The following is a 72,089-nucleotide window of genomic DNA, read 5'->3' as shown; positions in this document are numbered from 1 at the left end:
TTTCCCTTTTCTTCTTCAATTGCCATGCCAGATACTTTCCAGGTTTATTAGCACCCTCAAACGCTTTTTGATTCAGTCTTTTAAGATTCCACTCCAATTCTTTATTGCTCATTGCTGTTAACTGTTCTTGAAGTATTTTAATTTCCTGGTATACCTTCTTTTTCCCTGGTCTCTTTTTTAGCTGTATTTCTTTGGCTTTTATTTTCTCCTCAATCTCTTGTCTTTTCTCCTCTTTCTTCTTTCTTGCTCTACCATTTAAGTCCATTAGTATGCCCCTTACAACCGCCTTGTAAGCATCCCAAACTTTATTGGTTGGTACTTCTTTATTCACGTTGTATTGTATAAAAAACTTTGTCTCTCTTCTCAATGTTTCCATATTCTCTCTTTCCTGTAACAAGTCCTCATTTATTCTCCATGCTTTCCTTTTTCTCCTTTTTCCAAATTTCCACATAATTGGGTTGTGATCTGAGCCTACCATCGGCATTATTTCTACCTCCTTAGTCCATAGCGCTAAGTCTTTTGAGGCCCAGATCATATCAATTCTTGATAATGTAGAATGCCTTGCAGAATAGAAAGTAAACTGTCTACTTTTAGGGTATTCTCTCCTCCATACATCTTCGAGAGTCTCTTGTTGAATCAACTCAAAAAAAAGCTTTGGCAATAGTCCTCTTTTCTTTTGTGCCGTTGTAGTCTTTTTGTCTAGTTCCAAGTCTGTCACTCCATTGAAGTCTCCAGCAAGAATTATCTGGTCATATGCAAGATCGTCTAGATGCTTCCTTAAATCCTCAAAGAAGCTTTCTTTTGCACCGTTAGGTGCGTAAAGTCCGACTACCAACACTCTCTTTAAATTCCAAATGCATTCCACTGCTACAAATCTAGCTTCCACATCTCTCATAACAAATTTTGGCTGTAGCTCCTCTTTTATGTACAACACCACTCCTCTTTTTTTCTTGTTGGAGGCCGCTACAAATTCTTTGCCCAATTTTCCAGATTTTAAATATTTTACATCCTGTTTTCTAATATGGGTCTCTTGCAAACAAACAATATCACATTTTTGTTTTAGTAGCCAGTGAAAAATATTTTTCCTCTTATTCGGTGAGTTTAGTCCATTTACATTCCAAGATAATACTTTACACTCCATATTCATAGTCTTGATGGTAAATCTTTTTCATTGTCCTTAATAAATCGCTCCATCTCTCGCTCAGATCTGATGCGTTTTTTTGCCCCTCCAAACTCAAAGGACACTCCTTCCGGTAACTCCCATCTGTACCTGATTTTCATGTCCTTCAAAATCTGAATTAGCACTTTATATTTTTTCCGGTCCAATAACACTGATCTGGGCAGTTCTTTCATTATAATAATCGTCTTGCCATCAATCTCCAATGGATCTTGAAACTGTTTTGTCACAATCCTCTCTTTCATATTTCGTGTTGTAAACTGCACAATCACATCTCTTGGTAATTTCCTCTGGGTTGCAATTCTCGAATTCACATGGTATGCCACGTCTAGGATAGCCACAACTTCCTCCTCCTCCTTCCCCAGGTATTCAGCCAACACCTCAGTCATCTGTTCTTGCGCTGACTTCCCTTCCACTTCTGGCAAGCCGCGAAAACGTAGCTGCTTCTCCATGTGTTTAGTTTCTGCAACTGACATTCTCCCCTTCACCAATCTCATCTCTGTTTGTTGCGTGTCTGCTAAATTCTCCATCGCGTCTTCTACTGTTTTAACTCTCTGCTGCGTTCCTTGTAATTCACTTCGTATTGTTTCCATGCCTTTTTTCACTTCTGACAGCTCCGATTTTACTGTCTGTGTAACCTCTTTGACCTCTTTTATCAGCTCCAATTTCGTGTCCTTAAGTTCTTTAATCATATCTAAAAGTTTTTTATCCAAATTTTTATCCAGGTTTTCTATTGCCGATTGCCACTCTTTTTTTGACATCGTGGGGCTTGCTTTAGCTCGCTCCCACGAATCCGCTCTCTTCCTTAACTCCGTGGCGTAAAATTTAGCGTTTTTCTGTTTTAAATGTCCCAATCTTCTTTTAAAAATTAAATTTTAAAGAGTCCAAAATGTCGGGCGTCTTTTCTCTATGGTTTCTCTATGATTTTGTAATCCAAGATGGCCTACTTCCTCTTCCGCTGAAGCCGCGACCCTTCCCCTTTCAAAAATGGTGATTCCCTACTTCCTGCCCTCCAGCAAGGGCCGCTTCTCTCCAGCCACTCTATTGTTATTACGCACTTCCTGTCTCCCGTCTTCCCACAGCAGATCTCGCGATGGTATCTTTTTCTCACAGCTCCGAAGCCACAGGTATTCAAAACAATAATCCGATTTCTTTAATAACTTCTTTAAGCTTAGTCTCTTTTCAAATACAATTCCTGCCGAGTCTTCCCCTCCTTTTCACTAGTCTGTTGCAGTTTAAAAATCTACTTTTTTCCTTCTCTGTTTTTATCAATCTGTCCCGTATCGGAAGATAATGATCTTTACCTTCTCTTCACTTTTCTCGGGTTGTAATCGCTGTTTCGATTTTAAGTTCTCCTCTCAGCTTCTTCCCCCAATCGAAGCTTGGGTATGTAGGTCTTATGCCAGCCGAATTGGCCCCAAAACTGCCGCAGAGATTATAGCCGACCCGTCGCAAGGTGGGACCTCAAGGATCGGGAGGGGACCCGTTGTGTAGAGCCCCCCCTCGTCCGAGATCTAGCTCACCCTAGGGTCTTGAGCGTTCTTTGCCTGCTCCCCGCCTGAGAGCAGTCGGCCGCGGGCTATTTTCACCCCACCGGCCGGTTAAAACGGCAGTCCGGTCAGCTCCGCAAGTGGAGCTGCGTTAGACCTCCATGAATCCCAAACCGGAAGTCTTATATCTCTTATCTTTATAACATAAAGTCAATCAATTTGACTCATATTCTACACATTTCTAAGTATAACTATAAACACAATATACATTCGACATAAGTCAATCAATTTGACCCATGTTCTGCACATTTCTAAATACCGCTATAACCAAAAATACCTTCAGCATAAGTCAATCAATTTAACCTATATTCTATATGCTATTTCTCATTCCCCCCCTTCTTGTATTCATGAATTTTAATTCTGTTAATTCTCAATTACACCCCTATCTGCCAGCAACATAATTAATTAATTAATTTCTATTCTTATATATCACATAATAACTATTACTTAATACTATATAGAATAATCAAATAGAATAATTGCTTAGTAATTCTTCTTTAACTCTCCTCCCCCCGGTATAGTCACTTCTCTCTTCTTTTGTTTTTCTTCAATAATTTTCAAACTGCCACAGTTCTCCTCCCACCTCCCATTTTTTCACCAAATATTGTTTCAGCTTCTCCCAATCTGTGTTAAACTGTCCTGGATCAAGGTCTCTTAGTTTTCTTGTCAGTTTATCCATCTCCGCCATGTACAGCAATTTGTGAATCCAGTCCTCAATAGTAGGCACTTCTTGTACTTTCCACTTTTGCGCATACAAAAGTCTAGCCGCTGCTGTCATGTAAAAAAGCAATGTCCTATGTTGTGCTGGAATATCTTCCATTCCCAAGTTCAATAGCAGGAGTTCTGGGTTCTTATTAACTTGAAACTGTAAAATCTCACTTATTACTCTTATTATTTCCCCCCAGTACTGCCTGACCACCTCACAAGTCCACCACATATGGTACAAAGATCCTTCATGCTTTTTACATTTCCAGCATTTATTAGACGTGTTCACATTCCCTAGCGCAATTTTCTTTGGTGTCAGGTACCAACGATAGATCATTTTATAGACATTCTCTTTAATGTTAGTGCATGTCGTAATCTTCAAAGTATTTTTCCACAAGTATTCCCACGCCTCCATTGTTATTTCTTTATTAAAATTTATAGCCCACTTCACCATTTGCACCTTAACTACCTCTTCTTCAGTATACCATTTTAACAACACTTTATAGACCTTTGAAATTTCCTTTTTGTCTTCTTGTAAAATTACTTCCTCCAAGTCCGAGTTCTCCATTCTTATCCCTCCCTTGGCACAATCTGATTTATAAAGGTCTCTGAGCTGTCTATATTGAAACCAGTCATAGTTTGGAGACAACTCTTCTTGCGTCTTTATTCTTAATTCAGAAAATTCTATTCGTGTTATCTCCTTATACGTTAAACACTGTTGTTCATTATCAACAGTTCTCGGATCTATCACTTCATAAGGAACCACCCAGGAGGGAATTCCTTCTTGTAGGTAATCTCTGTACTTTTTCCATATTGTGAAGAGGCTTCTCCGAATGTAATGGTGTAGAAACATAGAGTCCGCTTTTACTTTATCATACCATAAGTATGCATGCCATCCAAATATTTTTTATATCCCTCTAAGGCCAGCAATTTGCGATTTTTAAGCATCATCCAGTCCTTCAGCCAAACCAAGCAGATTGCCTCATAGTAAAGTCTTAGGTTGGGCAGTTGCATTCCGCCTCTCTCTTTCGCGTCCTGTAACACTTTCATTTTCACTCGAGGCTTTTTGCCTGCCCAAACAAAGTCCGATATCTTTCTCTGCCATTTCTCAAACTGCTTGGAATCCCGAATAACTGGTATTGTCTGTAACAAAAACATCACTCTTGGCAGCACATTCATCTTGACTGCTGCAATTCTTCCCAACCATGACAAATTCAATCTATTCCATTTAATCAAGTCTCGCTCTATTTGAGTTCACAATTTCTCATAATTATTCTTGAATAGATCTATATTCTTTGCAGTCAGTTCAATTCCCAAGTATTTCACCTTATTTGTTACTTCACAGTCTGTTATTTCCATAAGTTGCTGTTGTTTTTGTTTAGTCATATTTTTACACAGTATCTTTGACTTCTTTTTGTTTACAAAAAAACCTGCCAAATCTCCAAATTCTGTGATTTTTTCTATTACCCTTGGCATGTTTTCAATTGGATCTTCCACAATTAACATTATATCGTCTGCAAATGCTCTGACCTTATAGGAAAAGTCTTTTATCTTTATTCCACGGATTGCATTATCTTCTCGGATCTGTATCGTCAAAATTTCCAAAACCATTATAAACAACAGTGGAGACAACGGGCAACCTTGTCTTGTACCTTTGCCTATAGTCAATTTCTTAGTCACCTCGTCATTCACCACAATTGCTGCACTCTGGTCTCTGTAGATTTCTTTTACTGCTCTGATAAATCTTTCTCCCAACTGTAGCTGTTCCATAGTGGCGAACATAAAATCCCAGTTCAAATTGTCAAATGCTTTTTCAGCGTCCACAAAGAAGAACCCAACCTCCTTATCACAACGCCTATCATAATATTCAATAGCATTTATAACTGTCCTTAAATTGTCTCTGATTTGTCTATTCGGTAAAAAACCAGCTTGTTCTTCCCCAATAACTTCGGATAGCCATCCCTTTACTCTTTCCGCTAAGATCTTCGCAAAGATCTTATAGTCATTGTTAAGTAAGGAAATAGGTCTGTAATTTTTGACGTTAGTCAAGTCCTGTCCTTCTTTAGGGATCAATGATATATTAGCTTCACTCCAAGTATCTGGAATTCTTTGGTCTCTCATAACACCATTGATCACTTCTTTTAGGAATGACACCAGTTCATTGACCATTACCTTATAAAATTTAGCTGCGAGTCCATCAGGCCCTGGCGCCTTACCCAGATTTGTTGACTGTATTGCCTTCCTTATCTCTTCCTCTGTCACTTTACTATTCAATTTATTTCTCCAATCTTCCGAGATCACTGGGAGCCTCATTTTCCCCAGATATGTCGCTATTGAATCTTTATTCGCCTCTTTTTTATTATACAATTTAGCGTAAAATTTGTAGAAGGCTCTACTAATAGCAGTCTGTTCCAGATATACTTTATTATCCTCACATATTTTATTTATTGTCTTCTTCTCCTTTCTCTTCTTCAATTGCCATGCCAAATATTTCCCAGGTTTATTTGCTCCTTCAAACGACTTTTGATTCATTCTCTTCAGATTCCATTCCAGTTCTTTATTATTCATTGCTGTCAACTGTTCTTGTAAAATTTTAATGTCTTGGTAGACTTTCTTCTTCCCTGGTCTTTTCTTTAGTAGTATTTCTTTGGCTTTTATTTTCTCTGTAATCTCCTGTCTCTTCTCCTCTTGTTTTTTCCTGGCTCTTCCGTTTAAGTCCATTAGTATGCCTCTAATTACTGCCTTATAGGTATCCCATACCTTGTTGGTTGGTACTTCTCGATTCATGTTGTATTGTATGAAGAACTTAGTTTCCCTTCTCAACATCTCCAAGTTTTCTCCCTCTTGCAACAAGTCCTCATTTATTCTCCATCCTTTCCTCTTAGTTCTTTTCCCAAACTTCCACATAATTGGATTGTGATCTGAGCCTACCATAGGCATTATTTCCACCTCTTTAGTCCATAACACTAAGTCCTTTGAGGCCCAGATCATGTCGATTCGTGATAAAGTAGAGTGTCTTGCGGAGAAAAATGTGAATTGTCTGCCCTTGGGATTCTGTATTCTCCATACATCTTCCAAAGTTTCCTGCTGCATTAATGCAAAAAAAGTTTTTGGTAGTAGTCCTCTTTTCTTTTGTGCAGTTGCTGATTTCTTGTCCTGCTCCAAATTTGTAACTCCATTGAAGTCTCCTGCAAGAATTATCTGGTCGTAAGAAAGTTCATCTAATTGCTTCCTCAAATCCTCAAAGAAGCTTTCTTTTGCTCCATTAGGTGCATAGATTCCAATCACCAGCACTTTCTTTAAATTCCATGTACATTCCACCGCTAAAAATCTGGCTTCTGGGTCCTTAAACACTAACTTTGGCTGCAGCTCCTCTCTAATATACAAGACCACTCCCCTTTTTTTCTTTTTTGTGGCCGCTGCAAAATGAGTGCCCAATTTGCTCAGTTTTAGATATTTTACATCCTGTTTTCTAATATGAGTCTCTTGTAAACAAACAATATCACATTTCTGTTTTAATAGCCAGTGAAAAGTACTTTTTCTCTTATTGGGTGAATTAAGTCTATTTACATTCCAAGATATAACCTTACATTCCATATTCATAGCCTTGTTGCTGGTAAGTCCTTTTCATTGTCCCTCATAAACTTTTCCATTTCAAATGCAGATCTGATGCGCTTTTTCACTCCTCCAAACTCAAATGCCAGTCCTTCCAGTAATTCCCATCTATACCTTATTTTCATGTCCTTCAAAATTTGGACTAAGGCTTTATATTTTTTCCGATCAAGCAACACCGATCTGGGTAACTCCTTCATAATAAACACCGTCTTGCCATCAACCTCCAATGGGTCTTGGAATTGCTTGCTCACAATCATTTCTTTCATATTTCTGGTTGTAAATTGCACAATCACGTCTCTTGGTAACTTCCTCTGGGTCGCAAATCTTGAGTTTATACGATACACCACATCTAGGATAGCCACGATTTCTTCTTCTTCCTTCCCCAGGTATCCAGCTAACACTTCAGCAACTTGCTCTTGAGCTGTCTTTCCCTCCATCTCTGGCAAACCGCGAAACCTTAGCTGCTTTTCCATATACTTGCTCTCCGCAATAGCCATTCTGCCCCTCATCGTCCTCATATCTGTCTGTTGCGTGTCTGAGAGATTCTCCATCGCCTTCTCCACTACGTTAACTTTTTGCTGTGTTGCTTCCATTCCCTTTTTCATTTCTGCCAATTCACTTTTAACTGTCTCTTTAACCTATTTGACCTCTTTCATCAGCTCCTGCTGGACCTTTAACATTTCCGAAAATCTTTTGTCTAAATTTTCCATAGCCGTCTGCCACTCTTTTTTCGACATCGTGGGGCTTGACTTGCCTCGCTCCCACGACTCTGCTCGTTTCCTTAACTCCGTGGTGTTTGGCTAAGTGTCCCTTTAATTTAATTTAATTCAAATGTCCCGGTTTCAAAAGGAAAAAAAAAGCACTTACAAAATCCAAAATGTCGGGCGTCTTTTCTCTATGGTTTTTCTATATTTTTGTAATCCAATATGGCATACTTCCTCTTCTGCTGAAGCCCATGCCCTTCCCTCTTCAAAGATGGCGATTGCCCTCTTCTTGTCTGCCTTAGGGCCGTCTCTCTCCAGCAGCTCTATCACAATTACGTACTTCCTGTTTCCCGTCTCCTCACAGCAACTCTCGCGATGGTAGAAGCTTTCTCACAGTCTATTATCTCCTCACAACCACAGGTATGAACAACAATCCTCCGATTTCTCTAATTACTTCTTTTAGCTTAGTCTTTTTACTGATCTGTTTCTTGCCGAGTCTTCCTCTACTTTTAATCAAACTGTTGCAGTTTAAAAGTCCCCTTTAATGCTTCTTTACTTTAAGTAATTCGTCCCGTTTCAAGAGATAGTGATCTTTACCTTTTCAAACGTCTTTCTGGGTTGTAATCACTGCTTCAAACTCAGGTTCTCTTTCACCTTCTTTCCTCCTGTTGATGCTTGGGCATGTAGATCTTATGCCAGCCGTCACTGGCCCCAGAACTGCCGCAGAGATATAGGCCGACCTGTCTTAGGGTGGGACCTCAAGGGACGGGGGAGAGTCCGTTGCGCAGAACCCCCCCTCGCCCGAGATCAACGCGCCCTGAGGTACTTGAGCGTTCAAAGCCTGTTCTCCGCCTGAGAACAGGGGACCGTGGGCTTGTTTGCCCCCGCCGGTCACTAAAAACAGCAGCCCGGTCAGCTCTGCTCCCAGAGCTGTGTTAGACCTCCATGGATCCCAAACAGGAAGTCCAGTGGAGCTGTAATTGGATGTCCCCTGACAGGATTAGGAGGGAGAGAAATGAGCGGGCCGGTGAGCACCCTTGGCACATCCCCATTTGGGGGGAATTGGGGTCTGTCAGGATTAGAGATGGGCACGATCGGCATTACGATAGGAAAATACCCCCAATAATGGTGTTCGCACCATCGGGACCCGGCTGATCGGTGCCATCCACGGCAACCGATCCAGCGGTCGGGAGGGGCACTTGTTCGGGGCTTGATTGGATCGATCGGTATCTGATCGTGATCCAGACACTCTGGCGCCAGGAATCAATTCCCCTGGCAATGGAGCCAGGGGAATGCCTGAGCAGTGTTTGACCTCCTTCTGTTGCCCTGGAAATGCAAATGGAAGCCCAGCTTTCCTTGATCAGCAGGGCTTCCTTCCACGGACCAGCAACACACTCACACCAGTTGGGAGAAGACGGCCAGGGGAGGGAGGGGGAAGGGGGTGTTCTGTAGCCACGGGCACTCCAAACATTTTTTGCTTTAAAAAAGGGGGGCTTTGTAGGAAGAATGGCTGTTTTTCTGTCTGTCACTCTCTGGTTTTAACCTGCTTTTAAAAACACTGTATTTTGTGGGAAAACCTCATTCACTGCTCTGTGTGTGTGTTTAAAAGGGAGTGGGTAAAAGCTGGATCCAGATGATTTTAAATGGATCCTCATGAATTCATATGATTTTTATATTGAAACAAAACAAAACAAAAAGGCTGTCATATTATAGATCATGTCCTAGTCTACAGACAGCAACAAAACAATCATGCATCCACTAATCCGTGGCACTGCCACAGCACAAAAACATGCTTAAAAAGAATGGATCCGCATGGATCCTCTTGATTTTTAAGTGGGGCCACCCAAAATCCATCACACAATCACAGACCATGTCTGTTGCCACAAATGGGACCAAAAAATTCAGCCATCCACTACTTCATGGAACCGCCACGGTGCAAAAATATGGTTCAAAAGCACGGATCCGCATGGATCCTCTAGGTTTTTACATAGGACCACCCAAAATCCACCATACAATCCCAGATCATGTCCATTGCCACAAAAGGAGCAAAAAAATCAGTTATCCACCGCTTCGTGGCACTTCCACAGTGCAAAAACATGGTCTAAAAGCATAGATTCTCATGGATCCTTGTGATTTTTATGTAGTGCCACCCAAAATCAACCATACAATACCAGATCATGTCCATTGCCACAAATAAGACCAAAAAAATCATTCATCCACCACTTTGTGGCAGCGCCACAGCGCAAAAACATGGTTCAAAAGCACAGATCCTCATGGATCCTCTTGATTTTTACATGAGGCCACACAAAATCCACCACACAAAACCAGATCATGTCCATATCCACAAATGGGACCAAAAAAAATAATTAATCTACTGCTTTGTGGCAGTGCCACAGCGCAAAAACATGGTTCAAAAGCACGGACCCTCATGGATCCTCTTGATTTTTACATGGGGCCACCCAAAATCCAGTATACTGTCCCAGATCATGTCCAATGCGACAAACAGGACCAAAAGATCTAAATATGACAGCCTTTTTGTTTTGTTTCAATGTAAAAATCATATGAATTCATGAGGATCCATGTCTCAGATTCATGTTTTTTCACCGTGACAGCGCCAAATATTTTTGGATCTGTGTTTTTTATATTTCAGTCTGTGGACCTGGCTGTGATATATGATTTGATGTTTCATTTGTGTTTTTCCTATTTAAAAAACCATAGGATCTGTGAGGATCCATGTGGATCGTGGTTTTATTTTCTTCCTGTTTAAAATATGCTTTTGGAAGACTGGCTGCTTGCTTTTAAAATGGGGTGGGGAGGAATGGAGGATTCTGTCCCTGCTTTTTTAAAAAAGCTGCAACAAAACACAATTTCCCATGCAATAACAATGTCTCCCTATTTTATTTACATTAGTTGCATAATTGTGCTGACTTTTTAAAAAAGCTGGCTGAAACTTGTTGACGGGGTGTCTCTCTCTCTATTTGGAGAGGCAGGGATGGGTTAAAAACTTTTTCCCTCCTCTGCTCTAAGTGCGTGCATGCGTGTGTGTGTGTGAAAACTTCCCCTCCCTGAGGGGAGGCGGCTCATCACTGGGTTAAACCCCTCTGCTCTAACTGTGTGGGGGGGTGCCCTCCACTTTGGCATCCCCGATCCCGGATCAGAAACGGGACTTGATCGGTGTGGATTGGTGATCTGGGGTCGTCGCCGGCGCGGATCCACGATCAGCTTGATCGGTATTTTTTTTGGATTGTGCCCACCTCTAGTCAGGATCACTGGTACTGCTTGACGGATGCCAGCTGAGAGGGCAGACTGCTGTGTGGATCCCCTAGACAAGTAAGGCCCTCCTGCTATATGGCGAGGTGCTATAGGCTCAGAGTGGGGAACCATTTGCCTGGCCAGCCAGGTCCCAGCCATGCGTGTGGATGGCTCGTGCCCAGGGCAGCAGGGCTCACCCAGACAGGTCAGGGCGGAGGTCCGAGGTGACCCCAGGGCCTGACCTGTACTGCTAGTTAGGCCCTTGCCTTGTATATAAGTTCAGTGATACGTTGTTGCCAAATAAATATGGCCCATTAGTTCCCAACCCTTGTGTCTGTCTCTTCTTTCCATCTAGGGTGGCAAAGTAAAGCTGCTGCTTGGTTCATCCCATTCTTATTGTTCACTGCCTGACTCAAGCACCAAACCAGCAGCTTTGGTTTCCCTTTTATGCTCGGGTGTAAAGCTGGAAAAGGAAACTTATAACTAATCTCTCTCCCATGGCTACGGTCAGGTCTTTAAACTGCACAGATCATTCCATTTGCTTCCTTATTGCACATCTCAGTGGACACCTTGCCTGATATTGGCAGTTGAACTGACGATAGTATCCATTGATCAGAGGATCCATCATCAACTAGGGTCACAAGCAGGTCAGGCATTTCTATTTAAGAAATATACCTAAGCAGCAAGCCAATCCATTTGAGATGAAGCAACTCTGAAGAACTAAAAGAAACCACAATGGTCAGAGAGACTCCTCCACACCTTGACATGCAGGTTGTTAGCAAGCAAGTGCTGCTGGGTGAGAAAGGCCAGTCTTGCCTTATGCATTGCAAATTTAAACATTATTGATAAAACAATAAAAGCAAATTAATAAATAAAGCTCCTTGTCCCCCTCATCCATCTGCAGAGCAGGCAGATTGCTTATCAATGCTGAGGGGAAGCATCTATCTCTATCCTTTCTCTTATTTCGGCAGCCCTACCTGCCAGCCCACAGGTACAATCAAAGTCCTTCTTTTCCTTGCAAGGCCATCCTCTTAGCAACTAACTGTCCGGGGTCAGCAGCCCAGCCCCCATACTTGCTGACAGGCAGTGGCAGGGGGCAGCCGGGAGACAGCAGTTCAACCGCTCTGTCTGGCAAACAGAGCCAGAACCTGCTTGCTCCAGGGGGAAGGGGCAAAAGGCCAAAGCCTCAGAAGGCTGGAGGGAGCAGGGAGAAGCCAGCTAGTCCCACCCCCCAGGGGGAAGAGGGGGGGCTAAGCAGGCTAGAGGAAAAGGGCCAAGACAGGGGGAATAGGGACCCAGCAACAGCCCAAACAGAGCCCGTACCTTCCAAGGAGAAGCAGCCACTACAGCCCAGAGCCACACCCTGGCTAGAGGACAGCAGCCTGGCTCAGGAGGTGCCAGGAGCCAAGCCCCTCCAGGTGGAGCTGCCACAGGCATTCTGGGGGAGGAGATGGGTAGCCCCGCCTGGCATCAATGAGCAGGCAGCCCAGAAGCTGACCAGGGCAGCTCCTCGCGAGCAAGGCCAGGCATGCTCAGCAGCACAGAAGCCGGCTGGGGCAGCTCCTCGTGAGCAAGGCCAAGGAGACCTCAGCTGGGGATGGCTCGCATTCAACCCCACCCTGCGAGCAAGGCAAGGAAGCCAAGAAGGGATTAGTGGTAGGAGGGAAACACCTGAGGGAAGGCACAGCTGGGCCAAGTCAGGAGAGGGAACAAGCCTAGAAGGAGGGCGGGGCGGGGAAAGGAAGCCCTATATAAGGTGGCTAGGAAGAGCTCTGAGGTGGTGGGTGAGAGCAAGGAGCCGAGCCGAGCCGAGCCGAGCCGAGCCGAGCCGAGCCGAGCCGAGCCGAGCCGAGCCGAGCCGAGCCGAGCCGAGCCGAGCCGAGCCGAGCCGAGCCGAGCCGAGCCGAGCCGAGCCGAGCCACAAGTGACAAAAAGCACAGATTGGACACCTGTCTGCTTCCCTCAAGTTTTGATGGGAAATGTAGGCAGCTTGGCGGAATGTTGGACAAGTGACAGTTGAAAAGTCCATTGGACAGCAGTCAGAGAGTGAAGCTGCAAGACCAGGATGCCTACATTTCCCATCAAAACTTGAGGGAAGCAGACAAGTGTCCAATCTGTGCCTTTTGTCACTTGTGGTTCTGCTCTGAGAGTGGAGGCTTGGAGGAGAGTTCTGGGAGGAGGAGATGATGGAGGATGCAGAGGGTAAGCAGGCCAGGTTGAGCAGGCCAGCGAGTGGACTGAGAGGGAGTCTGGGTGATGTATACCGCCCCTCCTTCCACAGAGCAGGGTCCTGCAGTATCCCTGGCGCCCCTCTGATGTCAGGGCCGGCCCAGCTGGGGCCCTGCCCAGTGGTGGCAGCGACAAGCCCTGACACTAACTTCCACTGCAAAAATCCTTATTGAGACAATGTAGAAGGATGCAAAGAGCTGAGCCCTTGAAGTGTATTGTTGAAGTCTTCAAATTTTAATATCACTCTTTTTCCCCAAGTATCAATACCTGTGTCAAATCTCTAGAAGGGAGACACCCCAACAAGGACCCAAACTAATGCATTCCCAAGATTATTATAAGCTGCCTATCATATAAAGAACCTCTAGTTTTCATTTTTAGCTTCATTTGCTGTTCCTTTCAGTCTGATTACCGCTTTGTGACTTACACCATTTTGGGAACACCAGGACACCCCATAGTCAAAGCCAACAACTAGAACCTCACCTGCACCCTCCTCATCACCCTTCTTTTTTGCTTCCTCTGCTCCTTTTTGTTCATTGGGCAGCCTATAAGAATTACCTGTGATGCTGGCATTCATATCTGTCAAACCTGAATTTGGGATAAGGAAATGGATGAGGAAAAGACTGGCAAATCGTATTGTCCTTTCTTGCGCCTTTATTCAAATGTCTATTTGAACTCTCTGGCTAACTACTTTCCTCCATTCCAGATAAGGACATGAAATCATGGAATGGGAAAATAATATTACAATATAATGAGGGTTCAGCTACCATGCTTTATAATGTCTTGGGTTACATGGGTTTCCAAGTTTTTGTCAGCTTCACTGTGGCTTTTTTTGCTAGGAAGTTACCTGACAGTTTCAATGAAGCCAAGTTCATCACTGTTAGAATGGTGATTTCTGCGGTGTTTGAGTGTGCTTTGTTCCTACCTACCTGAATATCAAAGGGAAATGCATGGTGGCTGTGGAGATCTTCTCTTGGAACACTGGTTTTCATTTTTTCCAAAATGCTACATTATTTTTTTACAGTCTGAGCTGAAAAACAGGAAGCAGTTAATAAGGGGAGAAATGTTTTAAAAAAATGTGCTTGTCTCTGTATCATTATAAATTCTCCTCAGAAATGCCAATGTTGCAGAAGTATAATTACACCCCAGAAAATTATAGTTCCTAAAGTTCTTTCTGGAGTGCCATCATCATTAAAACTGATTTAAACTTACATCATTTTGTTGTAAAATAAACTTGCTCATCCTTAAGACTTTGCAATGGAAGATTCCCCCAAACTACTGGGTTGGAAACTGAAGGGCAATTTGACAATCACTAATACTCCTGAAGGGCCAGTCTGAGAATGGAAGTGAAGTGTTGTGTGCCTGGGCTTCTGTCATGTCTGCAGGAGGGAAATGATCAGTAGCGGAGGCAGCAACGGTTGCAAGAACTACGTTCATTGGACAACTAACTGAACAGGCCAGAGCTAGACCTCTACAATTCTAACCCTTTTCCAGCTCTGGTCACAAGACCTGGGCCTCTTCTTCCTGGAGGGCTTCTAGGAGTTATCCTTAACACAATAGTACCAATATACCACAGCCTTAACTCCTGCCACTTAAGCCTAGTTCTTTCCATGGATACTTTGGACCAGTCATATATTCTCAGCCTAATCTACCTCACAGAGCTGTTGTGAGGATAAAATGGGAGGAGAGGAGAACAATGTAAGGCAATTTGTAACTAGGGAGAAAGGCAGGGTATAAATGAAGCAAATAGAATAAAACCTTTGGCTCAGCCATGCCACTCAAGCAGTACATAGGGACTCATATAGGGTAGTGTTCTGCCATACTAAACTAAGAGAAAAGCAAATGTCAAAGCCAAGGGTACTTGACAGCCAAGGTTATTTTCTTTAACTATAAAGAGTTAGGGTTGCCAGGTCTCCTGGGCTCACCAGCGGGCATGGGGGAGGCCATTACTTACTGTTCCTTCTTTCTCTTAAGCAGTCACTTCGAGTATGCGCACTCCCAGTATCTGCTTGATGACATCACTTCTGCAAGTGACGTTGTCACGCTGGCTGCAGGAGTGTTTCTGCACTTTGCCCCAAGCAAAGCTCAGGAGCATTCCTTTGGCCAGCACAATGACATCACTTCCAGAAGTGACATTGTCACACCCGGCAAGAGTGCACATGCCACCCTTTTGCCTGGGGTACCTTCCTATGGCAGGCGATAGCCTGCCAGTTCCCAGTGATTGGTGGGCAAGGGGGCAAACTGCCAGGAGTTTGCCTGCCTCTGGCGGGCACCTGTGAACACTTTAAGGAGTGAATCAATTATATAAGGCAAGTTTGAATTGGGAATGTCCTGACACAGATTTTTCAGCTCAGTGACAAGGCCCTACACTGCCCAGCTAACAAAGTCCATTACACTACACACTTCTCTCTGACTTATAGTTTAGCAGAAGGGAGGGAGCAAGAAAAACCTCTTAGTCAGCGGTATTTGGCCCGGGGATCTCCAAAGATTCCACAAAGATTGGCCATTGGTTTCCACAAAGATTGATCATTTGAATGGTTCAACATAGTGACATTCATTTTTTGGAAATTTACACATACTAGCTAAACACGTAGATGGCAGTCTCCCTTTACTTCCCAGATTAAAAATGTAGGTTATTGCTGGCCAGAGGGTGAGAAAAATGAGAAAACTATCAGGAGGAGAATTTTAGTTACCTCCATATGCATTGTTCAGTTGCACATTTGGATGTTTCAAACAAAAAGCACCCACTGCTCTTATCATAGAAACATTTGAACCTATCTGATCTGCATTGACTCAGCTGCCTAGACTTCTTTGGTGGATTACTGAACAAACTTGGCTGAAGTCAGTGTTTACTTGAATGTTCTTGCCATTTTGTGCCAACTTCCAGAAATGTGTCCCCAAAGAACCAACTCAGACAGGGCCCTGCAATTAGGGGAAATTGTCACAGTTCCAATACACACAATTAGAGCTCTGAGGAAAAAACTTGCCATAAACTTTGCAAAGTAGCTGATTATTACATAGGATGGTGCTGGAAGCAAAGATACTCTTGGAAGTAAGTTCCAGACACAGGGGATTCTCCCTCCTTCCCTCACAGAAAGAGAGAGAGAGAAAACAGTTTAACAACATCAACAAGCAAATGGTAGCAAAAAGCAAAGACAAAAATATCCAGGGAAAGCTGGACAATGCAAAAAAAAATCTTGCTCATTTCTTCTGGTTCAGCGTGATCTCTCAAGCTACAGTTTTGTACGCACAGCTGTACATGAAAAGATGAGACTGGGGTTTCAATTGTCTTTGACTCTTTCCTTTACTATTTATTTGTTATTGTGAACATAGAAAAGAAAGCAGAAGAAAGACAATTATAACAACCCTGTTGGGTTTGCATTCACATTATAAATAGGGTTTACAACTCCAGGTTGGGCAATTCCTGGAGATTTGGGGGCAGAAACTGAGGAGGGCAGTTTGGGGAGAAGACAGAGCTCAATGAGGATGCCATAGTGTCTGCCCTCCAAAGCTGCCTTTTTCTCCAGGGGAACTGATCTCTGTACTCTGGAGATCAGTTGGAATTCTGGGAGAATTCCAGGCCCCCCCTGGAGGTCGGCAAACCTAATTATAAAGCAAAAACTACTGTGAGAAGATTGCAAAAATTCCTCCAGTCTCTAGCTTTGGGCCAATGTCCCAGTTCTCTCCTTAGCCTTGAACTCACTAGACAGTCTTAGTAAAGCAACTAATTTTTTTAATTCAGTCCTTCTCCACTGCAATAGGAGAAAAAACATTACTTGTCTACTATATCTATTTCTGTCATCTATACTACTATATTTTATCCTTGGAGTACCTTGACCCATTTGTATTATAGTCTTGCTAAAACAACCGCACATTTGCCCAGGTTACTGATTGCTGGCATGGTAGCATTACACCTACCTAGGCCAATGTACAAAGGAAGTACATTAAAATGTCAACTGGCAGATGTGAAACACTTTCACAAGTTAGCACTTTGTGGATGTTCAGTGTCAAACTGTTTCATACATGAGAGGTGGTAATCAGCCCAAATGAATACTCAAAGAGTCATTAAACCGCACTAACTCTCCACAACAAATCATGGTCATGGCCAGATAGGTTAACATACAAGTATGGTCAATGCTTTGAAAACATATGGAGTCCATCTATAACTGGAGAAAATTGAAGTCAATTGTAGTAGGTCTATAGGTGATGAGCCCTATAATGTCTCCTAACCATCCCTTCTTCTCAGACAAGGCAAGTTGCCTCAGTTTTTCTGTGGCTGTTCCCACCCCTAACCCCCCTCACATTATGGAACAGTCTCCCTGAAGAATTATACCAATCCCTAATCTTCTTGGCCTTCAGAAAAGCCTCTAAGGGCCAAGCTACAAGTGACGAATGACACTTGAACAGCAAGTGGATTGAGTGGAGGACAAGTGAACAGGGATAAATACACTTGCCGTTCAAGTGTCATTCGTCACTTGTAGCTTGGCCCTCAGACTTGGCTATTCCAGTGGGTCTTTTACTGACACTAGATTGGATCCAGCCAGCTTTTTCACATCTTCCCAGTCCTCCTCCTTACTACAGCCCCCCACCCCGTTTCAAAACCCTTTTGTCCACACAGGTCACTTGCATAGTCTTTTTATTAACCAAATGGCTCCCTTTCCCCCATTCCTCACCACTGGAAAAGCTGATAAAGACCCAACGCAGTTACAGGATAATATTCCCTATTTGGGATTTTAGTCATCAAATGTGTACATTTTGGGCTTATGCAGGCGTGTTGTTTCTAACGGATTTGTTCTGGCTGAGTTTTAGTTTTATCTATACTCAACTATTGATTTGTCACTATTTTTAATTCTCTGTTAGGTGTTGTGAACTTGTGCTGGAAGAACAGGATGCAAATGCAGGACACATTAATACATCACCACATCAGTGGGGATAATGGGAAGTGGGGAGAGGCAAGATGAAAAGAGGCTATTCCAACTTCACTGAATGATATCCATACTGCAGTGGGAAACATTATTATGTACTTCTCTTTATAAAACAAATGCAAATGGAATAAGAATAAGAAGCACCTTCAGCCCTGCAAAATTATGTCACACTATTCACTTCAGCTGACACAAGCTCAGTTAGAACAATTAGCACTAAATTACTCATGGATTCAAATTCCCACTTCATCTATAATAAGGTTGCAATTAAAAGGCAATGGAAACCATTTGTTAGCACCTATCAAAACCATTTGTTAATACCCATCATTTTGAATATCCTGATCTGTTTTCTCCAGGCTAGCCCGGTCTTGTCAGACCTTGGAAACTAAGCAGGGTTGGTCCCGGTTAGTACTTGGATGGTAGCTATCCTGCCATCTAGGTTGCTATACAGAGGTGGGCAATGGCAAACCTCCTCTGAATGTGTTTTGCCTTGAAAATCCTATGGGGTCACCCTAAGTCATCTGCAAATTGACAATAGCTTACACACATGTGCACACACACACGTATAGCTATGAGTATAACACGATGGTTTGCCAGATGTTAAAGAGTAGTCATGTTGGTCTGCACTCTGGCATCTTCAGACCACTGTCAGAAGAAGGTAGCTATGATTCTCGAAAGCTTACACTGTGAAAATCCTGTTAATCTCTAAAGTGCCATAGGACTCAAATCCATAAGTTAAAGGGGTAACTAAACCAGGTTAAGAGATATTGAATCAGACTTCATGAGTTGGTCTGTGATACCGTTTCCCTGCCTGTCTAGAAACTACGCTGTATAAGATATAATGTTTATAATTTTAAAAAGCTTTATCTTATTTATCAGTTATATCAATCAGCACTCATTTCCTTACAATATACCAGGTTTATAGTTTACATTCAGCCACAACCATCTTCACTGTGAGAAGGCAATAAAGTTTATACCCAATGAAACAGAAAAACTCTCTTTTTTATTTCTGTACGAAAGCCTGAATTTACAGATGGGATTGAATTCTTTGGCTATCTGTTTCATAGTACAATCTGAAAGGCACTGACATGGAAGTAAGTCCCATTGAATAAAATGGAACTTACTTATAAGTAGACCTGCATAGGATTGCTTCTATAGGATGAAATTTTTAAAATGGCACACAGCCACTGCTTTATCATATCACAATAATCCAATTTTGATTTACTGTCAATGACCTGTGGGTGACACTTGATGAGTTAGTTACACTCAACTGAGTTGGCTTGAACATAGCAGCCCACGGGGCCACTTTCTTCAAAGGAGTAATTATTAGTTATTTTCTCACTTGTGCGGTCAAAGACAACTGTGCTAGGGAAGTGATTATCATGACTGACAAAATTACTGTTTTCCTCCAAGCCAATAGATTTCCAGAAACCACTACTGAAATCATCAACCTATGTATCTGAAACAGGCAATAAAACCCCCCCACATGTTCATTAGCACAGCATTGAAGGATGCGCAGGGCTCTGCCTGTCTTCTTGTTTGATGATTTCACTTCCTTTCAGGTATTTGCTTACAATTTTTAACATTGCCCTGCCAGAGGGGGGACTGGTGGAGTGGATAAGGGAAGGGGCAAATGCTGCCTTGAGAGAGGGAGTTGTGCTACCCTTGCTCAAGGAGGCAGTGATCAGGCATGTTCTGGAAAAAAGCCCTCCCTGACCCATACAATGTTGGAAAACTTATAGTCATTCTCCAATTTTGGGCAAGGTGGTAGAGTGGGTGGTTGCTTATCAACTCCAAGGTCTCTTGGAACAGCCTGAGTTTCTGGACCCATTTCAAGCTGGCTTCAGACCAGGGTTTTGAACAGAGACTGTTACAATCGCCTTGTTTGATGACCACTACTGAGAACTAGACAAATGAAATCTATCTGACCCTACTAATTCTGCTGGATCTCTCACTGGCCTTTGATGCTATCAACCATAGTATCCTACTGAGCCCGTTCTCAGTGTTGGGACCAAAGAGCACTATGTTACGGTGGTTCAAGTCATATCTGTGGGGTCAGTCTCAGAAAGTGATACTAGGGGAATCCTGCTCTACCCTACAGTCATTAACTTATAGAGTCCTATGGGGCTTGATTTTCCCCCCATTTTATTTAATACTTACATGAAGCCACTGAGGAGGTTTTGGCTGCAGATAATACCCAACTCGACCTTTCTTTTCCGTCTAATTCTGAGGATGCTCTTGATGTTCTGAACCAGTGCTTGAAATCAGTAACCAGCTGGATGAGGGCAAACCAGTTGAATCTTAATCCAGACAAAACAGGGGTTATCTAGTAGAAAGACTGACCAGGGAATTGTGATCTTTCCTGTCTGGATGGGGTTACACTCCCACTGAAAAGTCAGGTTCACAGCTTAGGAGTACTGCTTGACACAGCGGTCATCTTAGAAAGCCAGGTGGCTGTGGTAGCTCAGAGTTTGTTTGCACACCTTCAGCTGGTGCATCAGCTATTTCTGTTCCTGGTTCGATCAGATCTAGCCACAAGAGTCCATGCCACAGTTACATCTAGACAGGGTTACTGCAATGTGCTGTACTTGGGGCTATGCTTGAAGAATGTTTAGAAGCTGCAGCTAGTGCAGAACTGGTCCAGGCCAACACGTGAACCTGATACAACAGTAATTACACTGGCTACTGAACCATTCTCTTTTTTAAAAAAAAATTTATTTTATTCATAGAGTTAAAAGCCCAATAAAAGGGCAAAGAAATTAAAAAAAATGATAAAAGGCATATAGATAAAAAAATAAACAAAGATTGAAAATAACAGATAACAATAATACATATTTCATTTACCATTTTTCTCTACCACACCAATCATACTTTAAATTTTGATCTCTCCAAAACTTCCTTTTCCGGTACTGCCCTCTTTCCATTTATTTTTCCCCAAATTTGTCTTCTTAAAAATCAAAACAACAAATCATCAAATCATTTTTCCTTGTTTCACGCAGAAAGTCAATAAAGGGTTTCCAGTTAGCCATAAAAATAGACAATGTTTTATCTCTAATCAAAGCTGTAAGTTTACTCATCTCCCTAGCTCCATCATTTTCATAATCAATTGAAGGCAATTCTGTACTTTTCCATTTTTGCGCATACAAAAGCCTAGCTGCCGTAGTCATAAAAATAAAATACCATGTTGATTTTCCAACTGTTTGTCCATTAGTCCCAACAAAAAGGCTTCTGGTTTAAACTGTATAGTGATCTTCAACATTTTTTGTATTATCATATGAATTTGGGACCGACATTTTTTAGCTTTACGGCAAGTCCACCAAAGATGATAAAATGTTCCTTCTTGTTTCTCACATTTCCAACATTTGTTCGACATACCTTTACTCATTTTTGCTAATTTATCAGGAGACATATCCCACCAACTGAACCATTCCCAATCCCAATTCAAGGTGTTGGTTTTGTCCTTTAAAGACCTACATGGCTTGAGACTAGACAGTATGAAGGAATGAATTCTCCCATACATTCTTTCCCAGGAGTTAAGATCACAGGGAGAGGCTCTCCTGAGTCCTGACTGTCCCATCAACAAAAGGAACATGTTTGGTGGGTACACAAGAAAGGGCTTTACAGTGCCAGCCACATATGGAATACTCTCCCAGGGAGGTTGCCTGCCCCCCTCACTCTCGATTTGTAGGCGGCAGCTGAAGATGGTTTTATTTAGGTTTTCATTGATTCATCTTTCTTTATTGCTAGTTTTAAATTGTGATTTTAAATTGTGTTTTAATGTTTTTTATGGTTACTGCATTATTTTCATTGTTCTATAAGGTACAAGGGGTCTGATAAATGTGTGGGTTTTTTAAATAATAAAATTAAAAATAAATGGAATAAACATAGACCACATCCCAAACTACAGCATATTCATCCTGACGTGAGAAAGGCAGGGTGGACACAGAGCTTACAGACAATGACAAAAAACAGATGATAAGAGTTGGAATTATTGTATTTACTTAGATATCTATATCATGCTTCTCTCCCCAGCGGAGACCCAAAGTGGCCTGCATCATTCTCCCCTCTCCATTCTGTCTTCACAGTAGCCACATGAGGTAAGTTAGGCTGACTGAGAATGACTGGCCAAAGGACACGCAGCAAACTTCTATGGCAGTCTTCCAGATCCTATGACACTCTAGTCAGTATGCCATGCTTGCTTTCAGCTTATCTATGAGGCAGAGACATTGATGCTGAGTGACATTAACTTGAAGGTCAAGCTGTACTTCAGGTTGCCAACAGAGTCATCTGCTGTTCAAGAACCATAAAACTGAGGCTAGCCAGATAACACTGTGATGGAGACATGACAATCTACACCTGAAGAGGAAGAGTTGTCGTTGAAATGGTGCTGGTTCTAATTCTACTGTTGCTCGTTCTACTGGTGCATCACATTGTAGGCAAGACTCATTCTGTTAACTGCACAGTATGCAATGATCCCCTTCCTATTCCTCATGAATTTTATCAACCAGGCAACCTTGTCATTGGTGGGGCTGCCTCACAGGTCTTCTTCATTCCCAGCACTCTCTCTTTCATGGAACAGCCCACAAAGACAATTGATGAACCTGTGTAAGAAATTCTGTTGTTTCTCTTTCTTTCTATTAGATGTTCAGATCATAATAACTGATAACAGATCATGAAAAAGAGTGCCATTACTGTTGATTTATTTTTCACTACTGTTTGGTGCAATCTACAGAGATGTTCTACAAATGCTCCAACGGAAACTGAGCAGCACTCAGTGGATGGCACCCTTAGTTTTCACCGCATTATTCCTGTTCTTTTAACAATTCTTCTGTCATGTTTGGCTCCATCTATCCCACTATGAATCTTCATCCAGTTCATTTTTATATGTTTCTTTTGTTTTAGATCTTATAAATACCTAAACGTTTTATTCTCAACACGAGCCACCACAGACACTGAATCTCCAGCAAGTGTGATACTTTTTCAACCACAGCTTTGCCCCTTCTTTAGAGTTTCCAAGGTGCATTTAAAATAATGCATGAATCGTTCTTGTTTGCTGGTGCTTTTTAAGTGCAGATAAATTTGCAGGATCCTGTAAGGCTTACTGGGGTACTTTTCATTTGTAGTAAGTTCCCTGAATTCATCGTTATATTAAAAGCCCCTCTAGCACTTTTATGTAGATCCAGTTTTAGGCATATAAAATAGCCCATGCACAGTTGTTCATATTAAATTCTTTATGATTATAAAAGCACTTTCTGTTGCTTTGTTACTTTCATTGCAGTTCAGTGATAAAGAAATACCAGCATATCTTAGCCCAGGCATTTGCCATAAATGAGATCAACGAGAATCCCAGTATCTTACCCAACATCACTTTGGGTTTACACATTCTCAACAGCTACTATGTTACAAGGATGACCTATAAGGCTATGCTGAGTCTGCTTTCCACACCACAGAAGTTTGTTCCCAACTTCAAGTGTGATGTCCAGAAAAATCTTATAGCTGTCATTGGAGGATTGTTCTCCGAAACCTCTGCAAATATGGCCACCATTTTATCCATCTACAAGACTCCACAGGTATGCTGGACACATGGAAATTCAGCTTTGGTACATATCCAAAGATTCCTTTATAAATCATCTGAAAATAATGACATCTTTGTTTTCAGCTGTCTTTTGGATCTTTTTCCTCCATGCATGGAGAACAAATGGTATTATCTTCCTTATACCAGATGGTCCCAAATGAAACCTATCAGTACAGGGGGGTTATCCGGTTACTTCTCCATTTTGCATGGACATGGATTGGCCTTGTTGCTGTGGATGATGACAATGGAGACAGGTTTTTGCAGACCATGCTGCCCATGCTTTCTCAGAATGGCATCTGTTATGCCTTCACACTAAGAACACCCAAACGCACCTATGTGAATGAGGCAACAGAAGTACTTTTAAAAACTATACAAAAATATCCAGTTTTCTTTAAGAGCAAAGCCAATGTATATTTTGTGTATGGAGAATATGGCATGCTCAATCTGAGACTGATGCTCTTACTAGCATCCTTGTTATCATTGCCACGTGTGAGTAAAGTGTGGATTTTGACATCCCACTGGGATTTTGAGTTAGGTTCTTTTGAAAGTTTGACAGAAATAGAAATTTTCCATGGTGCCCTATCCTTTACAGTTCACTCCAATCAGCCACCAGGATTCCAAAGATTCCTTCAGGAGATAAGACCTTTCTGGGCAAAAGCAGATGGCTTTATCCAAAACTTCTGGGAACAGGCATTCAACTGTCAATTAAAAATGCCCAGTGAGCAAGAGAAAAGTAATAAAATCTGCACTGGGGAGGAGAAGCTGGAAAGCCTTCCTGGAGTGCTGTTTGAAATGAGCATGACTGGCCACAGCTACAATGTCTATAATGCTGCCTATGCTGTGGCACATGCTTTGCATGCCATGCACAAATTCAGATCTAAATCCAAAACACTAGGAGAAGGACAGAGGCTGGGGTTGTTGAATATTCAGCCATGGCAGGTAATTTGTACCACCAAAATGATATTCTAGTTTTCTAAAACAGATAAGTTTATCATCAATAGATGAATAGGATTCTGTCCTTTAACTAATCCTAAAACAACTTTGTCAAAATGATGGTCATTCAAATGTCAGAGTGCCTTTGATTAAGTACTACAAACCACAGGATACAATGATGGCTAGTTTGTCATTTACCACTCTTCCACCTGCAAAAAAAAAAAAGGGTAAATACCAACAGAGTGCTTGCAGGAAACAATATAGCATTTGATCAACCAATCAATTGATTGAATTAAGAAAGCTGCTTTTCAATAAACTAATGCGATGATAAAACCACCTTCTTATCGACATCAAAAACATGAGTCAGTGTCAAACCAAATCTAAATCTTCAGTCTAAAACTATCCAAGGTTTCCAAAAACCTAATTCTTGCATCAGTGGAAGTGTCTTCAAAGCTCTCACCCAAGGTCTGAATACCATACAGATTTCATAATAAGAGATTTAATAATTCAGGAGGAAAAGCAAAAAAAACCAGGGTCTGTTCTGCTATAATATATTTCATACTATCAGGTAAAAGTAACAAACTATCCAAACTCAGAGTGCGTGGAGAAATATGTGGGATAAGAGGCTCCCTCACATACCACAGACTAAGACCAAAAGGATTTTAAAAACAATTGACGGGACTTTGAACCATCAAGTATAATGTCAAACAAGAATACTTCTGATCTAGGTAAGCGTGAAGACTTTCAACCTTGTAGTCTTACTTTGTTTCATTTATTCGTTAAAAACAGATTCATCGTTGTCTGAAGAGCATCTTGTTCAACAACAGCGCAGGAGACACCTTGTGTTTTGATGAAAACAGAGTATTAATTTCAGATTTTGATGTTACAAACTTCATAACTTTCCCAAATGGCTCTTTCATCAGAGTAAATGTTGGAAGAATGAGTCCTCACGCTCCTGCAGGAAAAGAGTTAAGCATTAATGATGATCAAGTAGTGTGGCACAGAACCTTTAACCAGGTGAGGTGAGACATAATGGCAGATGCTCGAGTTGAAAAAAGTTCCATTTTATCAGTTTCAGTTTGCCCTGACTTTTATGTTGCAGTAATGCTGGGGTAGCATTTTCCGCTGATGTTCTCCTTCAATGCTCTATAAAAAAGCAAGAATTTTGACATATGTTTATTAAAAATGTTAATCCATCTTTCTCCCCAACAGGATCTTTTCTAAAAAGAAAATCTTTCAGCCATTTCATCATTTAGTTATGACTCCATTTAGTTATGTAACTTAGAGCCAAGCTAGAAGTGATGCCTGACACAGGTTGGACACTTGTCAGCTTCCCTCAAATTTTGATGGGAACTGTAGCTTGGCTCTCCATTTAATTGAAGTTTACAGAGCGGCAGTCTATGGGAGGGAGAACATGCGGCCAGGAGGGGAGTGCAGGTGTCGAGCTCTTGCCGGGTGCCCCCCTTCCCCTCTGCTGGGTGTGTATGTGTGGGGGGGGGAGTTCTGTAAACTTCAATTAAATAGCGAGCCAAGCTCGTAAGACCAGGATGCCTACATTTCCCATCAAAACTTGAGGGAAACTGATAAGTGTCCACCCTGTGTCAGGCTGTCACTTATAGCTTGGCTCTCATTTGACACCATCTCAATGCATTCTAGCTTATACTAATATGTTCTGGGCATGAGGGCAGAAAAGCACTATGTTGATCACTAACCACATCTGAGTATCTGTCACATGTTAATCCTTCTCTTTTTTGGCAATATTATGACAAAGTACTAACATCTAGCTCTTTATCAAATGCAAACAATTGCACAACATTGCTGAGCAATAGGATTCATGGCATGTTTATGTCAGGTTTGCAATACTGTGTGATATCATGGTTGGAGCCAGTGTGGTATAGTGGTTAGTATGTTGAACTATGATCTTGGAGACCCAGGTTCAACTCTCCACTGTGCCATGATGCTCACAGGAGGATTTTTGGCAGTCACTCTCTTACAACCTCACTTACTTCACACAGTTGTTGCAAGGATAAAATGGAGACAGGAAAACCATGTACAATGCCTTAGAGCAATAGCAGGATAAAGTTTCTATATATAACCCAGCATAAAACCCGAGCATTATTATTATGCAATAAGCGGCAGCTCAGTAACTACAGTGGGCTAATATATGAAGAACAGAACCAGAAATCCATCGATTAGGGGAAAGAACTTAGAGAATATTTAATTATATGGAAGCCCCTTATAGACTTTTTGCATGATATAGAACATGATGAACTAATGACTTGTGCTTTTGAAAATTAATGAGAGCGAAGGAACGTGTAGATGGAAAGGAGAAATATGTACTAATGGTAATGTTAGACTTGGCGTAGAATATGTACTGTTGATTGATCTCTTCAAATGGAAAATTGGTATATATTCCTACTATTCCTTTTCCCCCTTCTTCTCTTTTTCTTTTCTTGTTCTTTTTCTTTCATTAAAATTATGTTTAAAAACTTTAATAAAAGTTTATTTTAAAAAGAACCAGAAATGAAAGTCCCCCCTGTCATTAGCTGTTATCCAGGACTAACATTTGAAGGGAGGGGGGCTCATATCATATCTCCCACAGAAAGAGTTCTAAAGGCTGGGTGCTATCTCTAAAAAGGCCATTTTTCACAAACTCGCTTACAACGCTTCTGCTGGTACTTCCTGCATTTCATGACCACTTGACCCTACTGTTTATTTTTTATACCCTCCATAAAATAACAGCATAGTGAGGTTCTCCCATTGCATCTGAAGAAGTAGTCTCTACTAGTACACAAAAATGTGCTGGAATAACATTTTATTTTGAAAAATTTTTATTAGGTGAGAATATTAATACATAAAGCTTTCAAATAACATCTCAATATCATTTCCCCCCACCCTTTCCCTCCCCCCTTTTTCAGGACTTCCAACAGCTTTCCAACCCTATATCTTAATCTATTCCTAATCTATCCCCTTTTTCTATAACTCATTATATCATGTTTACATTCTACTTTGTTAAGCTAAGCTCTATCTGTTAGCTTCAGATCTATTATTATTAACTTAAAATCTGTTATCTATTACTATCTGTTAACTTCAGATATATTTAAATTTAAGCTAACAAAGTCAGAGATCTTCTGCTGGAATAACATTTTATTACTCTTTAAAGTACTAAAGATTCATGTTTGGTTTTGCTGCAATTCACTAACGCAGCTTACCCTGTGACACTATCACCAAGACTCTCACAAAGACCTACTCCGGGATGCAAACACAGTGGATCTCTGCCTCACTGCTATTGTCCATACCTAAGAATTTCCTAATTTGTTTTTTACATTTTTGGACAGTTTTTGTGAATATGTCATTCCTAATGAAGCACTTTTGTTACACTGTTCTTACCACACAAAATCTGTCAGGTCATCATTCTATGAGAATAGCAGCCAACCTCTGTACACCAGATATTTTCACAACACTGTTTCTTGGTGTTAATCACCCTTCTTGTTTATGGACAGGTGCTGCCCCTTTCTGTGTGCAATGCCCCCTGCCGTCCTGGCTTCAGCAAGAAAAAGAAGGAGGGAGAGCCATTTTGCTGCTATGACTGTGTCCCATGTCCAGAAGGAATGATTTCTGAGCAGAAGGGTAGGAGACATAAATGACAAAAATATCAAGCATATTCCATAACAGATAATATTCAGCAAAACAAAGATACTGATGTCTCACATGTTCGTTGCAATGAAGAGACTTGAGAAAACATGCCACATCAGTTAATAAAATTCCCAAGCGTGGCTCCCCCTTGTATCCATCCTTAGTCAAAGCAGATCAAGTAGTTGAAAAATGACAGTATTTTCTTTAAATGGTATTATATTTTCTTTAAATGGTACAATTGTGTTGATACCATTATTCAAAGTTACCCACAGCCACTCCTTCGTAACTGAAAAGCAACACTTGCTGTGGTTTGGTCTACATAAAGTCCCCCCCCCCCCCACACACACACACCTTTTCACACAAAAATTTAAATATATATTTTGTTAGCATATTTTTATCCCAGTTTCTCAAAAGAGCTCAGATCAGTGCACGTTTGTTCTGCCCCTCCCTCATTGTTTTTATTTTAACAGCTTTGTGAGGTGTGTTAGACTGACAGAGAGATTGACCCCAAATCACCCAGTGACCTTCACAGCAGAGTGGAATCAGAACTTTCCCCAGTCCCATTCCAACCACTGGAAGATAGTTGGCAAAACTTCCTTACATGGCAGCATGGCACCAAAATCTCATTAGATCACCTTTCTATTTGTTGTAATAATTCTTAGCTTAGATGATATTTCCTACTGTTCATTATGTAGCGCACACATTTCCTAGAAGAACTTTGTAGTGTAGGTCAGTTTTTTTATTCATGTATGAAAATGGGGGAGGGCTGAGGTAAGAGACGGTGGCTTCAGACTAATGAGTTGGTGGGTACAGCATCATCTGCCTCAGGAGCTTTTACCAGTTTGTATATGATATTTCTTTGTTAGTTGTCTTGAGTTTCTCTTTTGAAGAAGAAAGGTGGGATAGAAGAATAATAAATAATAAATATTGGTCAATGTTTTGAACTTTAAAAAACTCTTCTTTTTTCAGATATGGATGCTTGTATCAAATGTTTGCAAGATCATTATCCCAACAAACACCAAAACCAGTGTATTATCAGGGATATAAACTACCTCTCTTACAAAGAACCTTTAGGGATTATTTTAGCCCTGTTGGCTATTTCTCTTTCTTTTCTCACAGCCTTAGTGTTCAGTATCTTTGTGAAGCACCAAGACACCCCGCTTGTCAAAGCCAACAACCGGAGCCTCACCTATATTCTCCTCATCTCCCTCCTGCTTTGCTTCCTCTGTTCCTTGCTCTTCATCGGACAGCCTGGAAAGGTGACCTGCCTTCTACGACAAACAACTTTTGGCATTGTCTTTTCTTTGGCCCTTTCCTGTCTCTTGGCCAAAACCATAATTGTGGTTTTGGCTTTCATGGCCACCAAACCCGGATCTGGAATGATGAAATGGGTGGGGGAAAGAGTCACAAATTCTATTCTCTTTTCTTGCTCCTTTATTCAATCAGGCATTTGTGCACTTTGGCTGTGTACTACTCCCCCATTCCCAGATATGGACATGCATTCACTGCATGGGGAAATCATATTAAAATGTAATGAGGGTTCGTCTGCCATGTTTTACCTTGTCCTGGGCTACATGGGATTCCTGGCCATTGTCAGTTTCACTATGGCGTTCCTTGCCAGGAAGTTACCTGACAGTTTCAATGAAGCCAAATGTATCACTTTCAGTATGTTGGTCTTTTGTAGTGTATGGGTGTCCTTTTTTCCAACCTACCTGAGCACTAAGGGGAAATCCATGGTGGCTGTAGAGATCTTCTCTATCTTAGCCTCTGGGGCTGGTTTATTGGGCTGCATATTTTTCCCTAAATGCTTTATCATTGTTCTGAGGCCTGAGATGAATAACAGGGAGCAGTTAAGAAAGAAGAAATGAAACATGCTAAGTTAGTACCTGTATTTGCAGCTTCTAGTGGCATATACCTTCAGGCTGCGAAGGGAAGGACAGCTGTAGGGCTCTAGGTGTCAGACAGCTGACATTTTTGCTTATGTAATAATTTTGATGTAACTTTGATGTTATTTCTTTGATGTTATTACCACCGATATAATTACTTGGATATGATATATTTACTTGGATATGATGCCAATGCTGCGGTCTCACAACTATACTCTCAGAAAACTACCAATTAGAGATGGGCAAGAACCAAAATACAAATCAAAGTTCACGAACCGGGCTGGTTCGTGGTTCGCAAACCAGCGGTTCATCAGAGCCCATTTCTGATGAACAGCCACAAACTTGAGGCCAGTTTGTTTGGTTCATTTTTTGGTTCATCACTGCAGACAGCCTGGCACTGATCAATCAGTTTCCTATGCAGTGGGGGGATGGGCTTTCTGCAGACCTTCTGCTTCCCTGGAATTGACATTTACATGAACCAAATGAACTGGTTCACAAACCAGGGCAAGTTCATGAAAGTTCGTGGTTCGTGAAACACGATGAACCACGAACTGCACGGTTTGGCATTTTCCCAGTTCGTGCCCATCTCTACTACCAATTCCAGTGGGAAACCATCTTGGTTAAGCTAATTTGGAAATTGTTCAAGTAGGCATTTCCTTATTCTGTTAAAGAAAGATGTTGTTCTTTCAGCTCATCCAATGTAGCATCCTCACAAATATAATTCAGAGTATTAAGCATTTGATCAGGTATATGGCAAAGCCTCTAGTAGGTACATACCTTTAATATGCTTGTGTATTAGTGTAGTTGCTTTAAAAGTGTTATTCCTTTTTGCAATGTTCATTATTAAAGTTATTTCCCCTTTATTTTATGTGTGCTCATTACCTTTGGTTTCAATAAGAAACATGGTTGTGGTCAGGGCTGACAGCTCTGTTCCTGGAGATTTGGGGGTAGAGCCTGGAGAGAGCAGAAGTTGGAGAGAGGAAAACTCCACAGGATAAAATGCTATAAAGTACACCCCCAAAAGCAGCCATTTTCCCTGAGCAACTCTATAATCTGGAGATGGTTGTAATTCTGAGAGATTTCCAGGCCCCACCTAGAGCTTGGCAACCCTAGTTGTGCTTGTTTGTGCTTTCTAGATCATTAGAATGAAACCCTCAGGAGGCTGGTTGCCAAATTTCAGGCAGACACAACATCCTATTTTCTAGGCAATTTAAGGCAAGACCTATCTCCAAGGGGAAGATTAACCTTCCCCTTCTCTTGTTGGAAAGTCTTTCTCAGGGATTGTACTTCTCACCTCAGAGTTTCACACCACCACTAGCAACATTCTTGCAATTCCCAGTTTTACAGGCAATTAAAATGTTTTACTTGACACCTCAGAAAAGCAGACACCTCTGCACAACAGAGGGGGAGAAGTGCTTGGCATCCCAAGAAAGGTAGGTAAAAGCAGCAACTCAGCATGGGTGAGGAGACAACCTGAGGAAACAGGCAGTTTTACAGACTCATACAGACAGGCCAAAAGAGATCATGGCTGCAGAACAGACCCAGGGGTTTTATAACCTACATAGAGGGAAACATTTAAACAGAAGAACTTTCTTACACCTCCTTGAAGAAAACGGCAGCATTACAGAGAGACAAGATCAAAAAGAGTCCAGTAGCACCTTTAAGACTAACCAATTTTATTTTAGCATAAGCTTTCGAGAATCAAGTTCTCTGCATCTATGACCATAGAGAGACAAGAGGCTCTTTTTATGTGATTGTGTTACCATTCTCACTCTCAACATTTTGCCTTTCCCATTTAGCCTAAGGTGGCTTACAAACATGACTAGAAGGTAAAGCTAAAAATAGTACAAAACTAAAAATACATCCCAAACAGTATACCAATCATTCATCGGGGGAGGGGGGGATCAGTTTAAAGTCTAATTTAAGAAATATGCCCTTCAGAAGAAGGCCTGATGCAAAAGAAAGACCTTGGAAATCTTGTGATGCCTTACAGGCTGTCTCTACTAGTCCATTCAGTAATAATGACAGCAATTAATAAATAGCTGGAAGAATAGCTGGAGGAGCAATGTGCCTTACCAAGAAGGGGGAATGAGAGAAAAAACTGATGAGGGGAACACAAATGGGGCATGGGTAATAGATACATTATATTGTAAAATCCAATAAATAAAAAGTTTGTACAAATAAATTTGGCTGAGTTAGCCCTGGATGTGCCGAGACAGAACAATGAAGCCATCTATTAATTTTTCTCCTTCTGCCCACCTGGAACAGTGGAGAGTGCCCTCAAGTCATACCTACTGGGACACAATCTGTGAGTAGGAGACTCCCATTGTAACCAAAGGGGAGAACCTGAAAATAAGGTAGATCTCAGATTCCACGTGTTCTGCTCTTCTGTGTCACAATTGACAATCCAGGGAAGAAAAAGCAGAAATGAAAATAGAGAGAGAGAGCCAACAGCAAAAGGTTATGCAGCATACCGGGGTACACCTGAATGAGCTCAGTAAGTAATGGGGAAACTGCCTGCCTTTGGAGCTCATCACTTCCACCAAAGGTTTTCAAGGATCTCTATAGCGCCTAGCATGAAAGTAGCATTGGAAGACCACGCCCATGGCACCAGATGAGAAGCAAAGGTGTAAGAGCCTATGCCATCAGAATAATAAAAATAAAACAATAAAACTCAAGGTTAAAAAACAATCTATATATATAATTGAGTAAGCGTGTTTTAGACAACTCACTTTATACCCTGGTGAACTACCAGAGGGCGCTGCCTCAAAGGAAAGGTAACTCACCATATCGCTCCAGAAAACATGCTTGGTGGGAATCCCAGTCAGGGAACAGAAGCAGAGCAGGTAGCAATGCCCTTCCCATGCCTTAACCCAGCTGGTATTAGGAGCAGAGCAGGTGGCAATGCCCATCTCCAGCTTTAACACAGCCAGTAATAGGAGAAGAGCACTTAGCAATGCCCACCCCCATATTAACCCAGCTGGTATTAGGTGCAGAGCAGGTGGCAATGCCTGCCCCCCTTCAGCCAGCTGGTATTAAAAGCAGAGCGGGTGGCAATGCCCACCACCACCTTAACCCAGCTGGCATTAGGAGTGGAGCAGGTGGCAATGCCAACCCTCACCTTAACCCAGGTGGTATTAGGAGCAGAGCAGGTGGCAATGCCGGACCCCCTTCAGCCAGCTGGGATCAGGAGCGGAGTAGGTGGTAATGCCTGCCCCTGCCTTAACCCAGCTGGTATTAGGAGTGAAGAAGGTGCCAATGCCCACCCCCACATTATCACAACTGGCATTAGGTGAGAAGCAGGTGGCAATGCCCACCCCCACAACCCAGCTGTTAAAAGCAGAGGAGGGGCAATGCAAACCCCCACCTTAACCTAGGTGTTATTAGGAGCAGGCAGCAATGCCCACCTCATCTTTATCCTGTCAGTTTCAGGAGCCAAGCAGGCAGCAATCTCTACCCCCCCCCCTTCAACCTGCTGGAATCAGGAGCAGAGAAGGTAGCAATGCCTGCACTCCCTTCACTCATTTGGGATCAGGAACAGAGCATGTAGCAAAGCCCATCGCCTGCCTTCACCTGTAGGGATCAGGAAAGGAGCAGGAGGTAGTGCTCGCTCCTCCCTTCACCCAGCAGGGAACAGGTGGCAATGGCTGCCCCCCTTCACCCAGGCATAATCAGATGCAGAGCAGAAGGCAATGCCCATTTTCCCTTCACCTGGTTGGGATCAGGAGCGGAGCAGGTGGCAATGCCTCCCCCCCTTTACCCAGTCTGTATCAAACGTGCAGCAGGTAGCAAAGCCCACTACCCCTTCATGTTGCTGAGATCAGTTGTAGAGCAGGTGGCAATGCCTATCCCCCTCTTTCATTGATTGGGATCAGTGATGGAGGAGGAGTGAATGCCTGCCTGCCCACCCTCCCCTTTCTAGAGCCCATTGAGTTTTTTCTCCACAACAGGCTTTGTTTCTAGTAAAACAATAAAAAGCAAAAGACCTGGAGGCAGAAAAATGAATACAGCCAAAGGAGAAGAAAAAGCCATATAATTTTTTTAAAAAACTAGCATGCAAACTGCAAAAACATGAAGCATTTCCTAACAGCACTATTTTGATGTCATGCCAAACACAATTAACGTAGACTACTTGTGAATCAGTCTGGAGAAGATACTCCATAATCTGCCAAATAGATAGTCTCATACATGTTGGCTTTCATCCAGAGATGCACAAGTGGAAACATAAACAGACTTAGTGCAGTTCTGCTTAGGCAAGACCTTGTCCAACACCGTGCATATTCATCCCTGAAGATTATAATGACCAGAAACTGGTTGCACAACATCTTGTACAAACAGAAACTCAAGTGAACATAAAAGGTATGATTTAATGGAAGTGCTATGGCAGACTTTTCCTTGAATTTTCACTTGTGCAAAAACTCCAGTGCAAGTGGAAATTTTTCACTAGATCCAGCTCGTTGTGTTTCAGAGCTATGAGGTGCTCAGCAGCTCCATCAAGGCTAGTCTTGCCCACTACACAACATCCCCTCCCATTTGAGTTTCCCTAGCCAAAAAGTTCTTTCTCCATTGTGTATTCAGAGAGCATATTTTCTCCACTGGGACCTACCATTGTTGGAGTACATTGTGGTGATTAAGAAAGCCCTTTGGCAGCTGTCTTAGCAACCAGCTGTCCTCTGTGAAACAACATCTTTAATCCACAGATACTGGGAACCCACCATTTCACATGATAAAGTATATGAATTCTCATTGCAAGACACTTGCAAGAAAAAGACAGGACCTCATCTGGACCTATGCATCAGAAGGATACAGTTGTAATGAAGGTAACATCCTTTGTTCCTCACAGCACTGAAGCTGGGTTAAGTTGGAGCCCCCCCCCCTCTATATTCCTTCCATTATGTGTCTCATGGCATTCAGTCCTGCATTGGTTTTGACTGCTCCTTGCTGCTTTCTATCCTTTTTCATAGCTTCAGGAGGATAGCTGTGTTGGTCAGCCGTAGAAGAGCAAGATTTGAGTCCTCCTGTCTGATGAAGTGAACTTTCACTCTCGAAAGCTTATACCCTGGAAATTTTGTTGGTTTTTAAGGTGCTACAGGACTCAGATCTTGCTCTTCTATCCTTTTTCATGTCTTTATGAGAGAAGAGGGAAGCAGAGGGAAGCAGAGCCAGTGTTGAGTCAAGGTAGTCTAGTGACTCTAATGTTGAACGGGAACCAAGGATTCAAGGAGACCTGAGTGCAAATCTCATTTAGTCCTGAAGTTCCCTTGATTCCCTTGGACTAGTCATTAGCCTAAGTTGTCTCACAGGGTTGTTGAGAGGATCATTACTGGATATGATCTTTGAGTTTCTTGGCTGAAGGATGAAACACAAATGTCAAAGGAGATGGGAAAAGTGACGATTCTGAGTTTTAAATTCCAGAGTTGATGTTATTAAAAATGACATTAGAATTCTGAGTGATTTCTTTTATTGTGGATAATTTAACTTTATTTCATCTCTTCTGTGAATGGATGTGAACAAATATGGGGTGTAATAATCAATGGGGAAGCTTCTTGTACAAGCCCCATAAAGAACTGTGTGCTAAGGTGTAATCCGCACAGAAGTACATGGAGCTTACTTGGCCCTGTAACAAAAGCCATCTACTCCCAGTTCATCTTTTTTTAAAAAAATCTGCAGCTCACTGCACTGTACCTCAATGCTTCTTTGTACATCAAAAGAGAATCAGATCAATAATAAGTTCATTTAAAATGATTATATTCACAGTAGGTAATAATAAGTAATGCCATAATTTTGTAAGAAGGTTCCCACTGTAGACTCTGTAGATTTAATTCAGCTGCCAGAAAAGCAGTTCCTTTAATTGCAGAACAGAATTCAAAATGTACTTCCTTTGCAGTGTGATGTATGCCAAAGTCTCAGGCATCCAGAGATTGCTTAAATTCCACAGATACTGGTAATACCAGCATGACAAAAAGATGTCTCCAAAAGATTAAGCTGCCACAGGGGAAGAAATATAGGAAGGATGGCAGTGCTGCTTCTACTTTTCTGGGAGCAATCCTAAGCAGGTCTCCTTGGCAGTAAGTCCCATTTTATTCAATAGGGCTTACTCCCAGAAAAGTGTTCTTGGATTTCAGGCTGTGCCCCAATTCTTGCATCTCCTCAGTCCAACTGATCCATATATCCAATGCAGTCCTCAGAAGTAAATTTCATTGAGTTCATTGGGATTTACTCCCCAGTACAGGTACATAACAGTGCAGCCTTGGGCTAGCATCAATCAGCATGACAATCAGCACATTTCCAAGGTGGGATATAATTGCCAAATATGCAAGAGAAAACACCTTCCTAAAGAAATTGCAAGGATAAGTGACTGGAAACTGCTGGGGAAGACGTGAGGGAGGACCCCTCTTTCTGGTTCCAGAGCCTTAATAACAAACTGCCCACACTTGCTCAGCTGTTTCCCAGTAATCATTGAGGACCAGGACCCTATTTCTGTTTGTTCTTGATTTTTATCAAGTTCTTCAATATTCTGGGCTGAAAGTCTACCAGAAATCTTTTGTATTTATTGACATGAATGAAGCCCCCCACTTTATCTTGAGACACTTACCCATTTCTTTACATATCCAGAAACCTAATAGAGTCTCCCACAAATATAGCAGTTTCATATACACATCTTAACATGAATCTTAACATACACATCTTAACCTACCATTTAAAAAGGATGTTTGTCTTAATTATCTTTTTTCCCTCCAACAAAGGCAGCTTTGACTCTTGAAAGCTCATATTCTAAAAATCTTGTTCGTCTTTAAGGTGCCACTGGACACTAATCCTGCTGATGACCAACAATGCTCTGCAAACCTTTTCTAGTTATTTATTGACCTGGGACTTTTTCTATTTACTTACAGATTTCAGCAACAGAGAATTTTTTAGAAGCCCTGGGTTCTAAGTTGTTACATGGTATAGTTATTATTGTACTGCACATAAATGTTAAAATGTGTTTCCTGTGTGCATTACATAAACTGATTTTCCTAAAATTGAGGGATTTTTTAAAAGAAAGAAAGAAAGAAAGAAAGAAAGAAAGAAAGAAAGAAAGAAAGAAAGAAAGAAAGAAAGAAAGAAAGAAAGAAAGAAAGAAAGAAAGAAAGAAAGAAAGAAAGAAAGAAAGAAAATTTAAGCTGAGTGTTTTGCTTCCACCAATTCCCATAATTAAATCTGACCTACAGATTGTTATAACTCCTTCTAAAGAATCTGGCCTATATATGTATTACACATGTAAAAATCTATAAGCATTAAACTTACAAATTTAACTTGGTTTGTTCTGGGAAGCTGTGCAACAAACAACAAGAAGGGTAGTCAAAACATACGAAGAACACAATCCACAGAAAAACCAACAGAGATGTTCAAAGCAGTTCCCTTTTTAATTATTGCTGCAGATGTTTCAAATTATGTAGAATGTGAGGTTGAACAGTCAACGAATACACGAATAGTACCATCCTAAGGATCCTTTCTTGAGAATAGACTTGATTACAAATCTGAGTAGACCAGTTTAGGATTGCACTGAAAGTGTCAGAATAGGGAAGGCAAATAAAAAAATTTCCAAGAGGTTTTTAGGAGGGAATGGTGATTCGGCAGAGCAGTGAACTGCTCTAACACTGCAAGCTGCCAGAGTCTGCCAAAAGAGGGTATATTTGGTGGCCAGCAGCAAAACTTTCTGGCAGGGGTAGTACTAAGACAATGTTTAGACTGAGGGATGTTCTTATTTATGGCCCCTGTCAGACCAGAAATACAGAGGATAGCACTATTATGGGCTGTGTGCAAGAGCTAAAGGTGGGCAGTTTAACTGTTTCTCTTTTCTTTTTGTAGTTCAGATCAAGATTTTAGGACTTTTAGCAACCTTCCTTTATGCTGACCTCATTCATTTCCCCACCATCAAAAAAGTTCAAAATCCTGGAATAGAATTGCACAGCTGTGCATCAGGAAGGGGTTAATTGAAGCACTGTAAAGTGAGAGGAAACAAGTTAATACGTTTTAATACAACCTCCAAATCGTGTAGAGGAATTGTGGAGCTTTCTGGAGAGGCTGAAATGTTGGGTCACGGTTGTTGTTGTTGTTGTTGTTGTTTATATATGTTGTTTAATTGATTGGTAGTGTGATTTCTCCACAGGCTCTGGTTGTGATATGAACAAACCATTGCTCTATTGTAGTAGAAGGATATTATATTATTACATATGTTTGACCAAAATATTGCCACACTTGGTTTGACCTATAAATTTTATTTATTTATACTGAGACAATCTTCTTTATTGTATGAGTGGTATCTTAGGAATTTCCTCCTTTGTTCAGGTTGTTTATATATGGCCAAATCGGTGCATATTTAAGTCCAACGACTGGACAGACAAGACATCTTTCTACCAGTTTGCAGAAAAATCTGAAATCTAAAAAAATACACATTGGGAGGTTAAAAGATCCCTACATGATAAAATGAGAGCTGTAGCTTTAAGAAAGGAATGACTTCAGTGTCTTTTGTTAGGCAATCACACCCATATTGCCAGCCTTCAAGTGTTGGTTTCTGTCAGAAAAAGTCAGGGGGAGGGGAAGGTCCCTTTCCATGGCTGTTTTGGCCTTTGAGGGAGGACTCATGGAGGCCAGGCCTGGCACCAGTCATTAAGCAACTTGACACCATGTGACTTGCATGATTCACTCAATAACAATTAAAGGGAAAGTCCCTCCTCCGAAGGGAAAAAAATTATTGAGATTCTTCAATACTAAGTATTGCACCTAAGTATTACTAAGTATTGCAGCTAAGTAATACTTCGCTGCAAGATTAAGTTTGAGGACACCTTTTTCACCAATTGGACTTTTGGACTATATATTTAATTGTAGAGTTAGTTTATGGTAATATTGTAACATTGATTGTATGTGATGACAGGAAGGTTTGTTACATAGGCTGTTTTCACACACACCCCAGGAGATTGCGCAAACTCACAGCATGAAGCGACTTCCTAGCATGATCTCCTGGCATGATCCCCTTCAATGGTCTGATGATGTCAGAAAAAGGGCCATTAAACACGATTGTGCCAGGAAATCGCGCTGGGAAGATGCTTATACACCATCAGTTTTGCGCGATCTTCCGGGCACAAGGCAGTGTGAACATAGCCATAGTCTTCTATATAAGGTTACATTATTACATTTATAGGTATTCCTGTTCATTGATTATTAAATTGCACATTTCAGCACTTTGCACTTTACATAACAAGAAATATTTTTTAAAATATACAAAAATATTTATTGATGTACTATTGAAGAATCTCATTTTTTTCCCCTTCGGAGGAGAGGCCTTTCTATTAATTGTTACTGGTTTTGCACTGAAGGAGCCCTCACATTGTTAATTTTATTACTGTTCAATAGCAATCACCTCATGAAAGCAATGTTGTATAGTGGTTAGAGTTTCAGACTAGAATCCAGGGGATTCTTCTATTGCTCTATGAAAATAATGATCCTTATAAAGAAAAATATGAATCTCAATGCATGTGCACAAATATAGTTCTGCCCTTGATCTCCATGGATCTCTCCTCCTCCACAGATGCATCTGGGACAAACCAACTACAAGCAGAACCACAGTGCTGTACAAGAATTCATCTTGTTGGGATACCAGGCGTACCCTGCGCTCCTCTTCACTGCCTTCCTGGCCACATACACAGCCATACTGCTGGGGAATGGTCTGATTGTGGTGGTGACAACAATGGACCCTGCCTTACGTACCCCCATGTACTTCTTCCTGAGGAGCCTGTCAGGACTAGAGATGTGCTATACTTCAGTCACCCTTCCTAAGATGATGGCCAATCTGATGTCCGGGGATCATTCCATTTCCCTGCCAGGCTGTGCTGCACAGATGTTTTTCCTGCTCTTCTTGGGAGCAACAGAATGCTTCCTGCTGGCAGTCATGGCCTATGACCGCTACCTCGCCATTTGCCTGCCCCTCCATTATATGACAATCATGAGCCAGAGAGTGCGTGTGGGGATGGTGGTGGGCTCATTCGCAGTCAGCCTTCCTATGCAGCTGTTACAAATTGGGATTATCTTTTCCTTACCTTTCTGTGGATCCAATGAGATCGACCATTTCTTCTGTGACATCCCACCAGTGCTCAGTCTGGCCTGTGCTGACCTTTATACCAATGAGTTGGCTGTGTATGTTGAAAATATCCTCTTTGTTATAATCCCCTTTCTCCTCATTTTGGCCACTTATGTACAAATCACCAAGACCATACTGCACATGCCATCAGCTACGGGACGCCAGAAGACCTTCTCTACATGTTCTTCCCACCTGACTGTGGTCATTCTCTTTTATGGCTCTGCAATGATCGTGTACCTGCGTCCCAAGACCCCAGAATCTGTGAAGGTTAACAAGTTGCTCTCCCTGCTATACACAATCATCATTCCCCTTTGCAACCCTCTAATTTACACCCTGAGGAACCGAGAGGTAAAGACTGCCTTTAGAAAACTATTAGGAAGGAAAAGACCTTTGGAAGTGGTCACAGGGATGATAGGCTGAGTCCACCTGTTGAATTACATTCATGCCATTGCTACCATCTTCCTTATAACCTTCTTTTCCCCCTCATACTGCAAGGCCTGTTGGCAAACCAACAGGCACTGTGGTCTAGGGATGGGGTGAATTTTGTCATAGATAATATGCCATAAATCTCCACTGATCTTGGCTCCAAAGGAAACCCACCCACGTAAGTCCTGCCTCTGGAACATCTCACCATTTGGAGAAGCAGTGAGCATCTAACAAGAATAGATAATTTTTAAAAAATAACCTGAGCATGGCCTGTTCTTTAACCTTAGAAGGATAAATGGTAATGAACTTTCCTTTATCTTTTGGATTCACATCTTCTCTAAGTGTTTTTTTTTTGGTAATACCAAAATGTCTGCAGTCATGCTCTCCTTTCAGCTTCCATTTCCCAGTGCTGTCTTTAACTGTTTTTTCCTAGTGCACTTTTCCCCAATCATCCTGCTGGCTCTCTTTCTGCACTACTAAGACTACACCTTGCTTCAGTCATTCCAGTTATTAGATGGGGACTGATGATAGAAGTGGCCATGTGACTTGCTTGCAACCAGTGGTGGCATGGCAGAGAATGGAATGTGGGTTGGAACAGAAGCAGAGATTCTATGGCTTAAGCCTAGCCCACTTCCCTTGCAACTCACTATTTAAGGTTGCCAACTGAAGTGCTCCCAAATAAGGAACTCATTCTGAGACTGTGAGAAAATCACGTTACATTTCTCAGAATATTGGGTTGGATCCTACTAATTTTTGAAAGATCTGGGGAGATAGTATATACATTTACTAAATAAATAGATAACTATAATCTGTTTCAGTTTCTTACTGCAGTCCCCACTCTGCTTGGTGCTTTTGTCCATACAAAATAGTAAAGAGTCCAGTAGCACCTTTAAGACTAACCAACTTTATTGTACCATAAACTTTCAGGAGCCACAGCTGTCTTAGTCAGATGCAGGATCTTTGTTGATACAGTTTCCATAATTTCTGGATTAAACTTTTTGGTGGTTGGAAAGGGCCTTTGATTTCTCTCTTATGTAAGCCGGTAGGGTCTAACCCAGTAACCCTTCTTCATTAGGATAAGCTATTTTTATAAAGTGCTGAATTTAAGTTGCTGGGGTAACTCTGCTTAGGATTTTTATAATTGTATTGTAATACTAAATAAGGAACAGAGTCTTGAACTAAGGAACAGGAAGGCAAATTTACCACCATACACCTTGGCGATCCATACCTGAAACTCTCATTTTTTAACCCATACTTCACAGTTCTGGGGGAGTGAATCATGGCCATGTTTCTGGGGCAATGTGGGGAAGGAATGATCTTATATGTTAATTGCTCTCTGCAATATGCCAGTTCTGCAACTGAGGTAAGCATATATGTAGGCTACATTGTAATAGATACATAAAAATAGATTGTTGTGAACTCCTCCAGAGAGGTTACTTGCCTTTCATTCTTATCCATAGCTTTGTGCATCTTATATCTATTGGGCAATTTTCAAGTAAAAAGGTTGTTGAAAAATACTTCCTTCCTTGATCGGCAATCCCTTAATACGCACACACCCAATCATGTAACATGGAAGTTCCTTGATCACAGGTGATTCCTCCTCCCTTCCTCCCATACATGGACGCACACAAACACACACAGAGAGAGAGAGAGAGAGAGAGAGAGAGAAGTTTAATAACATCAACCAGCAAAAGTCAAGTGATAGCAAAAAGCCAAGACAGAAATATCCAGGGAAAGCTGGACAGTGCAAGAACAAATCTTGCTCATTTCTTCTGGCTCAGGGGCAGAACAACTCATGCTATAGTTTTGTACGCACAGCTGTACACAAAAATATGAGAGTGGGATTTCAACTGTCTTTGAGCCACTTCTTTACTATTTATTTGATCATTGTGAACATGGAAAAGGAAGAAGAAGGAAGGCACTTGTAAGGAGCAAGTTGGGTTTGCAGTCACAGTACAAATAGGATTGGGCAATTCTCGGAGATTTGGGGGCAGAGACTAGAGATGGGCATGAACCAAAAAAAATGAACCATAAGATTCTTGGGTTTCACGAACCATGAACCACGGAACTGGACCAGTTATTAACTAGTTTGTGGTTCATGGTTCTTAGGGTTTAAATGCCCCTTTCTGGCCTTAACAGCGGCAGGGAAAGGGACATTTAACAGTTCAAAGGGTCCTTTCCTGCCTTGCAAGTGGCATGTCCCTTTAAACTGTCAGCTGGCAGGTGGCTGGGGGGGGATCCCAGGAGGAGAGGGGGGATGCCATGTGCTGCAGGGGAAGGAAAGTGTGGGGCTGAGGCTGGGGCTGGGGTGAGGGCTGGGGTTTGGGCACACACTTACCTTCCCCTGCAGCATGTGGCATCTTCCCTTTCCTCCTGGGAGGGGCGGGAGCAGGGCAGAGCAGCAGAGGAGGCTGAAAATGGGCTCCCTGCCCCTCAAATGGCCCCCGTAGTTCCCCCCTGCTGCCTGCCAGTTTAAAGGGACCTGCCACTTGCAAGTGGCAGGAAAAGTTTAAATGGCCATTTCCCCAGGGGAAATGGCCATTTAAACTGGCCCTTTAATAAGAACCACGAACCAATAGTCCAGTGCGTGGAAGTTCATGGAAACGAGCTTCCACGAACCCTTCTTCGTGAACCCCAAACCAGGCTGGTTCATATTTAGGTTCATGCCCATCTCTAGCAGAGACTCAAGAGGACAGTTTGGGGAGAAGTCAGAGCTCAACAGGGATGCCAGTGTGTCTGCCCTCTAAAGCTGCCTTTTTCTCCAGAGGAACTGATCTCTGTACTCTGGAGATCGGTTGGAATTCTGGGAGAATTCCAGGCCTCACCTGGAGGTTGCCAATACTAATTATAAAGCAAAAAACTACTGTGTGAAGATGCCTCCAGTCTCTAGCTTTGGGCCAATGCCCCAGTTCTCTCCTTAGCCTTGAACTCACTAGACAGTCTTAGTAAAGCAACTAATTTTTTTTAATTCAGCCCTTCCCCACTGCAATAGGAGAAAAATACAGCCCTCCCGGCCAGCAGACCAGGCTGCTTGGGCCGGGGGCCACATTTGCCACTGTGGATGGGGAAAAGGCAGCCTGTCTCTTCCCGGGCATCCAGGGATTTGCCGGGGGTCAGAGTCTTAGAGCATTCACGGGCTCTGCTCTCCCAGCTATTCAGTTGCCACCTCGAGCTCGGCCCACCCACCTCTCCCTTTATGCAGTGCAGGATTAGCTGGTCGCTGCTTATCAAGGCCAGGTAGGAATTTTTTTCTTCTCCCTTAATTGGCTTTAAAGGGGAGTTATTTTTCACCTACCTTGCTCTGTGGGGTTGTTTGGTTAATTAGGTGTGGTGATGTTGTTAATAGTTTGGCCACTGGTAGGATAGGATCAGAATGTACGGGCCAGTGACCCCCTTGGCGCATTCCCTTTAGGGGAATTGGGGTCTGTTAGGAGTGGCTGGTGAGGCCGTATGGCTGCCAGCTGCGAGTGCAGACTGCCTGGTGGGGACCCTAGACAAGGCCACCCCCAGGCTCCATGGCTATGGGGGATGGAGCTTTAAAGGGGAACCACTTGCCTGGCTGCCGGGTCCCAGACATCCGGTGGATGGAACACCCCCGGGGCAGTGGGGGCTCGCCCAGACAGGTCAAGGCGGAGGTCCAAGGGGACCCCAGGGCTTGACTTGTACTGCAGTTAGATCCCTTGCTGCAATGACACATTGTATTATACGTTATTTAATAAAGTTGCCCTAATTTATACCCAAAGCCTGGTCTCTGCCTTTTATTTCGACTGTGGGGGCAAACGTTACTTGTCTACTATATCTATTTCTGTCATCTATATTACTATATTTTATCCTTGGTACCTTGACCCATTTGTTTTATAGTCTTAGCAAAATAATGGCATTTTTACCTAGGCTGCTGATTGCTGGCATAGTAGCATTACACCTACATAGGCCAATGCACAACAGAAGTGCATTAAAATGTCAAGCATCGTATAAGAAACACTTTCTCAAGTAAGCAATTTGCAGATATTCAGTGTCAAACTGTTTCAGACATGAGAGGTGGTAATCAGCCCAAATGAATACTTAAGCGTCAGTAAACCACACTAACTCCACATCAAATCATGATTATGACCAGAGAGGTTAGCATGAAAATGAAATCTGGCCTTCAAGTCATAGTTGACTTATTGCGACACCTGGTGGGGTTTTCATGGCAAGAGAATAACAAGTTATGGAAAATGCTTTGAAAGCATACAGAGTTCATCTGTAACTAGAAAAAATGAAGCAAATAGTAGTATTACTATAGCTGGTGAGCTGTACAATGTCTCTTAACCCTCCCTTCTTCTCAGACAGTACAACTTGCCTTAGGTTTTCTGTGGCTGTTCCCATCCCCACCCCCTCACATTACAGAACAATCTCCCTGAAGAATTATACCAATTCCTAATCCACTTGGCCTTCAGAAAAGCTTCTAAGACCTGGCTATTCCAGAGGGTCTTTTACTGACAATAGGTTGGATCCAGCCAGCTTTTTCACATCTTCCCAGTCCTCTTCCTTACTATAGCTTCCATTTCAAATGCCTTTTTTCAATGCAGGTCCCTTGCATAGCCTTTTTATTAGTCAAATGGCTCCCTGTGACAGACTGCATATTTTACATACAGCTGCATGAGCCTTAAGGGTTAATCCTTCACAGAATCAGAGAACTTTTCATAGCAGGCTACTTCAAGGCATCTGATTAGGTAGTATGAGATTAAAAGAGGAGGGTCTTTTTTCAGTCCTAGCAGAGAGAGCGGAATCCAGTGTGAAGAGTTGGGAGACGGAGTCCTAACAGAGGGATCAGTTTTAACACTGATAGAACTGGGGAAAGCTGGCAAGGAGGTCTGGGAAGTAGGTGCAGACTCCCAAACAGGCCAAAGGAAAGGGGACAGATTTTATAAGGAGCAAAGATTTTCCTTATCCAGTCAAACAGGGTGGTAACTCTGGAGAGTGAAGAAATACCTGGTCAACTTGTTACCAGAATGGGACTCCTTGCGAGTAAGAGAGTGAGGGGAAATTAGTGGCAAGGAGTAAGGCTGTATAAGAGGGGTAACGAAGCGGGAAACTCCAACAATTTTTACAGGGTCCCTTCCCCAAGGAAGAATAAAGGGGAATTTTTATTAACAGAGGAAAACACACACACACACACACACAAAGTACTGCACAAGCACACAGGGTCCTAGGAAAAGCAGTGGTGAAAGTGGAATAGATTCAAGGGATTTTGAGTGATAATTACCCATCCATGAAGAGCAGGGAAGAGCAGTCCACAAAGGAAGAGGGCTTCAAATGTCCCATGTTCTCGGCCAGGAGAGAGGCTTATGGAAAGAAACCCCAAGAGTACAGCACTTGGATCCAGGAAAGCATGCACAGTTTGAATGGGGCAAGAGCCCTGGTTCTTATAGGGCAAAATGTGTCCTGAGGCTGGGAGCACCCCCTCAGCCATTGGGACAAAGACCATAAAGGTCAGTCTCTGGGAATGACAAAGGTTTGATTACCTTTGATTGGTGCTGCCGGGGTAAGACAAAGGGAATGCCAAGTTTCTCCTGGAGCTTCACAAAGAAGTGGTTTGCTAATGGATTCCACCAGAGCTGAGTTGATGAATTTAGATATGAAAAATATAGGTTCCCAGAGAGAAATTAAACTTATTGGTGCTGATTGATTGTGCTCAATCTTGGGGCAAGAATGTAATCACGGGAAGAGGACATCAGAATGTGCTAATGGGGGTGACACAGCGAGATCCTGTCTTATCACAAGCTCACGCCTGCAACTGGAGGAACGGTAAATTCAATCACCACCAGCCCTTGGCATTTGCATTTGGCATTCCATGTATGCCTCAGTCTTCCAGGCGGGACTCAGCAAGCTATGCCCAGCCAGTTGGAATTCTCCTCTGCTGCAGACCCAAGCTGCATTAATCAAGGGGCCTTGTGATTTTATATCACAGGTAGCTATTAAACATGGTGGTGGCCAGGACCGACCACTTACAAGGTATGATTGGAAACTTGGTGGTGCCAAACACAATTAATGTAGACAACTTGTGAATCAAACTGGAGAAGATACTCCACAATCTGCTAAATAGATGGTCTTATGCATGTTGGCTTTCATCCAGAGATGAACAAGTGGAAACATAAACAGACTTAGTGCAGTTCTGCTTAGGCAAGACCTTATCCAACACCGTGCATATTCATCCCTGAAGATTATAATGACCAGAAACTGGTTGCACAACATCTTGTACAAACAGAAACTCAAGTGAGCATAAAAAGTATGATTTAATGGAAGCGCTACGGCAGAGTTTTCCTTAAATTTTCACTTGTGCAAAAACTCCAGCACAAGTGGAAATTTTTCACTAGATCTAGCTTGTGTTTCAGAGCTATGAGGTGCTCAGCAGCTCCATCAGGGCTGGTCTTGCCCACTACACAACATCCCCTCCCATTTGAGTTTCCCTAGCCAAAAAGTTCTTTCTCCTTTGTCTAGCCACGCAGCGTATTTTCTCCACTGGGACCTACTATTGCTGGAGCGACATTGTGGTGATTAAGAAAGCCCTTTGGCAGCTGCCTTAGCAACCAGCTGTCCTCTGTGAACCAACATCTTTAATCCACAGATACTGGGAACCCACCATTTCACATGATAAAGGATATGAATTCTCCCTGCAAGACACTCGCAAGAAAAAAAAAACAGGACTTAGTCTGGACCTATGCATCAGAAGGATACAGTTGTAATCAAGGTAACATCCTTTCTTCCACACAGTACTGAAGCTGGGTTAAGATGGAGCCCCCTCAATATTCCTTCCATTATGCATCTTGTGGCATTCAGTCCTGCATTGATGTTGACTGCTCACTGCTGCTTTCTATCTTTTTTCATAGTTTCAGGGGATAGTTGTATTGCAACAGAAGTTGTGAGTCCTATCTGATGAAGGGAGCTTTACTCTTGAAAGCTTATACCCTGGAATTTTTGTTGGTTTTTAAGGTGCTACTGGACACAAATCTTGGTCTTCTATCCTTTCTCATGTCTTTATGAGAGGAGATGGAAGCAGAGCTAGTGTTGATTCAAGATGCTTTGGTGACTTTAATGTTGAACAAGAACCAAGGATTCAGGGAGACCTGAGTACAAGCCTTGTTTAGTCCTGAAGTTCACTTGATCCCCTTTGATTAATCATTACCCTAAGTTATCTCACAGGGTGGTTATGAGAATCATTACTGGGGAAATGCCATGTATGGTCCTTTGAGTTTCTTGGCTGAGGAGTGAAACACAGATAACAAAGGAGAGGGGGGGAAATTAAGATTTTGAGTTTTAAACCTCCACATTGATGCTTTTAAAAATGACATTATTCAGTCTTCTGAGTGATTTCTTTTATTGTGGATACTTTGACTTTATTTCATCAGTTATATGAATGGATGTGATCAAATTTGGGGTGTATAATTGATGGGGAAATTCTCTTGTCCAGCCCCATAAAAATGAGTGCTTAGTAATCCATGCAGAAGTGAGTAAGACTGAGCCAGGTAACAAAAGGCATCTACTTCCAGTTCATCTTTTTTTTAAAAAAAAAAAAAACATTATTCTACCTCAAAAGAGAGACAGATCAATAACAAAAATAATGGCTGATTCTGCACACGTTGGATAATGCACTTTCAATGCACTTTGAGGTGGATTTTTTGTTCCGCACACAAAAAAATCAGTTCCAAATGATCTATAAAGAGGATTGTGTGGAATCACTCAATAAATAATATCAGAATTTTATAAGAATGTCCCCACTGTAGAAGCTGTAGATTTAATTCAGCTGCCAGAAGAGCACTTTCTGCCAGAACCTGTCCAAGGAGGGGCTATTTGGTGGCCAGCAGCAAAACTTTCTGGCAGGTGTAGTACTAGGGAAATTTTGCCATGTAAGTTTATTGAGTGACCTCAAGTCGGGACTGTTATATACTTTCAGCTCGACCTATCTCACAGGGATTTTGGGGAAATTAAAATGAAGGAAAGTAGAGTGATGGAAATCCCTTTGGGTCCCCATTGTGGAGAAAGATGAGGTAGAAATGAATTAAATAAATAATAATAAATATAACTGAAGATGAGGAGAAGATAAAAGGTGGGTGGGTGGGAAGGAAGGAAGAAAGCAGGGAAAAGTGAGGATATAGGAACCCAAAGGAAGGAGGAGGAAAAAAGGAAGAGTTTGGGGAGGGGTAGATAGGAGAAAATGAGTTACCCCCACAAATCCTTGCATGTCCCCCATTGCATAACTGGAGGTGGCTCCACTTGACAGCCAGCAGCATACAAATGATTCTAGCCTAGTCAGACAGCTGGAACCATCCAGCGTTTTCCCAGGGATAGGCTGCCAAGGGGAGGGAAGGAGGGAAAGTTGAAGACATGGGCCAGATAAGAGTTGATTGACTCAAGGGTGAGAAGGAAGCAGGAAAGGGGGAAAGGGAGAAGCAAGAAAAGGAGTGAAGCTTTCAGAGTTCTTTTGGAAGGAAAAGAGTAAATATGTATTGTCGAAGGCTTTCACGGCCAGAGAACGATGGTTGTTGTGGGTTTTCCGGGCTGTATTGCCGTGGTCTTGGCATTGTAGTTCCTGACGTTTCGCCAGCAGCTGTGGCTGGCATCTTCAGAGGTGTAGCACCAAAAGACAGAGACACTGAGAGATCTCTGTCTTTTGGTGCTACACCTCTGAAGATGCCAGCCACAGCTGCTGGCGAAACGTCAGGAACTACAATGCCAAGACCACGGCAATACAGCCCGGAAAACCCACAACAACCAAAGAGTAAATAGTTGGAGAGGAAAAATAAGATATCACCCATGCAAGTCTTTGATGGTTTCCCACTTGTTATCTTCTAATTCTGAAGCTATTACCAATAAATAATGCATACCTAAGCATGTCTACTCATTAGTAAATCACATTAAATTCAAAGGGGTTTATTTCCTGGTACAGCATAGGATTGCTGCCGCACCGCAGCTCTATCATTCTCTTAACTGATGGCTTGTAATTTGCCCCCATGCAGCCACTGGGGCTGTGATGTAATGGGAAAGATAGTCAAAGTGAGTGGGAGCCAAACCTTCATGCTGTTGCTCTATGAAAAATCATGATCCCTATGAAGAAAAATATGAATCTCAGTGCAAATATAGTTATGCTCTTGATCTCCACAGATTTCTCCTCCTTCACAGATGGATCTGCGGCAAACAAACTACAAGCAGAACCTCAGTGCTATACAAGAGTTCATCTTGGTGGGATACCAAGCATACCCCACCCTCCTCTTCGCAGTCTTCCTGGCCACATACGCAGCCATACTGCTGGGGAATGGTCTGATTGTGGTGGTGACAACAATGGACCCTGCCTTACGTACCCCCATGTACTTCTTCCTGCGGAGCCTGTCAGGACTAGAGATGTGTTATACTTCAGTCACCCTTCCTAAGATGATGGCCAATCTGATGTCCGGGGATCGTTCCATTTCCCTGCCAGGCTGTGCTACACAGATGTTTTTCCTGCTCTTCCTGGGGGGAACAGAATGCTTCCTTCTGGCAGTCATGGCCTATGACCGCTACCTCGCCATTTGCCTGCCCCTCCATTATATGACAATCATGAGCCAGAGAGTGCGTGTGGGGATGGTGGTGGGCTCATTCATAGTCAGCCTCCCTATGCAATTGTGGCAAATTGGGATTATCTTTTCCTTGCCTTTCTGTGGATCCAATGAGATCGACCATTTCTTCTGTGACATCCCACCAGTGCTCAGTCTGGCCTGTGCTGACCTTTCTACCAACGAGTTGACTGTGTATGTTGAAAGTATCCTCTTTGTTATAATCCCCTTTCTCCTCATTTTGGCCTCTTATGTACAAATCTCCAAGACCATACTGTGCATGCCATCAGCTACGGGACGCCAGAAGACCTTCTCTACATGTTCTTCCCACCTGACTGTGGTCATTCTCTTTTACGGCTCTGCAATGATCGTGTACCTGCGTCCCAAGACCCCAGAATCTGTGAAGGTTAACAAGTTGCTCTCCCTGCTATACACAATCATCATTCCCCTTTGTAACCCTCTAATTTACACCCTGAGAAACCGGGAGGTAAAGGCTGCCTTTAGAAAACTATTAAGAAAGAAAAAACCTTTGGCATTGGGCACAGGCATAATAGGCTGAGTCCACCTTTTGAATGTCACTTATGCCATTGCCACCAGCTTCTTTAAAACCTCATTTCCCCCCCTAAAACAGCAAGACCTGTTGGCAAGCCAATATGTGTGTGTCCACTAAACCAGCAGGTATTGTGATCTAGGGACTGAATGAATTTTGTTGTAGAGCTCCAGCATCATTCAGGTGCACACATCACTGCAACTATTGTGCACATAAATCCACCTTACACTGACTCGGACCATTGAACTGTCCTGATCAGCATTGATTTTTCGGACTAGTAGAGGTTCTCCAGGCCTCAGGATGAGTTTGTTTACCTGATATTGGATTCTTTTAACTAGAGGTGTTGGGAATTGAGCTTGAGATGCGCTACATGCAAAGCAGGTACTCTAACATGGATAATTCCAAAGGAATTGCTGTGTTAGTCTACTGCAGCATAATAAAACAAGAAGTTCAGAGGTACTTTAAAGCCTATCAACATTTATTCCCTCGTGAGCTTTCATGAGTTAAAGTTCACTTCTGACTCACAAAAATCATGCTAGAATCAATATTTGTCTTAGAAAGAGCAGGTTTGAGTATTTGCATCAACTCCTGTTTGACTTCAACTTTAAATGAGCTCAAAAGAACTTTGTCAGTCAGGATCAGGTGTTCTGGACCACACAAAGATTCCAAAATGACTAAAGATTGATGAACTGTTTAATTTTAAGAAAAATGTAAGAAATTAATCTCTTTCCTTCACTATCTGATATGAGGTAGTGAATCTAATGCCCTCAAGGAATGACCCTTTCTCTCCATCTATGTTCTAGGTAAACATTTGCAAATCAAGCAAATGGTATAAAATGCCATAAATCACTGATCTTGGTTCCAAAGGAAACCCATCCAGGTAAGCCCCACCCCTGGAACTTCTCACCTTTTGGAGAAGTATGGAGCGTGTAACAAGAATAGATAATTTTTTTTAAATGACCAGAGAATGGCCTGTTCCTTAACCTGAGAAGGATAAATGATAATGAAATTTCCTCCATCTTTTGGATTCACACCTATTCTAGGGTTTTTTCTGGGAATACCATAATGTCTGCAGTCACAATTGCAGCTTCCATTTCCCAGTGCTGTCTTTAACTGTCTTTTTCCTGGTACAGTGTTCCACAATCACTCTGCTGGCTCTCTTTGTGCACTATCAAGACTACAACTTGCTACAGCCATTCCATGTATTAGATGTAGACCTGATGATAGAAGTGGTCATGTGACTTGCTTGCAAACACTGGTGGTATGGCAGAGAATGGGATATGGGTTGGAACAGAAGCAGAGATGCTATGGCTTAAGCTTAGCCCCCTTCCTCACAAGCCCACTATATGTTGCCACCTGAAGAGCTCCCAAAGAAGGAACTCATTATGAGACTATGAGAAAATCACATATTACATTTGTCAGAATGTTGGGTTGGATCCTACTAGCTTTTGAAGGATCTGGGGAAATGGCATACAGATTTTCTAAATAAATAAATTCAATCTCATCTAGTTCTGTTTCTCACTGCAGCCCCCATTCTACTTGGTGCTTTTGTCCATACAGTTTCCACAATTTCAGGATTAAACTTTTTGCTTGTTGGAAAGGGCCCCTAATTTCTCTCTTATATAAGCTGGAAGGGTCCAACCCAGTAACACTTCTTTATTAGGATATACGATCTTTATAAAGTGCTAAATTAAAGTTCTTATTGTAGTTACGTAGCATCTCTGCTCAAAAGGAACATTGTATTGTAATACTAAATAAGGAACACATTCTTGAACTAAGGAACAGTGTCCTGAAATATCCACTCACCTTTAATTTTTGTAAATGAAACTGATTGTGTCACAGGCATCAACAGAATTGTCACTAGAAATGGATTCAGCAAATGTTGCTCTGAGATTTTGATGAAAGGGGGCATAAATACAGCGAATTATGACTTCATAAAAGGAGTCTGGATCCATTCGCCATCAGTATTTTAGCGTAAGGCCAAATGGCACATTTTCCATGAGATCCATAGTTGAAACTCTCAATGTTTTTTTCGTACTTCAAAGCATTGAGGAGTGAATCATGGCCACGTTTCTTGGGCAGTGGGGGAAGGAATGATCTTACATGTCAATTGCTCACTGCCATATGCCTGTTCTACAACTGAGGTAAGCATTTGTGTAGGCTACACTATAGTAGATATGTAAAAATAGATAATTGTGAACTCCCCCAGAGAAATTACTTGCCTTTCATTCTCATCCATAGCCTTGTGCATCTTATTTCTCTTGGGAATTTTTCAGGTGAAAAGGTTGTTGACACACACACACCCCCTATCACGTAACATTTTTATTGCTAGTTGAGTGAGCTGATATTTCAGGAGTAAGCAAAACCTCTTAGCAGTATTTGGTCCAAGGATCACCAAAAATTCTACAAAGATTGACCATTTAAATGGTTCATCATAATGACATTCATTTTTTTTGGAAATTTACACATACCAACTAAATTCATAGATGGCAGTCTCCCCTTAAATACCAAGTAAGAATATGCCCTCTGAATACATACATAGGTATAGGAGCCTATGCAGTCAGAATAATAAAAATAAGCTAAACATAAAAATCAAGGATAAAAACCAATAAAATAATAAAAGGAAAAACAACCAGAGGCAATAAAATGAATATAACCAAAGGAGAAGAAAAGGCCAGATATTTTTTTTAAAAAAACTTGCACTCAAACTGCAAAAACAGGAAGCAATTGCTAAGAGCACTATTTTGATGTGGAGCCAAATAAAATTAATGTAGGTAATTTGTGTGAACCAGTCTGGAGAAGATATTCCACACTCTGCCAAATAGATAGTCTCATGCATGTTGGCTTTCATCCAGAGATGCACAAGTGGAAACATAAACAGACTTAGCACAGTTCTGCTTAGGCTAGATTGTATCCAATACCTAGCACATTCATCCCTAATATTATAGTGACCAGAAACTGGTTGCACATCACCATGTACAAACAGAAACTCAAGTGAGCATAAAAAGTATGACTTAGTGGAAGCGGCTACAGCAGTCTCCTCTTTTCCATGAATTTTCACTTCAGCGAAAACTCCAGCATGAATGGAAATTTTTCACTAGATCCAGCCTGTTGTGTTTCAGATACATGAGATGCTGAGCAGTACCATAAGGGCTGGTCATGCCTCCCCCTAAAACAATCTCCTCCCCCCCATTTGAATTTCTGTAGTAAAAAAGTTATTTCTCCATTGTGTATTCAGAGAGCGTATTTCCTCCACTGGGACCTACCACTGCTGGACTACATTGTGATGGCTAAGAACGCCCTTTGGTGGCTGCCTTAGCAACCAGCTGTCCTATGTGAACCAACATCTTTAATCCACAAATACTGGGAACCCACCATTTCACATGATAAAGGATGTTATTTCTCCCTGCAAGACACTCGCAAGAAAAAAAAACCTGGACTTCATCTGGACCTATGCATGAGAAGGATTCAGTTGTAATGAAGGTAATCAAGGTAATATCCTTTCTTCTTCACAGCACTGAAGCTGGGTTAAGTTGGAGCCCCCTCAATATTCCTTTCATTATGCATATCGTGGCATTCAGTCCTGCATTGATGTTGACTGCTCATTGCTGCTTTCTATCTTTTTTTCATAGTTTCAGGAGATAGTTGTATTAGTCTGCAGTAGAAGAGCAAGATTTGAGTCCTCCTGTCTGATGAAGGGAGCTTTGACTCTCGAAAGCTTATACCCTGGAATTTTTGTTGATTTTTAAGGTGCTACTGGACTCAAACCTTGCTTTTCTATCCTTTTTCATGTTTTTGTCAGAAGAGAAGGAAGCAGAGCCAATGTTGAGTCAGGAAGGATAGTCTAGTGACTCTAATGTTGAACAGGAATCAAGGATTCAAGACCTGAGTCCAAATCTCATTTAGCCCTGAAGTTCCCTTGATTCCCTTGGATTAATCATTAGCCTAAATTATCTCACAGTGTTGTTGTGAGGATCATCATTACTTAGGAAATGCCATGTATGCTTCTTTTAGTTGATGCCATTAAAAACGACATCAAATCAGTCTTCTGGGTGATTTCTTTTATTTGACTGTATTTCATCTGTTCTGTGAATGGATGTGATCAAATTTGGGGTGTAATAATTGATGGAGAAGTTCTCTTCTACAAGCCCCATAAAGAAATGAGTGGTTAGGAGTAATCCACACAGAGGTCCACAGAGCTTAATCATGAATAAGACTGGGCCCTGTAACAAAAGCCATCTACTCCCAGTTCATCTTTTTTTAAAAAATCTGGAGCTCACTTCATTGTACCTCAATGCTTCATCATACCTCAAAAGAGAGGTGATAATAAGTAATTCCAGAATTTTATAAGAAGGTCACCACTGTAGACTCTGTAGATTTAATTCAGCTGCCCGAAAAGCACTTTCTTTTACTGGAGAAGAGAATTCAAAATCTACTTCCTTTGCAGTACGATTTATTCTAAAGTTTCGTGCATCCAGAGACTGCTTAGATTCCACACGTACTAGGAATACCAGCATAGCAAAAAGATGTCTCTAAAAAATTAAACTGTCACAGGGCAAGAAATACATGAAGGATGACAATACTGCCTCTGTCTTTGTGGGAGCAATCCTAAACAGCTCTCCTTGGCAGTAAGTCCCCTTTTATTCAATAGGGATTGCTCCTAGAAAACTAGATTTCAGGCTGTGCCAGTTTTTGCACATCCTTTGTAAATCCTACTGATCCATATACCCAATGCAGTCCTCTGAATGTATACTCAAAAATAAATTTCATTGAGTTCATTTGGATGTGCTCCCCAGTACAGGTACATAACAGTGCAGCCTTGGGCTAGCATCTATCAACATGACAATCAGCACATTTCCAAGGTGGGTTATGATTGCCAAATATGCAAGAGAAAACACCTTCCTAAAGAAATTGCAAGGATAAGAGACTGGAAACTGCTGAGGAAGACTTGAGGGAGGACCCCCCCCCTTTCTGGTTCCAGAGCCTTAAGAACAAACTACCCACACTTGCTCAGCTGTTTCCAAGTAATCATTGAGGACTGGAACCCAGTTTCTGTTTATTCTTGATAAAACGCAGGACCCTCAGTATTTGGGGCATATAGTCTACCAGAAATCTTTCCTATTTGTTGACATGAATGGAGCCCCCCTTTCTCTTGAGACACTTGCTCATTCCTTTACATATCCAGAAACCTAATAGAGTGTCCCACATATATAGCAGCTTCATATACATGTCTTAAGATATATGGAATGTGTGCACACTCACTCATGCACATACGTTATAGACTTAATATTATTTGTATCATACCATTTAATAAGATCTCAGTTCAGTGGCACCTTAGAGCCCAACAAGATTTTCATTGTGTAATATCTCGAGAGTCAGAGCTCCCTTCTTCTTGCCTACTGCAGATCAACAAGGTTACCCACCTAAACTACCATTTAATAAGGATGTTTATCTGAACTACCTTTTTCCCTTTGACAAAGGGCAGCGTTGACTCTTGAAAGCTCATATTCTGAAAATCTTGTTGGTCTTTAAGGTGCCACTGGACACTAATCCTGCTGTTCTACTGAAGGCAAATATGGTCTGCAAACTTTTTCTATTAACTTATTTACCTGAGTCCTTTTCTATTTATTTACAGATCTCAGCAACAGAGAATTGTTTAAAGAGCCTGGGTTTTGTTAAATGTGCATATTTAAGTAATTTGTATTGTGCGTATTTAAGTAATTTCCTTTGCAGGGTAATTCCAAACATTCATTAAATGTCAAAATGTTTTTATTGTGTATTACATAATTTTCCTAAAATTAAGGTGTTTGACTTTCCTAAAATTGAAGGGTGTTTAGAAAGAAAGAAAGAAAGAAAGAAAGAAAGAAAGAAAGAAAGAAAGAAAGAAAGAAAGAAAGAAAGAAAGAAAGAAAGAAAGAAAGAAAGAAAGAAAGAAAGAAAGATTAAGCTGGGGCTCCTACCTCCCCCAATTTCCATAATTAAACCTGACCCAGAGCTTGTTATAACTCCTTCTAAAGAATCTGGCCTACATATGAATTACATATGAACTGCTAAATATAGAAACATTAAACATGCATATTTAAAATGGCTTGTTCCAGGAAAGTGTGCAACAAACACGGAGAATTATTAATCAAAACATATGAAGAAAAAAATCCACACACAAAAAAGATGTTCAAAGCAATTCCCTTTTTAATTATTGCTGCCGATGTTTCAAATTATGTAGAATCAGAGGTTGAACAGTCAAAGAATATACGAATATTACCACCCTAAGGATCCTTTCCTCAGAATATTGAGTACTAATCTGAGTAGACCAGTTTAGGTCTAAAATCCATGAAAAAATTTCCAAGAGATTGGGGGTGGGGGGTGATTCAGCAGAGCAACGAACTGCTATAACACCCACAAGCTGTCAGAGCCTGCCCAAAGAGGGGATATTTGGTAACCATCCCCGAAGCTTTCTGGTAGGTGTAGTACTAGAAAGATGCTTAGACTGAGAGGGGCTCTTATTTATCACCCTTACCGAGCTTTCTGTCAGACCAGGGCATGCTCCCAGTAGTTTAACAGGGCAATCCAAAGCAGTGTGGTATTATTCTAAGTCGTTTGATGCCTTGGAAGGGTGCCACTCAGTTTAGGATTGCACTGAAAATGTACAAGTCGATCTCTCCTTTAGGATGCTTGACAGGGCAATGAGCTTAGAAGGATGAAGCTCTTTTTAGGATTGTGCCCTGAATGTATCTATTCAGACTTCCATAGCCCTCACTTCATCAAGGCTGGCAGAAGCTGTTGACATTCCTTTTTTTAAAAAAAAATTATTGGATGGGTCAGTATACACAAATCATAATATTCAATATCAATATCCATCACATTATATCACCCCCACCCATTCCCCCCCTTTTCAGTTGACTTCCAAAAGTTTTCCATTCCCTTCATCTACATTACACCACTATCTCCTATAATATTAATGTAGAAGCTGTTGACATTCCTTACAGCTTTTACAGCTGGACTGGATCCTGTCTCTTCTTCCTCCTTTCATTGATTATGCTGGACATTTGGGAACTGACCATATATAGGGCTTTCCTTTGTCTCAACTATTGACTTGCCAAGGCCTTCCTTCAGCTTTCTTCTCACTGGATCCATGTTGGGAGTTACTTTTCTCTCTCTTCCCTCCAGCATCCCATGGGTTAGATAATGATTTTAGCCTTTCCCTCATATTGGAACACACCCGAGAGTATGTTCTGAACTTGTATTTGCCTATTTTAATAAAATGCATATTAAGAAAGTTGCAGCAGTTACTTGTTCTTAAACAAACTGGGCTTTGCTGAATGGGGATGCTGAAAGGGGAAATTTTCTATAGATATTCAGACCAAAAGTGTATTGCCCTGTCTGTACATCTACTGGAAGTGTTGTTTACTCTAACTGTAGTAAGCAATTTAAAAAAACATAAATACAGAAGATAGCACTATTATGGGCTGTTTGCAAGAGCCGAAGGCAAGCAGTTTAACTGTGTTTCCTTTCTTTTTGTAGTTCAGGTCTAGGACTTCTGGCAACCTTCATTTATGCTGACTCCATTCATTTCCCCATCATTAAAAAAGTGCAAAATCATGGAATAGAATTGCACAGCTGTGTAGCAGAAAAGGATTCACTGAAGCACTGTGAGGTGAGAGGAAACAAATTAATACACTTTGCACTGCATCCTGCAAATCATGTAGAGGGACTGTGCAATTTTCTGAAAAGGCTGAAAAGTTAGGTCAGAGTTGTTGTTGTTTCATTATGGCCAAATCTGTGCATACTTAAATCCAGAGACTGGACTAGAGTTGCCAGGTCCCCCTACCCACCCACCCCCATCCAGGAGGGAGGCCTGGCACTTACTTTTAAAGTACCCCCTCGTGTGCACACAAAGCGTCCAGGAAGTGACGTTATCACGCAGACCACGTACTGCCCTGGGAACGCTCCTGCACTCTACAGGGGCCTGATTTGGGCCTGATTCAGGCCGAATCAGGCCTGAGTCAGGCTGCTACAGAGCACAGGAATGCGGTCAGGGTGGCGCAAGGGGTCTTGGAGTGCTCCTGTGCTCTGCAGTAACCCGATTCAGGCCTAACTGGGCCACTGCAGAGTGCGGGAGCACTGCTGTACTCTGCAGCAGTCTAGTCTGAGCAGAATTGGGCTCAATTCAGGCTGAATCGGGCCACTGTGGAGTGCGGGAGTGGTGCTGCACTAGGGTTGCCAGCCTCCAGGTAGTGGCTGGAGATCTCCTGGAATTACAACAGGTCTCCAGGCCACAGAGATCAGTTCACTTGGAGAAAATGGCTGCTTTGGGGGGGGGGACTCTATGGAATTATGCCATGCCAAGGTCCGTTTCTCCAGGTTTCACCCCCCCCCCCAGATCTCCAGGAATTTCCCAACTTGGAGCTGGCAACCCTATGCTGCACTTGGCAGTGGCCTGATTTGGCCTGAATTGGGCCCAAATTAGGAGCACATTGCAGCACTCAGGAGTGTGCTGCAATGCCCAGGAGCACGCCCCAGGAGGCGTGTTCCCCCACTTCCCCCACACACACCGGCCACATTAGCAGAGGCGGGGGATAGAGAGTGGAAGAGGGGGATCCGCCACCCCCAGTGGGGGAATGGCAACCCTATGAAGACATAGCAGGCAGATGTTTCTACAAACCTGAGAAAAGTCCTAGGTTTGAGGAAAATCTGAAATCTAATATATATATATGTTGGGGAGGCATTTAAAAGATCCCCCTACATGATAAAAAGACAGGCCGCCCCCCTCCAATACCCATTGCTACGCAATCACAACAGTATTGCCATCCTTCAAATTATTATTATTTTTTTTGGTTAGAAAAAGTCAGGGGGAAAGGGAAGGTCCCTTTCCATGCCTGTTTTGGCCTTTGAGAGAGGAGCCATCGAGGCCAGGCCTGGCACCAGCCACCAAGCAACTTGAAAAGATGTGACTTAGATGACCCACCCAGGACTGGCTGCTTATTCCTGTTTAATAGCAACTCCCTCGTGAAAGTCAGTGTGGTATAACGATTAGAGTTTCGGATTAGAATCCCCATTTTGTCATGGAAGTTTATTGAGTAATCTTTATACCAGTTATATACTTTCAGCCAGTTTTACACTTGGGCCAGTTATATACTTTCAGCTTAACCTATCTCACAGGGATGTTATGAAAATTAAAATGGAGGAGCATAGAATGGAAATTTCTTTGGGTCCCCCATTGTGGAGAAAGATGAGGTAGAAATGAATTAAATAAATAATAATAAATATAACTGAAAATGGGGAGAAGATAAAAGGTGGGTGGATGGGAAGGAGAGAAGGAAGCAGGGAAAAGTGAGGATGTAGGGGCTGCCAAGAGGAGGAAAAGAGGAAGACTGTGGGGAGGGGTAGATAGGAGAAAGTGAGTTGCCCCCACAAATCCTTGCATGTCCCCCATTGTGTAACTGGAAGTGGGCCCCACTTGACAGCCAGCACCATACAAATGATTCTAGTCTAGTCAGACAGTTTCCCCAGGGACAGGCTGCCAAGGGGAGGGAAGGAGGGAAAGTTGAAGACATGGGCTAGATAAGAGAAGATAGGCTCAAGGGTGGGAAGGAAACAAAAAAAGGGGGAAAGGGAGAAGAAAGAAAAGTAGTAAGGCTTTCAGAGTTTTATGGAAGGGGAAAAGGAAATAGTTGGGGAAGGAAAATGAGATATTCCCCATGCAAGTCCTAGCTGGTCTCCCACTTATTATATTCTAATTCTGAAGCTGTTACCAATAAACAGTGCAAACCTAGGCATTTCTACTCATTCGTAAATCCCATTAAGTTCAAAGGGGCTTATTCCTAGGTACAGTGTAGGATTGCTGCTGAAGTGTAGCTCTATCATTCTCTTAACTGATGGCTTGTAATTTGCCCCAATGCAGCCATTGGGGCTGTGATATAATAAGAAAGACTGTTAAGGTGTGTAGGAGCCACTTATACCTTCTCCTTCATGTGGTTGCATTATAAAAAATCATGATCCCTGCAAAAGAAAAATATGAATTGCAATGCATGCAGACAAATGTAGTTCTGCCCTTGATCTCCACAAATTTCTCCTCCTTCACAGATGGATCTGGGGCAAATCAACCACAAGCAGAACCACAGTGCTGTACAAGAGTTTATCTTGTTGGGATACCAGGCATACCCTGCGCTCCTCTTCACTGCCTTCCTGGCCACATACACAGCCATACTTCTGGGGAATGGTCTGATTGTGTTGGTGACAACAATGGACCCTGCCTTACGTACCCCCATGTACTTCTTCCTGCGGAGCCTGTCAGGACTAGAGATGTGTTATACTTCAGTCACCCTTCCTAAGATGATGGCCAATCTGATGTCTGGGGATCGTTCCATTTCCCTGCCAGGCTGTGCTACACAGATGTTTTTCCTGCTCTTCCTGGGGGGAACGGAATGCTTCCTGCTGGCAGTCATGGCCTATGACCGCTATCTTGCCATTTGCCTGCCCCTCCATTATATGACAATCATGAGCCAGAGAGTGCGTGTGGGGATGGTGGTGGGCTCATTCGCAGTCAGCCTTCCTATGCAACTGTTACAAATTGGGATTATCTTTTCCTTGCCTTTCTGTGGATCCAATGAGATCGACCATTTCTTCTGTGACATCCCACCAGTGCTCAGTCTTGCCTGTGCTGACCTTTATACCAATGAGTTGACTGTGTATATTGAAGATATCCTCTTTGTTATAATTCCCTTTCTTCTCATTTTGGCTTCTTACGTACAAATCAGCAAGGCCATATTGCGCATGCCATCAGCTACAGGACGCCAGAAGACCTTCTCTACATGTTCTTCCCACCTGACTGTGGTCATTCTCTTTTATGGCTCCGGAATGATCGTGTACCTGCGTCCCAAGACCCCAGAATCTGAGAAGGTTAACAAGTTGCTCTCCTTGCTATACACAGTCATCATTCCCCTTTGCAACCCTCTTATTTACACCCTGAGAAACCGGGAGGTAAAGGCTGCCTTTAGAAAACTATTAAGAAGGAAAAAACCTTTGGCAACGGGCACAGGAATGATAGGCTGAGTTCACCTTTTGAATGTCACTCATGATATTTCCATCAGCTTCTTTAAAACCTCATTTTTTCCCTAAAACTGCAAGACCAGTTGGCAAGCCAATATCTCTGTATTCACTAAACAAGCAGGTGTTGCAATCTAGGTATGGAGCGGGTTTTGTCACAGAGCGCCAACATCATTTAGACGGACATGCGCACATCACTGCAGTTATTGAACACATGAAGCTGTCTTATACTGACTCAGACCATTGATCTATCCAGATCAGCATTTTCTTTTCTGACTAACAGTGATTCTCCAGGTCTCAGGATGAGGTTGTTCACATCACCTGGATTCTTTTAAAGGGAGCTGTTGGGAATTGAACCTGAGACCTTCTGCATGCAGGGCAGATGCCCTAACATGGAAAATTCCAAAAGAATAGCTGGATTAATCCACCATTTGTATTTTAGCTTGAGATCAAACTCAAACTCATAGCTGAAACTCTCATTTTTCCATACTTCAAAGGGACTAGCCAGTTTATCCAAGGTAGAAGTTGGAAGGGCATTGCTTACACGTGATGGAATAAATGGAATCATGTGTCAGTCTCTTCAACAAAAATAAATAAACATAAGTCTGAAATCAGAAATCACAACATTCAAAAAACAGTGGGGGAACATTTTAACCTTCCAGGACATTCAATTGCTTCCCTAAAAGCAGTTATTATGCAGAGGAATTTCAAAGGGAGATTAGAAGGAGAGACTGCTGAATTGCAACTGATAACAAAGCTCAAGACAATGCATCCACCTGGACTGAATTGAGAACTAGGCTTCCTTGCTCATTACCAATGCTGATTTCTCCACCCCCACCACCCCCTGCATACCCACCTTATCTAATCATGCCTGCTATTGCCATTCACTGGCTTTTGTCATTAATCTGCTATTGTCATTCGACATCTGAAATCACTCCACTCACCAAGTTATAAGGTTAGATGGACTCACATTCCATCTGTATCTAAAGAAGGGAGCTGTGACTTATGAAAGCTCATTCCCTACCATAAATTTTGTTAGTCTTATAGGTGCTATTGGAATCTTGCTCTTTTCTACTGCTACAGATAGGCCAACACAGCTACCCATCTTGACCTATCTCCATTTAGAATCATGTTAGCTTCCATGGCACGCTAAATTCTAAATCATGCTTAAAGAAAACTTTACTTATTTTCAGCTAGATAGATGACCAAGTTGGTTAGAAACATGAACTTTTTTACTTCTGCTCTTTTGTTTAGAAGGTCTTACAACCCTCTTTATCACTTAGCAGCATACAATTAAAAATGAAGGTTAAAAATAGATAAAATAATAAAAGGGAAAACAACCAGAGGTGATAAATGGAATAGAACCAATTAGAACAGCAGAAAAGTTCAGATAACATACATTTTTTAAAAAACCTTCACTAACTGTAAGGACATGAAGCAATCCTTGTGTTGACTTGGTACCCAAAGGAATTAATATAGGAATCTTGTGATCAGTCTAAGGAAGATATTCCATAAACTCAAACATGTTGTGTTTCTATGACTTTGAGAGCCCAGTAACACCCTCAGGGCTGGTCATGCCCCTTGCCCATTCCTCCTACCCATTCAAATTTCCTTAGTTTAAAAATATTTCTTTCTCAATTATTTATCCAAATGAGCATGCTTCCTCCACTGGGACCTACCACTGCCAGAGCTAATGTTGAAGAAACCATTGAGGTGGCTAACAATGCCCTTTGGTGGCTGAGTTAGCAACCAGCTGTCTTCCATGAAGAGTCTTTGCAACACAGACCTCAGGAAACCACTCTTTCACATGATAAAGGTTGAGTGCCTCCTGGTAGCCACTGGCAAGACAAATAGAGGACCTAATCTGGGTCCATGCATCAGAACAATTCCATTCTAATGAAGGTAAAGACCTCTATAGCAATGAACCTGAGCTAGCTTAGATCTCTACGTCTAAATATATCTTTCTCATGGCATTCAATCTTACATTGATGTTGACAGCTCATTGCTAGTTCTGTCCTTTTCAGGTTTCTCAGAAGATTCCCAGTGTAAAGCCAGGCTAGCCTAGTGACTGTAATGTTGGCTATTTAGACCAGAGAAACCTGAGTGCAAATCTTACTTAGCCCTGAAGTTCACTGGCTGCCTTTGGAATAGTTGTAGCCTAAATTGTCTCATAGGGTTGTTGTGAGGATCGTAACTGAGGAAAACTCACATTATGCTAATTTGAGCTTCTTGGAAGATGGGTGGTATAAGAATGTCAAAAGAAAAGAAAATGAAGATTACGAGTTTTGAACCTGATCCTATGCTCTTAAAAAGCAAATTAACCTGTCTTTGAAGGAAATGTCTTTGCAAATAATTTGATTTCATCTGTTCTGTGAATGAATGTTATCAAATTTGGTGTATAATATTTAAGGCTTACTCCTGAATAAGCAAATATGGTGTATAATCTATTAGGTTAAATCCTGAATAAGCACTCAAGTCAGTGGGGCTTCCTGAATAAGCATGCATAAAACTGGGCTCTAAGACAATTAATAAACATTGCTCAGGTGAATGCAAAGCATCAGCTCCCAGCTCCTCTTTCTTTTATTTGTGCCAGATTTTAGTACAGATCTCAGGATTATGTGCTTAAATGTACTTCAAAAGAGAATTGGTTCCATAGAAAGTCCATTTTATTTATATGGTTAATATGTTTATAAGAAGGTCTCCACTGTAGACTTAATTCAGCTGCCAGAAACCCCACTTTCCACTACAGGAGAATAGAATTAACATTTGCAGAATGTACTACATTGGCAGTATGATTTGGACCATAGTTTAAGGCACCCAGAGACAGCTTAACTTCCAAAGATACTGGCAATACCAGGATGAGGAAGAAAGGCATTTAAAATACAAAATTGTTGCAAGGGAAGCTGTTGGCTCTGCTTTTGTGAGAGCAATCCTAAGCAGGTCTACTTGGCAGTAAGCCCCATTTTATTCAATAGGGCTGACTCCCAGGAAAGTTTTCTTAGGATATCAGCCTTTGCCCCCGTTTCTGCACTTCTTGTGCCAATCCTGCTAATCCCTATGCAGCGCAGTCCTAAATCATAAATACTCAAAAGTAAATCTCATTCAGTTAATTGCAACTTATTCACTACTAAAGTGTGCTTAAGATTGCAGTCATGGGAAGCAATCCTAAGTGGATCTGCACAGAAATAAGTCTCATTTTCTTCAGGCCGGCTTACACTTAGAAAAGTGGTATTAGGACTGGAAACATAAGAATCGACACATTTCCTCTGTGGATTATAAGGGTCAGATGCTCAGGAAAGCAAGTTCCTTAACAAATTGTTAATAGAGGATTGTCAGAGGGATAGCAGCTGAGTGTTTTTGAGAAGGAATGGAAATTCCACTTTCTGATTTGTGAGCCTTTAGAACAAATAATACTAATAATAATAACAACAGCAACATTCCATTTATATAGCGCCCTTCAAGACAACTTAATGCCACACTCAGAGCAGTTTACAAAGCAGGTTATTATTATCCTCACAACAATCACCCTGCGAGGTGGGTGGGGCTGAGAGAGCTCCAAAAGAGCTGTGACTGACCCAAGGTCACCCAGCTGGCTTCAAGCTGAGGAGGGGGGAATCAAACCCAGTTCTCCAGATTAAAGTCCTGCCACTCCTAACCACTACACCAAACTGATTCACACACTCTTTCTGTATAGAGTAAACAGTATACTTGATTTTTCTTTATACATGTGTCAAGTAATTCTCATGCTATGTTCAATGCATGTATAGTTGAATGTATGATTGAAACCTCACATTTAGGCAAGTACTAGTCTAAGCAAGTACTAGTTATATTTGTAAAGTGAATGCATGTGGACTGTTTCTTACAAACCGATGTACACACATACATTCTGTAACTTGTGAACAGGGCTTATGAAAGCAGCGAATATGGAAGAGGGGAGACTCCTGAATTGTAGAGATGGAGGTCTGTGAAGTCCAAAAGAAAAACGTCTTCAGATTTCCACCTCCTCCTTAAATACTTTTGCCCTAATGTGTAATCCTGGGAGCTTCTATGAATGCTGGGGATTTTCCTGCTTGAAGGCTTTCCTGTTCATTTCAAAGAAGGGACTTGATCTACAGGCACGTTCCTATGCTTGTGCAGATCTAGCAACTGAATGGAATGAATGGGGACTTCCACCCTTGTAACAGTTCCATATGCACATTTTATTGCTCATGGAATTCTGTGTCACAGAAACCAATGGACAGGAATGCTACCGGTATGTGTTAGAAGTCCCACTCATCTGATGCATTGAACAAATTGGGGACACTGAAGTCCAGTCCTTTTGTCGTTCTTTAACAACCTCGACTATGAGTCTTGCAAAGCTCTTGAGGGGTAACAAACCCATGCTGAGTGATCTTGAATACATCTTTGTAAAAGTCATCGTGAGATCTTTATGCAATTCTTTGGAATATGCAACATTCAGGTCCATCAACTTTTCTTTTTGGGTGCAAAACCAGCGTTTCCTTAGACATTTGTACTTTACCTTTCACAGTTCATATTTTTAGCAAAGAAATTGACTAGACTGAAAGAGAAGGAGGAGAGAATGGGAGTGGAGAGGGGGTATACATGTAAATTCCAACTGTTCCTATTTGGCAGGAAAGTCCTGACTTTCTAAGTCTCTGCCCTTATAATTGCCCAAATTTTGCCTTTGAATATGCCCTTAATGTTTTGTTACTGAGTTGCATGAATTGTCATGATTCAGGGTTCAGTTCTGATTTACAAATCTCTACAGATCACATTCCTGGGTGGTGGTGGTAAACAATACCTTGTCTATGGTATAATACAAGCACATGAATGCTAAGGCGATATGACCACAGCCTGGCATGACTGTATACATTTACTTATCAATTGTGGTAGGACAGATATATTTTTGGAAAGTTTTTTTTTATGTACTGTGGTGAAGGAGCAATATAAGTCTCATTCACTCAGCAATCTCCTATGTGAGATGGTGTTTCCATATGATCACACAACTTCCCCTCTCCATCTGAAAGTGATGAATGCATATAAATGAATCAGTCCACACCTGCATTGCATGAAGTTACCAGTTTAATATGTTGGATCCAGCCAGCTTTTCATTTGATCTTGCCCAATTTTCTTGCATACTACAGCTTCCCTCCCCCATGACTCTTGTCCATTCATGTCACATGATCCCAAACATAGCTTTTTGGGGGTGTTCAAAGGGAACCATGTCCTCCAATTTTACCAGCAGAAAAGCTGGTTGGATCCAACCCATCATCTGAGAGTAGAAATTATGCCTTAGACTCACATTCCTACCTCAACACAGCCGATCTGGCTGCCTATATCCATACCATGGTAACATCATGACTCAACTACTGTAATGCACTGTACGTAGATATCCTCTCTAAGTTAACTTGGAGACTCCACTTGGTGCAGAATACTGCATCTGGGTTATTATTGGAAACTAGTTAAAGCCTGAATATCACTCCTATTCTGCTGTCACTCCACTGGCTACCTATCAGCTACTGGGCTCAGTTCAAGGTATCACATACAAAGCTCTTCATTGCCTTGGTCTGTCATATTTACAGGACAGCCTCTCTCTCTATGTTCCACCATGGCAGTTTCATTCATCTGAACAGGACCTTCTGCTGCTGCCATCCTGAAAATGAGCAAACTCAACAGCTGCCCACACATGGGCATTCTCTGGATGGCTCCCACCTTACAGAACAGCTGACCTGAAGAGGTCAGGAAACCTCCCACTCTCTTGGCATTCCACAAACTATGCAAAACTGAATTATTCAAGAGGGCTTTTTACTCAGATAGGAGGGCTATACTGTAAGGAAGTGGTCTCAAAGAGATGCATCAGTAAAAGGATAAACATAGACTTTACTACTATCTACTATCTGTTGCTGTATGATCCTTCTGAATACTTCCTATGTTGTTTAATACGGTGGTCTTATTATCGCTTATGCTCTGTTTCAGCATATCTTCAGCTCTATATTAGATATCTGCTGGATTGAAGTCTTTGCAAATTTGCATTTATATATCCTATTGTTATATTGTTTAATGAAATGTCTTTGAAATTGTCTGTACCGACTCACACTGTGTAATCCACCAAGAGTCTCAGTGAGAAAGGCGGACTATAAGTAGCATAAATAAATAATTAATTAAAATGCCTTTTATGCCTCTCCAGATGGCAAGTGAACAAGTCAAGCACTGGGAGAACCACAGCACAGCGGGAGAGTTCATTTTGCTGGGATACCAAGAATATCCTATCCTCCTCTTTATTGCCTTCCTGACCACATATCTGGCCATTCTACTGGGCAATGGTCTGATTGTAGTAGTGACAGCATGGGACTCTGCCTTACATACCCCCATGTACTTCTTCCTGCGAAACCTGTCAGGGCTGGAGATGTGTTACACCTCAGTCACTCTTCCCAAAATGATGGCCAATCTGGTCTCTGGAGATCGTGCCATTTCTCTGCCAGCCTGCGCTACACAGATGTTCTTCATACTCTTTCTTGGTGGAACTGAGTGCTTTCTGCTGGCAGCCATGGCCTATGACCGCTATCTTGCCATTTGCCTGCCACTTCGCTACATGACAATCATGAGCCCCAGGTTGTGTTTGGGGATGGTGCTCGTCTCTTTTGCCATCAGCCTTCCTATGCAGTTGCTGCAAATTGGGCTCATCTTCTCCTTGCCTTTCTGCGGATCCAATGAGATTGATCACTTCTTCTGTGACATCCCACCAGTGCTCAGATTGGCATGTGCTGACCTGTATGCTAATGAATTAGCTGTCTACACTGAGAATATTTTCTTTGTAGTACTTCCTTTTGTGCTCATTGTGGCCTCTTATGTACACATTGCCAGAGCAATATTGCGCATGCCATCAGGCACTGGACGCCAAAAGACCTTTTCAACATGCTCATCCCACCTCACCGTGGTGAGTCTCTTCTATGGGTCAGGGATGCTTGTTTACCTCTGTCCACAGACAAGTGACTTTGCAAAGGTTGCCAAATTGCTCTCCTTGCTCTATACCATCATCATTCCCCTTTGCAATCCTCTCATCTATACTTTGAGGAACAGGGAGGTGAAGGTTGCGTTTAGCAGACTGTTGGGCAAGAAGCGGTCTTTGGAAGTGGGCACAGGGATTAGCTGAGGCCAACAAACAATTTTCATCTGTGTTTCAATGCTTAAATAAACCCCTTCCTCCAAAAGTTTTTTTTAGCTTTTTGAGATCCCAGCACAATGCTGACATCCACAATTGAATGTGGAAATGCTGGCAGGAGCAATAAGTGTCACTAGTATGTGGAATAGGTTTTTTTCTTGCTAGATTGTCGTTCACAGTTGACCCTGTGAGATCCCCTTCCTTGAATTTTGACAGAAATTAACTCGGTATGTGTCATGCAATCCAAAATAGACCCCACACCACAGAGACTCCACCACACAGAGAGGTAGATTAGGCTGAGTGTGTGTGACTGGATCAAAGTCACCCGGTGAGCTTTCATGGCAGAGTGGTGATTCAAACATGGCTCTCCCAGAACATACTCTGAAACTCTAATCATTACACTAAACTGGCTTTGGGGCGGGGGGTGGGGGTGCTGTGGAACAGTAGCAGGCAGCCAGGCCTAGAAGAGTCATGCAAGTCATGTGGTATCAAGTTTTCCAGTGGTTGCTCCAGGCCCTGGCCCCAACAAGTCCTCCCTCAAAGGCCCAAACAGCACTGGGAAGAGTCCTGTCCCCTCCCCCTGCCTTTTACTGACTGAAACTAAGCCTGGAATACTGTTATGGTTGCCTAGTAACAGCCACAGAGGGCAGCTGGTTAAAGCTACAGGTGTTGCTTTTATTATTTTACATTTTTTCAAAACCCCAATGCATTTTTTTTTTAGATTTCAGATTTTTCAACAAATCTGGGGCATTTTTCAGGTGTGTAGGAAGACATGTCTTGTCTGTTCATGGCTCCAGTCTCCAAATTTAAATACCCTCAAATCAGGATCACTTGGCTGTTAGTATATAAGATTTGGCTATCCTTCCTTTGGAGATAGGGCTTCAGGGAAGGTAGAAGGCCCCTTGAAACGTTCTTTCCAGTCTAAGAAAACTGTGGTTGTTGTGATCCCAGCTATTTGGCTTATTGAATTGTAAGAAGCAGTTCAGGGATAGCCGTAAAAAATGAAGAATAATTTCCAGCTAATACTTAGTCATCATCTTCCACAGTGGCAAGTCTAACTGCCACCCAAAGCTTGAGTAGTGATTTTGCTTAAAGTAGTCTATCATCTATAAAATTCTGGGTTTCCTCCACTCTGCTAGTTTCTTTTCCAAACATCAATAGTCCTTCTTAATCAATCACCACATCCTTCCAAAACACAAACATGAGTTGGGCTAAATATTGGCCATTATGGAGTTTCTTGTAAGAAATTTTTAAACTTCAAAAATGTATCCTTACTAATTAAACAGCATAATGTAAAGGGACAAAATAAAGAAATCAACCCCAAGATGCCTGAATGAAGACAGACATGGTGCCAGGCAAAATTGGTGGCCCTTTTCCTTGCCATCCCACCTCAGTTTTTAAAACTGCAATTTAAACTAGTGATTTCACTGATTTGGGGAATGGGGTAAGAATGAAACCCTGTAGGTTGGCTATATGGAATTTACTAGCAGGGAACCTGCAAGGATCTGCAGGGGGCATTTCATTTCCCTAGCTGCATTTTGAAGATTTATTAATCCACACTCTATGGCCCAGTTCAAAATTAGATATATGATCATCAGGACAGGAGATCCATAAGGCATTGCAGGTAAGGAAAAATTGTTTCCCCTTCCAACTGGTCCCTGCTTATTCCCTTCTTGCAGTGGCTCTGATATCCCCTTCATCACCCACACTGTCCCCCAGTCGGGGCAGGTAAACCCCCTCCCCCAGGTTCCATTGCTTACCGTTGCTATAAGTGGCGATGGGGGTAGGGGTGGGGTATAAAAAGACAACACTGGTTACATCTCTTCCAGAGGAAAAAAAAAACCAGAAGTGACAGAGGATAGCTCCAGAAAGAAACTCTACTGTTTTACCATAGAGTTCCCACCGGTTCCTAGGGATGCAGCCAATGTCACTCATGTCCTCATCCCTGTCCCCATCAGTTGCCAGGCTCAGTCTGGCAACTCTGTCCTCCCTCTACATGTTTGTACATGTTTTGTGGAGCATCCAGTGTTGCTAGACAATCCAAGAAATCACAAGCATATTCTTCATGTGCAAACTTAGTTACTTGTCAGGATATTATAATCCTCCATATTTTCTCCTTTTCATTTTTCTGCAAACCTGGGGGTTGCAGAAACATATAACTTAGTCCTGCATCCAACCACTCACCCCCACCTTGTTGCTTTTTGGCTCTACGTGATGACTCATCCTTCAGTATCAGACGTGGTTACGTTGGAAGTCAAAATCCTTTTCCAATGTGGACTCAGCTGTTGATAGTGCACATTCTGAACCACACTATTCTCCATTAATATTGCCCTTAACGAAACTTATTTTCCCATGATATGGAGGAGAAAAGGATGCTTCTTGGTCTTTGAACAGGTTCTAAAACCTTTTCAACAGAAGCTTCCAATGGCAAGAATCTCTGCAAATTGGAGTTTGTAGGACTTAGGGCCTCAGGGTACATGTATCGGAACCTTCCTGCTAAGTTCTAGAGCTTTTCTTTTACACTCAGGGCCAAGCTACACATGACGAATGACACTTGAATGGCAAGTGGATTGAGTGGAGGGCAAGTGAACAGGGAGAAATACACTTGCTGTTCAAGTGTCATTCGTCATGTGTAGCTTGGCCCACAGACACATACACATCTGGAAGCTAAGTTTTGAAGAAGGGAAAGGGGCTTGCAGGGGCAAAGATTCAAAAGGGAATGCAGGGGCAAAGATTCCAGGCCTCATTAAGTTCCTAATGAAATTAATGGAAAAATAAAGAGGGCTGGTTCTTAATAAAGGGATCTACTGGTGTGTTAATTGTTGGAGTGCAACTACCACAGAAAGCTTATATAAAGCCTATGTGATGGCTGCATAATATGAGTGGTCCTTCAGCCACCTACCTCTACCATGATCTGATGGCAAAATAGATAAGCAGAAAAAATGCACAGACTTCTGTTTAAATTTGGCAGGCTGGCCTAATTTATTCAGATCATTCAGATTTCCATTGCTTAGCACATGATTTAGAGTATCCAC

The 72,089-nt window shown here is 42.0% G+C and overlaps 5 protein-coding genes across 5 annotated transcripts; all 5 read left to right on the top strand.

The window, feature by feature from the left end:
* Nucleotides 1-22,243: 22,243 nt before the first annotated feature.
* On the top strand, nt 22,244-30,163 carry LOC129339438 (vomeronasal type-2 receptor 26-like). The gene is made up of 6 exons (XM_054994018.1): nt 22,244-22,248; nt 23,430-23,721; nt 23,811-24,665; nt 25,449-25,676; nt 28,163-28,289; nt 29,265-30,163. The coding sequence occupies exons 1-6, from the start codon at nt 22,244-22,246 to the stop codon at nt 30,161-30,163; spliced, it is 2,406 nt and encodes an 801-aa protein (XP_054849993.1).
* A 9,589-nt stretch (nt 30,164-39,752) lies between these two features.
* LOC129339437 (olfactory receptor 10AG1-like) lies at nt 39,753-40,721 on the top strand. Its single transcript, XM_054994017.1, has one exon. The coding sequence runs from the start codon at nt 39,753-39,755 to the stop codon at nt 40,719-40,721; it is 969 nt and encodes a 322-aa protein (XP_054849992.1).
* Nucleotides 40,722-49,886: 9,165 nt separating this feature from the next.
* On the top strand, nt 49,887-50,855 carry LOC129339436 (olfactory receptor 10AG1-like). The gene has a single exon (XM_054994016.1). It carries the CDS (start codon nt 49,887-49,889, stop codon nt 50,853-50,855), a length of 969 nt encoding a protein of 322 aa, XP_054849991.1.
* A 10,074-nt stretch (nt 50,856-60,929) lies between these two features.
* On the top strand, nt 60,930-61,898 carry LOC129339435 (olfactory receptor 10AG1-like). The gene has a single exon (XM_054994015.1). The coding sequence runs from the start codon at nt 60,930-60,932 to the stop codon at nt 61,896-61,898; it is 969 nt and encodes a 322-aa protein (XP_054849990.1).
* Nucleotides 61,899-68,079: 6,181 nt separating this feature from the next.
* On the top strand, nt 68,080-69,045 carry LOC129339434 (olfactory receptor 10AG1-like). The gene has a single exon (XM_054994014.1). The coding sequence runs from the start codon at nt 68,080-68,082 to the stop codon at nt 69,043-69,045; it is 966 nt and encodes a 321-aa protein (XP_054849989.1).
* The last annotated feature ends 3,044 nt before the right edge of the window (nt 69,046-72,089 follow it).

The sequence above is a fragment of the Eublepharis macularius genome, chromosome 12 (genome assembly GCF_028583425.1).
Source record: "Eublepharis macularius isolate TG4126 chromosome 12, MPM_Emac_v1.0, whole genome shotgun sequence".
Lineage (NCBI taxonomy): Eukaryota > Metazoa > Chordata > Lepidosauria > Squamata > Eublepharidae > Eublepharis > Eublepharis macularius.
Note: the sequence above shows the minus strand (reverse complement) of the source record. Positions and strands in the feature narration are given on the sequence as shown.

Bases quoted from the DNA above. Each gene is read 5' to 3' on its own strand.
- LOC129339437 (XM_054994017.1), top strand. From the start codon at position 39,753: ATGCATCTGGGACAAACCAACTACAAGCAGAACCACAGTGCTGTACAA.
- LOC129339438 (XM_054994018.1), top strand. The intron at 23,722-23,810 runs GTATGCTGGACA...CTTTGTTTTCAG, and splicing joins CCATCTACAAGACTCCACAG to CTGTCTTTTGGATCTTTTTC. The intron at 25,677-28,162 runs GTGAGGTGAGAC...GTTTATGGACAG, and splicing joins GGCACAGAACCTTTAACCAG to GTGCTGCCCCTTTCTGTGTG.
- LOC129339434 (XM_054994014.1), top strand. From the start codon at position 68,080: ATGGCAAGTGAACAAGTCAAGCACTGGGAGAACCACAGCACAGCGGGA.
- LOC129339436 (XM_054994016.1), top strand. From the start codon at position 49,887: ATGGATCTGCGGCAAACAAACTACAAGCAGAACCTCAGTGCTATACAA.
- LOC129339435 (XM_054994015.1), top strand. From the start codon at position 60,930: ATGGATCTGGGGCAAATCAACCACAAGCAGAACCACAGTGCTGTACAA.